Consider the following 71,251-nt stretch of genomic DNA (forward strand, 5'->3'; position numbering starts at 1 on the left):
GAGGATAAATGCTGCGGGGCTTCCAGAACTGTTCTGGTGCCTGACTCTCACTTCCAGAGATGTGCCCAGATACACTTAAAACCCCCTTTCCATGTATATTTAAGCATCTAAGTGTCTCAGAGAATCATTAAGTCCATAACCACAGATCTCAGAGATCATGGGAGCTATTACTGTACAATGTTTGATGAGATGCTGCCTCTCTGCCCATCCACCTTTCCAGCATTGCTCAGCAGTGTAAGCCACACGCACATCACCGTGTGTCCCTCCTATATCCAAACCCCAGACCATCGCTGATCCACTGCCTCCCTTCACAAAAGAGCAGTGTTTCAGAGCCCACATCATGCAGCAGCAGCAGCAGGAGCCAGCAGCAGCATGGTCCACACCTCTGTCAGCTCCCACATGCAAATATATTTATTGTCTCGATGTATTATACTACCATCGTCAAAGCTGCCATAGTGACATGCTTTCAGCAGCACATATAGCAATTGAAAACAGATTTTAATCTGTTTCGAGCACTTTTAAAGGCTGGTGGAAGTGAGCATGTTCTGAAATGCTTTCTGCTATTTATCTTTTTTATGTTTTCTTCCCCATGGATGCCATATTTTCTCTTACAATGACTTTTTTTTCTCAGTTCTATTAAGGTTTTGTTTCTGATCTGTTAACTCCCACATTTGTAAAAGAAGTTAATATAATGTCTCTTTGTTGGCAGCCACTCTTCTTCCAGGCTGCTTGCAAAGCCCGGTTGTTTCCCAACATGATGGGTCCTGTGACACTCTTGTGCCTGCCTGGCTGCACAGTTGGGGTCTTTATTTACATATTCTGCTTAGAGCAGGTTCCAGTGCCTAAAGGATCTGACAAGAAATCTGTAGACGGACGTTTTACAAGGGCCTGTAAGGACAGGTCAAGAGGGAATGACTTTAACTGACAGGGGGAAGACTGAGCTGAGCTCTTAGGCAGAAGCTCCTCCCTCTGAGGGTGCTGAGGCGCTGGCACAGGGTGCCCAGAGAAGCTGTGGCTGCCCCATCCCTGGCAGTGCTCAAGGCCAGGTTGGACACAGGGGCTTGGAGCACCCTGCTCTAGTGGAAGGTGTCCCTGCCTGTGGCAGGGGTTGGGACTGGATGAGCTTTAAGGCCCCTTCCAACCCAAACCATTCTGTGATGTTTCTTTGATTCCATGAAAGAGCCCATCAGATGATCGTTGATGTCCGTTCCCACTGCAGATTCCATGATTCTATGCTGCTCTTGTTTTGCAGCAATCATACAGGCCAGGGAGTAATTTTTAGGTACCATAGCAATAACGCAGATATTAAAAAACAAAACTAAAACACTTTTTCCTAGTCAGCACTGTAATGCAATGCCTTAATCTGCAATGACTTAATCCATTGTCTTGCTTAACCATCTGTCTCCCGCAGCCGGTGCCTGGCTTCCTAGCTCTGCTCCGGTGGTTTTTTAGCTATTACATTTTCCTCTGTGGTTCAGCTGGTGACTTCCATGTCCGTGATCAGGTGCATCTCCAGTTGCTCCTCCTCTCCTGCAAGCCAGGCAGCCGTTTTACACATCCCACCACTAAATCAGATCTGTTTCCATGCTTATTGTGGCAGGAAAACAATTCCCTAAGGCAGCTGTGGAGAGGCCTGAAAACCCTCACGCACCCAAGCTCCCAGGTACAATAAAAGCAACTAAAAACGCTGTCATTTGGGATCTGATCTCGTTTTACCACATAAAGCGCTGCACACACACTGAGATGAAGCAGCGAGGGGCTGCGCCGCTGAGGTGACGGAGGGCTCGGATCCCCCCCGACTCGACCCCTTGGCGAAAAATAACCCCAAGCCCACGATTTCCTACGGGAATAAAGGTCTGGAAAGCGGTAATTTCGGGAAATAACCCCATTAAAGACTATGGAACCAAACCACCGCAGCACCGCACAAACCGCAGCAGCCACCCCGCACCTCCTCACCGCTGCCTCCCCTCAGCCGCGCAGGCCCCGCTCCCCCCCCCCCCTCCACGCTCGGCTCCCATTGGCTGTGCTCCGCCACGTGCCGCGGCGCCCCCGCCTCTCCCCCCTCCCCTCCCTCCCTCCGCCGGGTTCCGCGGAGCCGTTACCTGCGGCGGGGCTGCGCTGCCCGCCCCGATGCGCAGCCGAGGCGCCCGTTCCCGGCCCGGCGCAGGTAGAGGCGGCGGGGCCGGCGGAGGGTGGGGGTTATTCGGTGTGGTGCTGAGGGCCGGTGCGGCTGGAGCGGCGCCTGCGCTGAGGGGGACTCGGGGAGCGCGGAGGGGGCTTCGCCATCTGAGGCGCCTCAGGGGCCTCTGTCGCCGCCGAGAAGCGGCTGAAGTGCCGCTGAGGCGTGAAGGGACCAGCGTTTGGGGGTGTTTCCCGGCCGTCCCAGTCGTATTTATGCGTCCCCGGAGGTCTCGGGGGTCACCCGGGCCAGGCCGCAGCACCCCCCCCCCCCCCCCCCCCCCCCCCCCCCCCACCCCGTGTTTAGGCGTTGAAGATGTGCCCCACGAGGTCTGTCATGGGGAGGGCAAAGGGGCTTCAGGCCTGGGAGGTCTCTGGGTGCTGAGGTGCGGGCTGCGGGGTCTTGAGATGGGGCTGAGTCTGGCTTGGGCCCCTCCTGGGAGGGAGGAATACAGCTGGGGTTGTTCTTTTGTATAGGCGTACACTTGTGTGCAGGTTGCGATAGCATTTTTGTCTTGGGAGCGATGTGACTGTGAAAAATGACTTCTGCCATTGCTGGCAAAACCTTATTCAGCTAGAGGGATTTATTTGTGCTGTTTGGTTCTTTGTTTGTTTGTTTCAGTAGATAATATCAAAATACAAGGCTGATGAAGGTGAGGTGTTTGTTTTGCAGCTTGCTTTACTTATGGAAATGAATGGGAAATGTTAATAAAATTACCAGAGGTAAACAGCTTTCCTGTGGTAAATGGCAGGGTTTGTCTCATTGTGAAAAAAAGGGTAAATAAAGATGTGTATGTCTTTCTTTTCTAAAGAACTATTATTGAGATAAATGCTCTTTACATTTCTTAAGTGGATGCGTGTTAAATGCAGCTTATGAAGGGACTACGGCTGCAGTTGAGAAGTGCTGTGTGGTTTTCCCGCAGACTCTATGTTATTCCTCTGTTTTGCTGCAGTGAGGTTACTATCTCCCTTATGGATCGCTCAGCAGGAAACCTTGAGCTGTCTGGCAAGCCCTTTGCTAGCCAGGCAAGGGGTAGCAAACACAGGGAATTTCATTTAAAGGTCAAAATGCAGCTGCAGAGTTAGTGCATCGCTTCCTCGGGGCTGATGAGAAATGAGCTTCTCCTGATCTCTCTTTTCCTGGAATTTCTTGGGATTTAGCATCCTCCCTTCCGTGGAGTTTGTTTGAATTGGCCAAATGGTTAACAGGCAGTTAGGGGCAGGATGTAGGAAGTCAAAGTGGGATAGCAGAAGCTTCCTTTTACTGAGCAAAAGAGGCTAAATGCTTTGAATTCTGTTTCTTTTGGACATATCGGTTAGGTGATGGATGTGGAACATGCCAAGATGCTGCGGAGTTGGTATGTTTGGAGGGTGGGTTATTTAGATAAGAGAGAGTGGACAACTGAAGTGGGTTTTGAGTTTCGGTGGAGACTGTGTTACTGAACAAGACCTGGACAGTGCTCTCAACTTGTCATGGAGCAGTTTTCATGTTATCAGTGAGTCTGAGCGAAACTTGCTCAAACACAGCAGATTAAAGCATCTGCACTTCAGAACCACACAGTAGTAATTTGGACTCAGGACTTCTAGATCATGGAGCATCTCCCCTGTTGCAAGACAACTCTCTCTCATAAGAGCATTCATAAAACTATTAAAGACTTCCTTAAAGCTTATGTAAGTTGCAATTTTCCATTACTTCTATGGGATGGCTATTTCTTTGCTGCTCAGGAACCTTTTACTTCATATAGTCCCTATTTATTTATGACCACATTTTCCTCTGTGCTAGCATTATCTGAATTGCTTGCTTTCAGCTTTGGTGGTAAATGTGTCGTGTATCTAAAGACAAATTCTCAACCTGTTTGGTGAAGCTAAACAAGTCAAGTTCTCTGTTCTCCTTGGGAGCAGCATTTAACCCATCCCACCAGCTCTGTCTGCATCCTGAAGTCTTGAATTCAGAAATTAAGCATTAAATTTGGTTCCAACAACATTCTGTCCTGTATTGTGATTTCCTTTTAAGCCTTGTCTTCATGGGAGGCTTTTGACATCTCCTTTTTTACATCTGTAGGCTCAAGTGTGATTTCTACCATGATCTCTTTGAGTGTTAGATGATACCGTGGTAAAAATGCTGCTGTACTGTTAACATTGTTCCATAATTACCAGTTGTTTGGTGCTTTTCTGCTGCATAATTCAGATGTAATATGAAACATCTTGGCTGTGTAAGTCTGCTGGCGTGTTTCCTTAGCCCAGTAAAGATTAATGCTATGCCCTTTCTTTTCCAACCATTTCTTTTAGGGAAGATTTATTCCTCCAACTTCCCATGTAAGGTGAAAGACCTCATTTGTTTTGGCTTCCTGTTGGGGCTCAAAAATATCTTCTGCCCATACTGGATAAACTTGCCCAGCTTGTGGTGGGTGATGTGCTGATATACTTTGCTCTCATCCTTCCCTCCTGGCTAGCATGGCTCTTCCCCAGAGAACTGGAACAGATCCCTCTTCCATAAGTGCAGGCTCTGCAGGCCTGGGGAAGAGGATGTGCTGGGAAAAGAGCCTGTGAGGTGCATAGGAGGGATTTGTGAGGAGCAGCTGCATGCTGGCGATTCATTCTTCCTATGTGTTGCTGACTTCAGCAGATGTGGAGGAGAGGGGCTGCCTCGGGTTTTGATCAGCCCAAGCAGGCAGGCCACTGCTTTTTCACACAAGTGAATGAAAGGGGAAACTGGGATTTCCTCTAAAATACACCCCGAAACCAAAAGGGAGGAGAGGGCATGAGGGGGGCTCAAAAGCTTCCTCTGCAAGAAATAAACGTATCTTTTTTATACCACTGCTTTTACCAGCAGTGCTTTAACTCGCCTCTTTCTTCCTGCTTGGCTGACATGCTGACTTTCTGTGGCTCATTTGGGAGTCAGGAAAATTCCAAAGTGAGATACTGTTCTCATCTGTCAGAAAGCATCTGCTGCCCTCTTAAGTGTTGGAGCGCATTGTGATGATATCTCTTGTGTTAATGTATTATGGATTTTTGCTGCTCCTCACCTTAGAGCTTCTGGAAGAGGTTTCACAGAAGAGCTTGGAGTGCTTGACTAGAGAAGAGGGTGCCATAGGAGAAGTGAAATCAAGAGGGTGATCCCCGTTCCGAACATTGAGCTGTCATTTAAAACCTCACTAAGAGTTCCTGCCTATAATGTTATTGTAGCAGACACTATTAATAGCCAAAAAGCTTCCTGTGAATGCTGCTGAAAGGAAGTGATGGTGTTACATGCTGAGCATATCTAATTAAGCCGATAATTGGACTGGATTTGAGCTGGAACCAATTATTTTGTCTTCAATCTCAACGTTAAGAGCAAGTTACAGCCTACCTATGTGTATCCTTCCTAAAGGAAAAGACTTGGCAAATATATACTGTAATGTAAGGTTATTAGTGATTTCATGAGTGAGTTGATGCTTGATGTTGCAAAGAAGATGTAGGAATGAGCCATTAAACAATAAGAGGAAAATACCAGGAGAGCATCATAGGGCAACAAGAGAAAAATGCTGATGCCTCTAAGGTACTCTTGATACCTTACCAATAGGTACCAATATGTACCAATGAATACCTGACTGGTATTCATGGCTCCAGGCTAAATAATTTTCATCTGTGTTGGTGCCTTTGAGAGCGTCTATAAACTGCTCTGAAATGCCCATTTGCCTCTTATTTCACTTTTTGTCAATAGTGTCCACATGTGTGATGATTCATTATTATGCTCTCATTTTTTGAGGGGACAGGTCTTGACCAGATGAATTGCAGATTGTACAGATGTTGTTGATTTTTAGTTTTTATTGTCTGATTAAGAAGCCTTAATAGTCAAAGATTTGTCCTATCTCTACAGTCCCTGGTGAAGAGTCCCTCCCCAGCATCCTTATAGCCCCCCTTCAGTCCTTATGCGGTCTCCACGCAGCCTTCTCCAGGCAGAAAAGCCCCAACTTTCTCAGCCTGTCTTCATATGGGAGGTGCTCCAGGCCCTGATCATCCTTGTGGCCTCCTCTGTAGTTGTTCCATCAGCTCTGTGTCCTTATGTTGAGGATGCCGGGACTGCGCACAGTGCTGCAAGTGGGGTCTCATGAGAGCACAGTAGAGTAGAGGGGTAAGAAGTAGGTCCTTCATCCTACTGGTCATGCTTCTGTTAATGCAGCACAGGATATGTTTGGCTTTTGCCCATGGCAGGGAATTGGATGATCTTAAGATCCTTTCCAACTCAAATCATTCTATGATTCTATGAGAGTTCATTTTGCAAGACTCATTATGCACTAATGTAATCAATATCCTGTTGGTGGTACTTAATGACCATATTATAGGCCAGACTTCTTTCTGCCATCAAGGATGTGTTCTTTCTGTTGACTTTATTAAATTAACCAAAACAATTGACTCTGCTGCTCAGCATAACAGGCATATCTGTCAAATGCTTTTTTTCATTCAATAGTGATAAGTGCTAAGCAGATAATATTCAAAGCAAGTTTTTATCCACTAAGTATGTTAAAGTACCAACTTTACTGTGGGGTCTGTATAGTTGCAATTAAAGAAACAGTTGACAGATGTCTCTTAATTTTTGACTTCAGTTCCTGTTTCTCCTCTGGCAAGAAGCTGTTAGTAACTCATCTGCTCCCTGGCTGCTCTCTCTTTGTCTTGAGAACATTTCTGCTAGGAAGTGGTATGATGATGATCAGTGAGTTACTGGAAGATAAATATCCAATGGTTCATACACTGCTACAGATTAGAACACAAGAGTCTCTTGTGCCTCAGCGTGTCCCTGATAAGTATGCCTCAAATCTTCAACATCTGTGGAATTTTTCCTCATTCATGTGTTTCTGAGGGATTTCTGTCACGTACCATTGAACAAGAGTCTTAAAGAAGATACTTCAATGTTTATTGTGTTATAGAAAGAAGTATCCCAAAGGAGCTGTTTCTGATTGGGAAAACTTGTCTGTTCCTGTACTCTCTTTCCCCTGAGTATTTTGTCACTATTGGCAAATGGGCCTGTTCAGATAAAAGACTTTTTACTTTCCTTATGTAGCTTTTAAATCCAATTTCAACATCTGGGCAACTTTCAGTTAGCATTGCTGGTCTGTTAAATCTGTGTTTAGGCTTTGGCTTAAAACTTTGTATTTCCTTCTGCTCCTTTGCTGTGTTGCAGTTTCTGGGGTGCCTCTTACTAGAGGATGATTGTATGTTGTTCCAGGTTAATTGTTTTCTCGATAACAAATTATTTAAATCATGAAAGAGTTTGTTTCCAAATGATTTTTGTGTTTAGGAAATACTCTGTGTTTTGGATGGGTAGAAAATCCTTTAATCCTTTGCAGCTGTAAGGGAGCAGTTTGACTGTACAACACTTGCAGCTGCATAGTCCTCTGTGTATGATGGGTTGCACAGCTCACTGCCCTTAGCTTCAGCTTCTTTATTCTTTGTATTATAATTTTTTCTCCCTGATTAGTATTGGGATGGGGCTTGATCCACTGTTGATTTATAAAGGTAAATGTGAAGGAGTTGGGACAGACTCTGGAACCTGTGGCAAAAATAAGGGAGATGGAGACAAGAAGGGGAGGAGAAGTGTTTGGTGTAAGTTTTGCCTGCAGAAAGGTAATGAAAGGTGTTTATTCATAGTTTAAATCTCTTGTTTTCTCTTTCTCGATATTAGAATCGGGGATTAGAAGTTGTATTAATTGGCAATGAATTCTATTACTTAAAAATTTCCTTGAATCAAGATTTTTTGCCCATTAAAGAGAGTTGAACATGTGGGAGGGAACAGGGAATATTTTATAGTGAATTATGAATGGGAAATTTTTAATAACTTTCTTAAAGAACAGAAGATAAAGCAGTTAAATTTTTCATATTATGCTTCTTTAACTGAGAGGCTCTGCTTAACAGATGGCTCTTAAATGCTTTAAATCTGTTAAACCAAAACCCAAGCCCACAAAAACTGCCACTTACTTAACCATGCTTTTCTTTGTGTTTTACGTCTCAGCCCTTGTGTTTCATCTCTCTGGGTTTTGGTACTGCAGAAGCAAACAGAATTAATCCTAACTACAGATTTTACTGAACTGTTATTCTTGTTAACATAATATCTGAATAGAATATTATTAATTTGTCTCAGTCTTGAAAGCCTTCATGGAAATTAGTATCTCACTATTTAATCGATAATGAGGATAGGTTGAAATATGTGATCTTTTCATGGGCACAACTCTCCCATGTAGTCAAAAGCATTAGTGTTGTAGTTGTCACTTAATATTTTATCATCTGTTTGCCCTAAATGTGTCTCAGGAAACAATTTGTAACTAGTTGAAGTATTCTTAAATGTTTAAACTTCCTGGATAAAGTTTTACACTATGTCAGTGGGGTGTTCGTGATTGTTGTTTTGAAAAGACTTGGAATGGGAAGTTCATGCAGAATTCCTTGCTGAAAATGTCCACAGCATCTCAATAAAGAGAGTCTTGCTCAAGTTTATCCCATGTGAAAACACTTTCTCTGCCTTTTAATTTAGCCTTTCTTTTCTGAAGCATAAATGTTGCTCAAACTCAATTAGCTTTCATTTTATTGTTTGCTGGTTTTGGAGTATGCTGTTTAAGTAATTTACATGTATCTGATTTAGAGGAGGGGGTATGAAATCAGCAGGTGGTTTGGGAAGTTTATGTCTTAGTTTTACCTTATGTTTCACTGCCTGCTCAAGCCCTGTTCTTTATTAGTAATTCCTTTATATAGGTGTGACTTTCAGGTTTCAGTTGCTTTGGGCTTTCTCCAACTACTTGATCTTGTTACATGAACATGAAAGGCTGCATTGTACAGCAAGACCTTGGGATGGACTTGTAAAGTTGGCTGCCCCTACAACTACTGGTGGTACTGCCAAAGGGAAAGGTTTCATATTTTCAACTCCTAGGAGCTTCAGGGATCATCCAAGATTGTGCTGGGACAGATGTTACCCAGCTGTGGAACAGAAGATATCTCTTCCTGCTGGGCTTTCAGCAGTGGCTTGCCTAGGGTAGCTTCTCTGCAGGCTCAGGCAGGAGCAAGTGGTGAGTAGCAGCCCACATGCAGGTACTCAGTGTAGATCCAGGAAATAAGCTTCTGGCTGACTGTAACTGTTCATTATGATGCTTCCTCTATGGTTCTGGTCCCTGCCTGCATAGACAGTTATTTTGGAATAGTGGAGACTGCAAACTGGACACTCTGTGTGTGCAGAGGTGGGAATGTGCTTGAATCGGTTGGGCAAGGGAGGTGAGCAGAAACATCCCCTGTGCAGGGTTACAGTTCTGGGGGCTTAATGAGAGGGTAGCCAGACAAGAATGTCAGTATCTGCTTCATTCTGCACTTGAATGCAGGCTCGTCTGGTCCTGTCTCCATGCTTGGTAATGCTGTTAGCAGTCTAACAATGGAGACAGAGTCCTAGTCTTTTGGGTAAAAGACGAAGTGTGTTTGGGAGGGGGAGCCTCAGTTCATCCCAGTCCTACCAGTTTGATGCCAGTGTGAGATGTCCAGAGTCTGGAGAGGGATCACAGGTCAGCGGGAGAGTGCCTGAAAAGCAGCACAAAGGAATTCCTGTCCCTCCAGCCAGTAAATTGACATGGGGGACAGAACTTAAGTCTCTTTATGCAAACACACATCACTTGGGGAATAAAGAAGAGGAGTTAGAGACATATGCATGCTTGAAGGGCTATGATCTTATTGTCATCACAGAGATGTGATGGGATGTCTCCTATGACTGGAGCATTGGAATGGAAGGATACAGGCTTTCTGGGAAGAACAGGCAGGGGAGGCAAGGGTAACTTTAGCTGTCTTGATAGCCACAGAAGCTGTAGCTGCCCTATCTCTGGCAGTGTTCAAGGCCAGGTTAAATGGGTCTTGGAGCAAGCTGCTCTAGTGGAAGGTGTCCCTGCCCATGGCAGGGGGTTAAAACTAAATGAGCTTTAAGGTTCCTTGTAACCCAAACCATTCTGTGATTTTTAAATCCAGGTGCTGTACATAGCTAAATACAGTTTTCAGTGTGGTGATGGATGTCTAATTTGACAAAGGCTGCTTTGTAGTTTTTAGCATTCCCACATAAAAAGACATCCTGAAGACTTAAAGTAATTGCTTCTGAAGTACTCCAAGTGTGGAAATTTTGCCTAATTGAGAATAACAATGAGAGAAAAGTAAATTATGGTGAAAAGAATAATACCACAGGAAGCTTTGGAGAGTATTCCTACTGATGGACAATTTGGCTTTCACAGCAGCTTTATACAGATCACTGCAGCTCAGTAAATGAAAAGGAAATATAAGTCCCTTGGGTCTTCACTGATTACACCACAATGAGTAGCTACAATGTCAATGCAAAACCTGATTGTAACACAGCCTTACTACTGAGACATCTTTTGTAGGCAAATTGAGGCATTTGCATTCATGGCTCCTCAACTATAGCACTGCTTCTTCCTGAAAGGCTGTAGTGGTGTTTGGCAGTGGCATGGCTTGACTTTGGTGCCTGGTTTTCTGATGACCATGGTTCTCTCTGTGTGATAAACACATAAATGTATTTGCTTTCACAAATCATAGGTGTAGTTATGTGGATATAACTGTATAGAGTTCACAATAATAGAAACAAAGCTTGCTAAGGACACGAGATTACACAACAAGTTGAAAATGACCAGAACTCTTGAGCAAAATGGAGTCACATAGCAAATGAATTTGTAAAGGTAAAAGAAAGAAAGGGGAGGTGAGTCTTGATATAAGGAAGGCTAGTGCCTGGAAAGCATAGAGTTAAAGTACTTTTTAGCTTAACTTAGGTTGTAGAAAGAGAACAATGTTTGTCTGTAAGTCTGTGGAATTTAGTGGCCCTACTAAGCATGACTTGCTTTAGAAGACTACTGTGAAACAATTGCCTTTAGCTTTAAAGAACAATGTTTGTGTTTTAAGTCTGTGGTGAGATAACAGGATTTAGTGGCCCCAGTAAACATGAGTGAGTTATTTCACACCATCCTTCTACTTATCTGTTAGTTTAGAGGCAGAGCCTCCCAAACATCTGCCAGCTTGGGATACTCCTCGTCTGCCCATCCTGCTATAAATTGTGCAGGAAGGTCACACTGGTTTACATCCTTGCTAGTTATCACAATAATTACAGATATGGCTGGTTTCACCTAGTTGTGTGATTACTGGGGCGTTCAACTGTGCCAAAGGTGAAAAGTAAACTGTGAGGAAGACTGCTTACTTCATCTTGAAGAACCCAACTCACATGAGGAAGACTGCTTACTTCATCCTCAAGACCCCTGCCCACAGTCATTGAAGAGCAGTGCGCAGACGCCAAGAGGAGGAGACTTAGGATAATAAGTTCCTGGACCTAGTTATAATATTCCCTGCCTATACACGGGAATTATGAATATATATGTGACTAATGCAATAGTGAAAGTATAGAAACCTGTAACAAATACTAATCACTTGCACCTCTGGCTATGGTCATGCACCCAGCACTGTTGCTTTTGCTTTATTGACTTTGTCCCTCAATAAAACCTTGTTATCTCGTTTAGAGGAGTGAGCTCGTATTTCACAAATGGGGGCTCATCCAGGACAGAGCCTGCTTTGCTTCCGTGGGCCTGGGGAATCCAAGTGAAAGGTGTGCCCTGCCAATTTCGGCAGTTTGCTCGGTTTCTTCTGGTCTCATCAGTGCTTGCAGGCTATATCCTGGACAAAGAAGGGGACTCATAAAGCAAAAGCAGGGAAGGGCTCCCAGGGAAACCGCGGTTCCCTGTAATTCACATGCATGAAGACCTGGACAAGAAAAGGGGCTGTAAGTATTGTTCAGTTGGGTGGGAATATGGGGGTGATCAGTGTGTGAATGAGACACGGACCAGGTAGCTGGGATCTGTGAAGCGAGTGCGGAGTCTTTCTAACCGCGGTTCCAATCTCCCGGGAGGGAATTGGCCGGTGAAGAGACAAAGTGAATGAGTAACTGAAGAAAGACTGGAAGACCCCACAGGGTATAAATACGGGACAAGGGGCAGGTAAGCCAAGTCCCGGGAAAGAAAGGGAGCAAGGAGATGCTGGCTGAAATACCCCTGGACAGTCCACTGGGCGTTACGTTGGCTAAGAGGAGGACAAGATAAGTTCAACAGGAGGAGAGACAAGACTAGGGGTGTCAGGGGCTCTACCTCCTGGGGAATATCAGGTAAAGGGGATACCTGTAAGTCATAAGGAGACGTCCTACAAGAGGTAAAGAGTGTGAGTGCTCACCCGAAGAATTGGTTTAGACAAGGATAACTGTCCTAACAGCTTTATGAACCTTTGGCAGGTAAACAATGGCTTGGGATTTATGTGTTGCCAATTATTGTCTTAGAGGACATTCTGTGTGAAGTGGGTGATTGAGAGAAGGGCCCTTGTGTGAATGAGTGTTGTGTGTGAGACATGGCATAGCTACAGAGCATGGAGTCCTGATCCACAGTTCCGTGTTCTCCATGAGGAGAGCGGGCAGAGATGGACGAAGTGTATATGTCCTTTGAAATTGAACCTATTGTTGAGTTTTGGTGTCCTATCCACAGTAGTGTTGTGTGTGAACCACTTTTCATCTTTGCATGTTTTTTTTCTTCCTTTAAGGATAAAGTGTTTGTGAAATTTGCTCAGGATTTTTGGTGTGTTAATTGCCTGTGGAAAATTGGTCCCATTGGAACCAGATTGAATATTCGGGCAAACTAAAGAGCCAGTAGAGCAATATCGGGGTTAACTGTGAAAGCAGTGTTCAAGCTCCCTGGTGTGGGGCTCGAACTAGCCTTTGCCCTGTCTGTCATCACTGTAGCTTGTATATCCAAGCTAAGTGTCCTGCTTGTTCAAAATAGATTATCTCTTTTGGTGAGAGACGAGGTTTATTTACAAAACTGTTTGGAATTTAGGTGGATCCATTGTGGGTGCAGCACTCCATTGTACCTTTTACTCTGGGTAAAATGTTATTGTTGTAGGGCTAACTGTATCATATATCTTTAAAGGATTACAATGGGAGGACAGCAGAGTGGGGGAATTCTCAGAAAGAGCCCGTTAGGTTGCATTTTAGCTCATTGAAAAGATAGAGGGGTGCTACCAGGAGGAAGTGTGAATAAGAAAACCCTGATCAAATATTGTAATTGATGGTGGCCTTTATATAAATTGGAAGATGGGGAAAAGTGGCCCTTCAATGGAACTTTTGAACTATAATATGTTGTTATAAGTGATGTTCTTCAAGTGACAAGGAAAATGGGATGATGTATGCAGATATGCTTTTCACTTTAAGAAACCACCCGGCATGGCAGACTGAATACGAAATTAATATAGCTCAGCCAGATCCCTTAATTTTGGCTTTGGAAAAAGACAGGTTAAAGCATAAAGCTAAGCTGGAGAGATGCTGTTCAGCCTGTGATACTTTGAAAAGATGTTTAAAGTTAAAAACAAACAAACAAACCAAACCCAGCGTAATCAGGAAGATAGGTTGAAAAATCATGTATCACAGGAACCTCCGAGAGGTGCACCCTCTGTGTCTGTCCTATCTGATATTGATAAGGAGGAAGAGATTGCTGTCACTGGCAACAAGCAGCAGATCCATATTCAGAGTTAAGAAGGGGTTAAAACACAAGGTGCTGTTGCCGAGGCAGGCATCTGCGGCATCTGCAGCAGCTGCAGAGCAGGCTCAGCAACTGAGAGGAAAAGAAAAAGGGGAAAAGGGAGGGAGAAAGGGAGGGAGAAAGGGAGGGAGAAAGGGAGGGAGAAAGGAAGGGAGCTGGTGCAGCGCCTGTGTTTGAGTATGGGATGAGTGCTGGAGCAGACAGCCAGGTGGGAACAGACATGCTGACAAACGGGACTGGGGGCTTGCTGTACCCTCACTGGGCAAACCCTTTTATTTGTATGAAGTGATATTAATTAATAACGATGATTTAACATTAATGGTGGATAAAAGCCTAAACCCTGCTCAGTTCTTATATGGGGAGCAAAAGGAAGGTTTAACCCATAGCTGTTTAGAACTTATACAATACCAGACCAAGATTCGGAAGGATTTAATGGAACAGGCTTTCCTGGAAGGTGAAGGAATATAGGTGGCCGGATCATCTAGATGTCTACAGGGAAAAAGGATGTCAGGGTACGCGCTAGTTAATGGAGAAAAGATGCAAATCATTGAAAGAGGGAAATTATCCTCAGATTGGTCTGCTCAAATGTGTGAGCTATATGCTCTGGAAAGAGCTTTAGAATACCCAGCATGTAAGAAGGGAACTATTTATACTGACTAGAAATATGCATTTCGTGTAACAAATACTAATCACTTGTGCCTCTGGCTACGATCAAGTGCTACCCAGCACTGTTGTTTTTGCTTTATTGACTTTGTCCCTCAGTAAAACCTTGTTATCTCCTTTAGAGGAGTGAGTTCATATTTCACACTCTGTAAACTCATAGATTTATCTTTGAAGCTCAGGAAGACTGTGGAAAAGGTGTTCAAGTGCTGGGTACTGCTGACCTTGCTCTTTTGAGCACTCTTTAACACCATTCCAGCCAGTGAAAGGTGCTTATTGATTTAGGAAAGAGCGTGGGATCAAATAGTGAGTAACTTTAGTAAAATGCTGTGCTGGACAGGTGTATTTTGACTTGATGTATCTATTGATTGACTTGATCAAGAAAGGAACCATCTGTAGTAAACAGAAGTAAACTGTTACAAGTGAAATGCAACCTGACCTTACTGCAGATATGTGAACAATTACAACCACTGAGCACACCAAGTACCAAGGGCTAGACACAGGAAGGATGTGCTGAGGTGATGAATCATATTCTCTGCATTTGCTTGTTTCTTTTTGCATATCTAGGATGGGCGAATCAACTGTTTGGGGGTGACTGGAATTTATTTGGTTGAGAGGCAGGGCAAACTCTGTGATAGCACTTGTTTATTGCATCTCGCATTCCTTGTTAATCCCCTTCTGTCTTCACTGCTCTCCACCTCCTCGGTTCCTTCTCCATCTTTGAGACCTCTTGCAGCCTTCCCTTTGTTTCAAAAGCTTCATGAGAGTGCATCTCTTGTAGGTTCTCTGCATATAATTCTGTAGTAGGACATTCTCACCCTGAGAAATGATTAAAAGTGTGCTGTTTGCAGAGCACTCTGTGACAGTTTATATACCAGGGGAGACTGGCTGTGTCATTTTGTGCTGCAGGATGATTTCAGGATAGATGAGTGCAAAGAAAAACCTGCTTTGACCAAAGCAAAGGCAGTGATGCTTTAACCTTACCCCTGTAATTCAAACTGCAAAACTTGTGGAAAATACATGCTGAAGCTGGTGTGTGTTCCCTCATGAATGTCACCAGTAGCACAGCCCTACCTCACCCTGTCCCTTTGCATGTTGCTGTAATGATTTCCTGGTAACAGGTTCCTTTGGTACCGACGCTGACCTACTCTATTGTGCTGAATCTGTTCTGATTTAGGTTCTTACAAACTGTGCTCAAGTTACCTCTTTGTTGTTTCACCAGAGAGAGAATTATTACCTGCAATTGTTCCCCAGTGCAAATGGTGTAGGATTGTTTCCTGCTTTTTACTCAGTATTTTCTCTTAGAAAAGTTCCATTTTATACTTGTCCACAGCTGTGTATGTAGAGATCTGTGGAACTCCACATAGAATTGTTTTGTTGTATGTTGTAGCTTAGGCATTTGTGGTGTTCAGCAGTGGATTACTAATCCATCACCTTCCCTTCTGCCAAACAGTGCCTAGTGCCCCTTGTTTGTGCTGGTCGGAGCCAGTGACTGGGCTGTGTGTACTCTGTGTAGTATGTGGAGCAATCTTGGAATTGCCCAGTAGTCTGCAGGCCACCTTCACACTCTGCTCCACAGCTCTGCACCGTTCTCTTTAATCACCACTTTTGTGTGCCATGTATGACTGTGCTGACAGGCTCCATGAACCAGGGCTGCTCCCTTTACCTGCTGCCAACATAATCTCTGTGGGTACCTGTCCCCTCCAAGATGCGTTGGTATGAAGGTACTGTGTAATGAAAGGTGCTTAGTTGTCTGCTTAGTGTGTCAGGAAGGATGTGTATTGTATCTGGAATATAAGGTGATTGTGCAAGTCCTGCAGGATTGGCACTGGACATCCCAAGGCAGAGCAGTTCAACTTGTGACCCATATCTAGCATTAGGGTATGGTCCTTGCAGCAAATATCATTGATGAGCACTAGGCCTTTACCTGTGTGGACTTGCTTGGAGCAACCTGGTCTGGAGAAAAGTGCCCCTGCCCATAGCAGGGGGGCTGGAACTAGATGATCTTAAGATCCCTTCCATCCCAAACCATTCTATGATTTGCTATAGATCTTCACTGAGAACAAAACAAACTTGTAATGTGGATGATCGGGGTTGTGATGTTGTCAACACCCAGTTTTGCTCCTCAGTGCTGCTCTGATTCGATGGTATAGATGCAGCCAGTAAAGATGAGGTGTTGCTCTGAGGAGATTTATGAGTTTGTAAAGCTTGATAGGTTCCCTGTGACCTGCTGCTTGAGTCCTGACAGGCTGTGGGGAACACTGGGGCTGGATTTGCTCCAGTTAAGCTGGTATCCAGCTGGTATCCAGCCTAACTGCCAGCATTCTGGGGGATCTTGGGTTTCGGTACAACCTGTTCCAAGACCAGTGTAATGGTACTGACCTTGCTTGTACAGTGCCTTCAGATCTACTAAAAGCTGTTGTTTAAGGGCTTGCTGTTCTGTGACAAAGGCCTACAAGTAGGTGTGCCAGCTCAGGGAGCCTGTGCAAGTAATAAATACAGCTGGGTGGGTAGTTTGAAGTTCTAAGTAGTATCATAATAACCAAGTAACCTGTGTTTGAGTTAAGTGGTAAAGTTTTCTGCTAGCAAAAACCATTAGGCTTTTATCTTTTCTTTTGCTCTGCTTTGTTTTGTGGATTATGAACACTTGCAGGTGACTTTGCAAAGCATCGCGTGCCAGTTTTCTGCTCTTCAAAGGATTTAAGATGATGGTGTTGATCTTTATCTCTCCTTGTCCCACCCTGTCTCATAGTGGTTTGTGGCTTTTCACCTTTTACTGTATTAAATTTGTCACTGGGAAATGATGTGTGACTGCAAAGAGAGACTGACTTTGAGGTGTTGTTTGAATTAGATACCCCTGGAATTTCAGTGGGCTGGATATGATTTGGAAGGATGCTTCTGTCCCATCAGCTTCTTCATGCTGGTGTTTAACACAGGCTAGTTCAAATGGGTCATGTTGCCATATAAAATAAAAGGGAGGTGGAGCAGCAAAAAGAATGTGGAAGATCCTCACTAGATAAAAGCCTCCCCTTAGCCCTACTTCTTTTAAGAGTTCTTGTGACAGAGCTCTTGGCAAGAGAACAGAAAAGTGTGAACATACTTGCAGTGGAAAGCGGAGAAGGTTAAGCACTGAGATCAAAGGGAAGGAGTAGGGCTGAAATCCTCCACTGCAGAGGATCAGGCTTCACCCTTCCTGGCTTTCTGATCAAAGGGGGTGTTGCTTTGGGGGGTCGGTAAGGCAGGCAAAAACCCTTGCCTGGATCCTTTCTCCTAAGCAAAATCAGCAGCTCGTGGGCAGCCTTTGCATGGTGTTTCCTTCGTTGCCCCTGCCTTCACTTAATGGCAGCAGCCTGTGAGAAGCTGATATGCCAGCCTGCATTTTCCTTTCCCATATCACTGAAGCATGCAGATAAAACTCATTGGTGCTTACAAGCAGTTAAGCAGCCTGTCTGTGAGGGAGCGCTGTGCACTCCCACATTCACAGGGTCTGTGGGAGGAGAGCTGGTCCCTTGCACAGGATCTGCCCTTCTGCTGGCAGCCTCTGCTCTGGGCCAGCAGAACTTCCTGCACAGCCTCTTTGGTGCTTGCTGTTGAAGTTGCCAGCCACGTTTTGGGGGCTTCTAAAGAGGTCAGCAGTAACTTCAGACCGATGATGACACAGGCTTGCTTAATGCTGGTGAAACCTTTAGACCTCATAGCAGCCTTCCAGTATCTGAAGGGAGCCTACAAGGATGCTGGGGAGGAACTCGACATCAGGGACTGTAGTGACAGGACAAGGGGTGATGCATTTAAACTGAAACAAGGGAAGTTCAGGTTAGATATAAGGAAGAAGTTTTTTACTGTGAGGGTGGTGAGGCACTGGCACAAGTTGCCCAAAGAAGTGGTGAATGCTCCATCTTGGCCAGTGTTTGAGGCCAGGTTGGACAGAGCCTTGGGCAGTGTGGTCTAGTGTGAGGCATCCCTGCCCATGGCAGGGGGTTGGAACTGCATGATCTTAAGGTCCCTTCCAACCCAAATCACTCTATGATTCGATGAAATTCGGGAGTTAATTTGAAATACGGGCTCTGCTTTTGAGGATGGGATGGTTTGTGCAGGTTCTGTGTGCTGGACGCATACTTGAGGCCTGCAGGGAACCATAGTGCTTGGATGCTTTGACTCAGAGATCCTAAATACCCTGAGCATACTGTGTGGATCCCTTGTCTGGAGTCTAATAAGTGCTCAGACTAAGTGGTGCTTGACTAAGATCCAACAACTGTTTGACAGTAACTGATGGAATACAACTATTAGGCTTAAGGCTTATGAAGAATGCAAAGACCTGTACCTGGCATATGTATTTATTTTTAGAGTCCCATCCTGGTAGTGCACCTGAACTGAGTATGCTCTTGATCACGGGGAGGTCAGGAGCAATTCATAGAATCATAGAATAGTTAGGGTTGGAAAGGACCTGAAGATCATCCAGTTCCAACCCCCCTGCCATGGGCAGGGACACCTCACACTAAACCATATCACCCACGGCTTCATCCAACCTGGCCTTGAACACTGCCAGGGATGGAGCATTCACAACCTCCCTGGGCAACCCATTCCAGTGCCTCACCACCCTAACAGTAAAGAATTCCTTCCTTATATCCAGTCTAAACCTCTGCTATTTAAGTATTAATTATTGCTGATACCATAACTAAGAGTCTTCCTTGGGAAGCAGGAAGTTAACAGTCATTGGATGTCCTATCAACTTTCATTTCCAGTTCATCAAAAGTGATTTCTTTTCACAGCAATGCTGAGTGACAATAACTCTATGAAGCTCAAAAGTGATTGCTCACCTCCTGTGCAATGGTGTAAGGTGGCTGCACATGAAGATGAGAAGACCAAGCTGGTTTTTAAAAGGTACTCGCAAGTAAGTGTCATTGTTGCAGCAACATGGAGGTCATTTGCTCCCCTCTTTGGGCAGTTATGAAAAGGATGTAAAAATCAAGGGATGAGATTGCCACGTGAACTGAGTGGAGAGTTGGGTACACAGCCTTCACTGGAGCCCTGTCCAGTCAGGTCTTCAACACTGCCAGGGATGGGGCAGCCACAGCTTCTCTGGGCACCCTGTGCCAGCACCTCAGCACCCTCACAGGGAAGAGCTTCTTCCTGGGATCTTAGACTCCCCTCTGGCAGTTTAAAGCCATTCCCTCTTGACCTATCAGTATAGTCTTACTCCATGGTTTATAATTTGACATCAAATTAGAATTGAGTGTGTGCTAATACACATCCAGAACCATGTTTTAAACCAGAAAGGTTCACTACCATGATGCCTCTATGCCACGTGAATTTTTAGGTCTTAAAGCTGAAAAACGTCTCAAAGCCAAGCTGTTACATCCACCGGGGTTTTGAGCACCTGAATGGTGCAGCCCCAGCTGAATTTAGAGGTACCTGATAAACTTCTGTGGATGAAAGCCAGCCTCATTCATCTGCTGTGACTCCCTCGTTTTCTGCCACTCGGCTGATCTTTCCAGCCCAACATGTAATGAAGGTTTACCCCCCCCGTCAGTGCTAAATTTGACCTAGTTAAATCAGATGTGAGAACAGTGCTGCTTTGTTGGTCACCTTGTTTGCATCACAGACAAACTGAGTCTCAGGATTGCATCTGTTAGTCCTTAAGCTACAATCTTTTATAAGCACAGATAATCTTGGAGACCTGTATTAAGTTCGTCTGAAAGTTTCAAGAAGCACTGAGCATTCAGCAGGTTGTATGTTCCAACAAACATCCAGTCCTTAGGAATCCATGGGAAAAGAAAATCAATAATAAAGCTCAAACTTCATATTTGAGTAACAACCACGACTCTAACCAAATAATGATGCAATTCTTGCAGCTCGGTTTAGACGTGAAATGAGCCAGGTGAATATTTGGAGATCAACAGTGAGATTCTTTAGGAATGAGGAATGAATAGATCAAAAACGTGGTCTATATTACTCAATTTTCCAGTTGGCTGTGCTTGGTTTTTTCTTCCTTCTTCATGTTTTTTGGGGTGTAAAGAATAAAATTTGGCCTCTCAGTATAAACCTGAGTATCTAAATTCTGCATTTTGGCCATTTTGTATGTGAGTGGTGCCCATTTACCTTAAACCTTGAAAAATTTGGAAGTCCCATCCTTTTTTTAACTTACATGAAAGTATGTATTTCAAAATAGTGTTGCCCTTTAAAGCAGGTCCTGTGGTTGCTTTTTGGGAGCTGTTTGACCCATCAGAGATGCATTTAGAGTCTATGATGCAGGCATAGAACTGCATAATTCAGAGTTGGCAATATACAATGTTTTCCTTATCAAAGCATCTATGTATCTTTGTACTTCCCTGCAGATAGCTCTGAAGAGTTGATAAAGACTTGCAGTGAACAGAGCAAAAGTTTATCTTGTTTTGAATCAGAATGCAAGTTCAGCTGTCTTAAATTTGTGTAAAATAATGATTTAACACTTGATGGATTGCTGGAAAGCAAGATTATATGTTTCTTTTCTCTCCTACCCCTACCTCTTCCTGTTTGTTTTCAGACTTCTTGCACTGTTTGTGGTTGGAGGGTGCTTCCTTTATATCCTCAAGTTACATTTTGGCCCTGAAGAATGTGACAGAACAAAAATGCCATATGTGGACCTCGAGCGTGTAAGGGTTGGTATTTTTTGGCTTTTATTTTTACTGAAAAATTGACAAGAAAGGAGTTACCAGGCTCTGTAAGAAAGAATTAGAATGCTGAAATCAGCCTGTGAGGGGCAAACAGAATCACAGAATGGTTTAGGTTGGAAAGGATGTCAAGATCATCCAGTTCCAGCCCTGTGCCATGGACAGGGATGCCTCACAGTAGACTGTGTCGCCCAAGACTCTGTCCAACCTGGCCTTGAAAATAGGTTCTGCTTCATTTCATGCCATAGCACTTCTGGGTTTTATTCTTGTGGAGTGACAGATGAAATCCATTGAGAAATTGGATTTGTAGGGGTCAAAGGAGATAACTGTGACTGTTAAGAATTTGAAATGAACTCTGTCACCATACTGTTGTGTCAGTGCAGATTAGAAAGTTGATGCAAATGAAAAGTTCAAGTCCCAAAGCCAACATATGAAACCAAAGGTATATTCTATTTCAGCCAGTTCCCCAACCTGTTTTGCCTTGTAGTTGCTAAGATGTCCTTGGAATGTGGGGCAAATGTGCCGGAGGGTTCAGCTCTAAGTTCATTGACTTATTTAAGGTAGCAGCTACTTCAGCTACAGTTTTACATGGGGCTTTTAAGCTGGTGTAACAGAGACCAATAAAACTTTCTCTTACTTGTTGATGACAGTTCCTTGCCTTTACTGCTTAACCTGTTTGCTTTTTATGACAGCGCTTACCTTGGCTTAGAGTTTTTACAGTTCTGTCATTGGATGTCTCAATGCCAAGACACAACCTAGAGCAAAAGCCCTGATTTAAGATGGTCTCATCACCTTCTTTAGTGCATGTTTTAATCCTTCTGAGCATCTTAGCCTCCCCTTTTCTTCTCACTTGACAGATTTCTTTTCACAATAACATATTCTTGCTTCCAAACAACAAACACCTTAAGCCAAGCAAACCCACAGACTGCATGGACCATGTTTATTGCTGTCTCGTGATCCATTTTGTTTATGTTGCGTGCAGGAGTAGGAAATAGCATTGCTCTTTGTCTAGTTAGGTGTAGTAGCTGATTACAAAGCTGATGATAACTTGGCAGTTGTCAAGTGACTGGCATTACTTTTTGCTGATCGGAGGCACAACTGTTAGCCTTAAAAATGAGGCTCTTCCAAAGATGCACTGAGTGTTACTGGCTCAGCGTACAGCACGAGATTTCTCAGCCATGCTTTGCCCAGGAAGAAGTGTGGTGTTCATGGCCAGACTTGCAGAGACCTTTATAAGGGTGGCAGAGGCAGTTCTGTAGAAGAATCTTAGTTAAAAAAGAAGGAAGCACAGCTTGCCTTCTGGTACACCTACATACACACTTCCCTTTCCTTAACAGCACAGATGGAGAACTGAGTTAGTACTAGATTTGAATCTTGAGTCTGAGTCCTGTGTTTGCACATGTTTTCTTTCAGTTTTAGGGGAGAAAAGATCAGAGTTGATTGAGGGAAGAGAGCATATGAAAAGGTTTTATTTTAACTGATAAAAATAATACCTTTGCTGTTTGCCTTCTTTCTTACAGCAGGTACTGGATTGCCACTATGGATTTCTAAAAACCGTACATGAGTAGTTATGTTGGTGTGGTAAAATGTGTAGTTTCATTTGACAGCTTAATCTTTCTATGCAGTGTGGAATTGTAGTCTTGTTTTGGTGGCTAGTCCTTGGAAGAATCATGGAATCACAGGATGGTTTGGGTTGGAAGGGACCTTAAAACTCATCCAGTCCCAACCCCTGCCATGGGCAGGGACACCTTCCACTAGAGCAGGTTGATTCAAGCCCCGTCCAGCGTGGCCTTGAACACTGCCAGGGATGGGGCAGCCACAGCTTCTCTGGGCACCCTGTGCCAGCGCCTCAGCACCCTCACAGGGAAGAGCTTCTGTCATAGTGAAGACCTGAAACACCACCTTGCATTCCTTTCAAGGTTGGGTTTTAGTCCTTTTAGCAATACTACTTGTGCAGTATTTATGGAAGAAGTGTTGCTTCATTCTGGTTAGTAAGCAAGTCCAGCCTGGCACTGCAGAGCTTTTCCCCAGTGGATGTGTCTCTGGTAAAATCCTACCACAGGCAGAACTCGGGTCACGCAGTTGAGCAATGATGTGGAATTCTGCTTGCTGCCTTGCTGGGTTTGATAGGTTAGGGGTACATCTGATTTTGTAAGTAACAGTACAGATGTTCTCAGATGGCTTCTTTCCACCTATCACTTCTATTAGCCTAATTTATTCTTTAGAAAGCTTCCTTTCCAGGTTTAAGTGATTGGATGGAGGGAGTCTCCTTTGCAGGTTTTCACCCTGCACTGGTTAGGATCTGCATTTGAGTGAATGCTTTGCAATGTCTTTTATCTCCTCCTTTAAGCTTTCTTTATAAACCCCTCTGTTTGCTAAACTGCTTGTAGATTGCATTAGGAGGACTTGGTATGTTCCTGAAGCTGGCTTTCCTGCCTGAAACCATGTGTGTTTTGTTCTAGAGAGCACAACAATATGCCAGAGCTGCATTGCAGGAGCAGTGTCGACCTTCTTATGTAAAGAAAGAAATGGGGAAGTTATTTGCAGAGAAATACAGCATGGACGTATCTCCCTTTGTAAAGAAAAATATAAATGAAGATGAAGCTTTGTTTAAATATGAACCTCCTTTTGGATTTCACAAGTTCTTTGATAAGCTTAAAAGTCTCCTTGAACTCTTACCTGAGCATGATTTACCAGAAGATTTGAGGTCAAAGCACTGTAAGCGTTGTGTGGTTGTTGGCAGTGGTGGAATTCTTCGTGGATCAAAGCTGGGTCACTTATTGAATCAGTTTGATATTGTTATAAGGTATGTATTTTCCATGTAAAGATTCCAACTACTTCAACTTTACTTTATGAGCAGACTTTGGGTTTTAAGGGGGAAGTATTTTCAACATGCAGCTTATAAGACTGTTTCTGAAAGTGCTGTTGAGAAATTCACTTGTGATTTGATGGAAGTTGGAATTTAGGAGCAAAATGAGTTGTCCTGTTCATAAGACAGGAATTCAATGTAATTATAGAATCACAGAAAAGTTTGGGTTGGAAAAGACCTTAAGATCATCCAGTTCCAACCCCCTGCCATGGGCAGGGACACCTCACACTAAACCATGTCACCCAAAGCCCTGTTCAACCTGGCCTTGAACACTGCCCAGGATGGAGCATTCACAGCTTCTTTGGGCAACCTGTGCCAGTGCATCACGACCCTCACAGTAAAGAACTTCTTCCTTATATCTAACGTGAACTTCCTCTGTTTCAGTTTGAACCCATCACCCCTTGTCCTGTCACTACAGTCTCTGATGAAGAATCCTTCTCCAGCATCCTTGTAGCCCCCTTCAGTTACTGGAAGGCTGCTCTGAGGTCTCCACGCAGCCTTCTCTTCTCCAGGCTGAACAGCCCCAACTTTCTCAGCCTGTAGACTTCAGATGCAAAAAACCCATGGACAGAAATGAATGGAAACCAGTGAAATAATAGAAAGGTAGACAAACCTGGTGATATCCATTCATATGTTCAAGCTTTCAGAGGCAGGCTTTAGGACTTGCTTCTTGTGTTTTTCTCTTTGGTTATTTGGAATGCTTATTTGAAGGATTTATAATGGCTCTTTCAAACACAATAAAAAATAACTGGTGTTTCAGCATCCAGTTTGCTTACACACTGTACAGCATGCTAATTGTTCCTTATCTTTACAACATCAGTGTGTGCTTTCTATGATTACCCATGTTTTCTAACATCTGAATGAAATGAATACAGTCTGTATTTGTGCCTTCTGAATGCTGCTCTTTGAACTCTCCTTCTCTCTGTTTTGAATCATGTGAAGTCACAGATAAACTTAACACCAGCATTTCCCCAGGTTGCTTTGTAAACTAAGGAGGCCATGAGGATGACTGGGGGCTGGAGCACCTCCTGTATGAAGACAGGCTGAGAAAGTTGGGGCTGTTCAGCCTGGAGAAGAGAAGGCTACGTGAGACCTTGGAGCAGCTCCCAGTAGCTGGGATGGGATACTGGGGAGGGACTCTTCATTAGGGACTGTAGCAATAGGACAAGGGGTGATGGGTTCAAACTGAAACAGGGGAAGTTCAGGTTAGGTGTAAGGAGGAAGTTCTTTGCTGTGAGGGTTGTGAGGCACTGGAATGGGTTGCCCAAGGAAATTGTGAATGCTCCATCCCTGGCAGTGTTCAAGGCCAGAATGGACAGAGCCTTGGGTGACATGGTGTAGTGTGAGGTGCCTGCCCATGGCAGAGAGGTTTGAACCAGGTAATCTTAAGGTCCTTTCCAACCCCACCTATTCTATGATTTTATTATTTGCTGCTTTTAGGGAAGTACTCTATACAGTGAGTCAGTAGCACTTACATGAAGGTAGACAAACCTGTCAGCATATGGAGGGGCAGGGAACTTACATTAGTTGCTCTCTGAAGTTAGAGCTGGCAGCATGAAGGTGACTTTTGTGCTGATACAGGAAAGTCTGTGGGACTTATGCTGTTCTGCAGAACTGCACACGGAGCTGGATGCTGTTCTTGTCAGCAGTGTGCTACATGTGACGTTTTTGGTTAGCTGGAATGATGTAAACCCACTGGATGCGTTACATTGCATTGGTAGTTCGAATGCTTTTATGTAATACTCGTGTGTGCATATATGTAAAAAAAGGTAACACAGACAGGTTCCTGTTTGTTTTCTGTCCCTTCCTCTTTTTAAGCCCCTTTGAGTTGGCACAAGGCAATGAATATTAAACTCTGCCCTGCTCTTACTTTCCTATCCAAGCTTTTCTTCTTGAAGTGCTGCACTTGTGCCAGATGATCTATTCATAGGATTGGCATCCTCCCAAAGATCAGGGATGGATGAGTGCAACAAGGAACACTGAGATACTGAGAAAACACTCTACTCCACTCTTATCTGGGCCAGATAAAAGTTCTTTGCTTCAGTGTCTGATGTTCTCATGAGATTGTAACCTGTGCTTATTAAATACAGTTTCTCTCTGCTCTGGTGGTTTTGTTGTTAGGTTAAATGATGCACCAGTTCAAGGATACACAGATCACGTTGGTAACAAAACTACTATCCGGATGACTTACCCAGAAGGAGCCCCTCTCTCTGAACACGAGTACCCTCCTGCTAGCTTGTTTGTGGCTGTTCTGTTTAAAAGTGTTGATTTCAACTGGCTTCAGGCAATGGTTAAAAACGAAACCTTGGTATGTAACCTGGCACTGTTATGTTTGTATGAACTTAGTTTGTTTTCTCATGGTGAAGAAGCTGACCTCTTACCTCCTGGGTTAGTGTACTGAGCATCTTTTGTGTAACTGTGGTGGTTTTAGCTCTGTCTCCTAGTTACTGTTAGTGCTAGCAGTCACGTTGAAGCCCCATGCTGACAGTAACACTTTTTGTGCAGCTGTCGGTGGTTTGCACCAAGCTACAAGGCCTATTTAGTGCTTACTGAAGTTGGATTCATTTCACATCAGGTTTAAGTGACTTGAACAAGTTTTCAGAGCCTGAAATAGAAAGGCAGGTTTTGGATTCCAGTCCATCCAAGTCCATGCTACAATAGACATACATGCAGTTAATGTGTGATTGAAGCATCACAGTTCTCATTTCACATTTCTCTGGGGTTCCAAAATTAAGAGGTTGTTTATTTCTCACTGACTATTTAAAGAAGTGCAGAGATTCCAAAGGAACTGGTAGAGAAGGTCCATATTTCCAAACTATTTAAATGAGTGGTTTCCACCTCCTTCAGTCTGGGGGAAGATCCTTTCTGCCAGTTGAAAACCAGTAGCTAGGTTTTTCTGGCTACAGATCGAGAAAGTGCTCTATGATTGAGAGAGAAGCCAGCTTGTGAAGTTTAACACGTACTAGCTGAGGTACACTGGTGTTCCTGAACCACCTCAGCTAGAAACCGAATCCCTGATGAATTGTATCACTTGTGTGCTGTGTCTGCTGGGCGCTGCAGTCTCAGTTTCCCTTTGCTGAACTGTGTTTTCTTTCTCTCAGCCTCTGTGGGTGAGACTCTTCTTTTGGAAGGAGGTTGCAGAGAAAATTCCTTTTGCGTCAAAGCAGTTTCGGATTCTGAATCCAGTCATCATCAAAGAGACAGCTTTGGACATTCTACAGTTCCCTGAACCAAGATCCAAGTTCTGGGGTTGGGATAAGGTAAGAAGCTTCCTTTTAGGAGAGGGAGACTGTGAAATAGAAAGCAAAACAAGAAACCAACAGACATTTGGGGCTCTTCCTTCAGTATGTGTTCTCTGTGCACTTTCAGAGCTGATTTAGAGTAATAGGAAATTAATGTGCTCTAAAAGGACTTGTATTTTCTTGTGTGAAATTGAAGTAGGATTTCAGCTCACCTTTTTAGATGAGGCGTTATGCCTGTGCATGCTGACACTCCCCATGTGGAGTACTGTGTCCTGCTCTGGGATCCCCAAGGCAAGAAGGATGTGGAGTTGTGGGAGTGAGCTCAGAGAAGGGCTGAAGAGATGTGAGGGCTGGAGCAGCTCTGCTCTGGAGCCAGGCTGAGAGAGCTGGGCTGGGGCAGCCTGGACAAGAGAAAGCTCCTGAAGGCGAGACCTGAGAGCAGCTCCAGTGCCTAAAGGGGCTGCAGGAAAGCTGGAGAGGGGCTTGGGACAAGGGCCTGTAGGGACAGGCCAAGGAGAATGGCTTGAACCTGCCAGAACAGGGGAGACTGAGCTGAGCTCTTAGGCAGAAGCTGTTCCCTGTGAGGTTGCTGAGGTGCTGGCACAGGGTGCCCAGAGAAGCTGTGGCTGCCCCATCCCTGGCAGTGCTCAAGGCCAGGTTGGACACAGGGGCTTGGAGCAGCTGCTCCAGTGGAAGGTGTCCCTGCCTGTGGCAGGGGTTGGGACTGGATGAGCTTTAAGGTCCCTTCCAGCCCAAACCAGTCTGTCAGTCTGTGATAAATTTATTGCAGTACTGTTTGTTCACTCACCCATTATTGTGACTGGTATTAAATATTCAAGCATTTGATATACACTAAATATGTTAAGAGCAGCCCTGCTAAATCAAACCAGTAATTAGCTAGGGACAGATGTGTCTCCAGCTGCAGAGAGGGTATGAAAACCAGGCCAGTGGAAAGCAGCCTTCCAACTGCTGGACTGGCTGTGTGTACCAGTGTGCTCCAGAGTGGCTGGTGGGTATATCCTCCCTGTCCTTTGCTCTAGCCATAGCATGGAGTGATGAATCACCCAGTTCAATTACACTCTGCATTTTTGTTATTTTCATTATTTATTTGAGAAATTGGATGTTACTGGTTTGCTTGAGCTATGAGAAAATAACCATCATCTTTGTACGTCTTATGGGGAAGCATTTAATGGTATTGGTAGTGCACAAATGTGTGAAGCATCTTCTCACATTTATTTACCATAATAACCTAATGTATAAAGCTGTCTTTTAGTTGAATTGTAGTATACCTCCCTTCTTCACAGGCTGTGCAGTGGAATATTCTGAAGAGTCCTGTTAGAGAGCTTGTTGCCCAAGCCTGAAGTACATCAGGAAATGTCAAGTTTAGCTGCATGTCAGGAGTTGAGTATTTGGAGTGAGGGTTCACTTGTGGTTTAACTGCACAGTAGTAGGGCACATTGCCTGCATAATAATAAGTCAGTGTTCATAGCCAGAAGTCTTGTTAAAGGCAAATACTCAAGTTGTGTTAGTATTTAACCCTGAAGTTTTTAGTTTTACTTGATTATTTGTTTCTTTAGTTGTGATTTTAGTTCGGATTGTTCAACTGATTTCTGTTTCAAGTGAGGAGAGAGAACAGACAAAGCTGTTGATCTTTGTGAAGTGTTTCTAAAACCTACCAAAGGTGAATGTTTCAATTCAGCAGGCTTCATTTATTCCCCCCTTTTCAGAATGTACCTACAATTGGGGTCACAGCAGTTGTTCTGGCCACGCATTTATGTGACGAAGTGAGCTTAGCAGGGTTTGGCTACGACCTGGATCAGCCCAGCGCACCTTTGCACTACTACAACAACCTCTGCATGGCTGCCATGAACGGACAAACTATGCACAATGTGACAAGTGAAACCAGATTCCTGCAGAAACTGATCAAAGAAAAGGTTGTCAAAGACCTCACTGGTGGCATACATTGTGAGTTCTGTGGCACAGACAGCTAGTGAGTGAAGTGCAGTGTGGTTTGGATGTGTTAAACTTCCAGAGGTGCAGCTGGAACAAGCTTTTCACTGTCTTTCGGTCTTTAAAGTGTGTACAAACTGGAAGTGGAATCTCTGCTGCCTTTTTTTTTAATGTCATTTTGTTGGACTTTTAAATTTCTTTTGCTGTCAGATTTTACTTTGCACATTTTTTGTGAATAACTGTGTAAATACAACTTGGAGTTGAAAGAGATGCATTTAAAGTATTTAATGTTTTAAGTTGTCTGAAGAAAACCAGAGGTTTTTGTTTTCAGATGTATATAGTACGCACAATGCTAAGCCTGAGTTGTCTAACAGCATACATGAGGGTTTTCTCCACTGAACTACTGTCTCTGTTGATCCAGTTCTTGGTGTCTGACTCCTTTTCATGCATGTCATGAAAAGAAAGGTGAATGCTTCTCAAGTCTCTCAGTCCTTGCAGGTGGAGCATTGTGTTTCCTCCTTAAGTATTTATATTCATTTGGGTTTGTACTAATATTTCTTGGGGGGGAGGGATGTGAAGGAGGAATGTGGGATTGAAGGCAAAGGAAAAGGAACTGTTATGGCAACAACTGAACAGTAAGTACTTTGGTGCTTTGGTGTTCATGACTGATATTAAAATCATTGATGCATTAACATTTTGGGTTAGAATCCTGCTTCATCATGAGGCATGTTTGGGCCCAGGGTGCACTATATGAGGTTTTAGCTAGTAGGAGACTTTCACTTGAACCAGATCACTTGTCATTTCCATTTCTTAAGAACCAGATAGATGCTTCTAACTACTTGATGTGCAGCAGAGTTCAGCTGGCCCAGTTAAAGTGGCATTAATACAAAATCTACCCTTTTTCTTTAAGTGACATGAGAATTGCTGGTTCTATAGAACACTGGTTTGTATGAATCTTCCAGTTAGCAGCAACAGGATCTACGACTAGGTTAAAATTTCCACTGGTTTACTGTATGATCCTTAAGTAATACATTACAGATACTGTAACCTTAATAGTTTACAATGGTGATAACCCTTAGGGATTCTAGTGTTGACTGTTTAATTAATGGGAGAAGTAGTGTTGTTTGCTTTCTTGTATCAGCTTTTAAGTCAGCAATTGGATGAGTGTAAGTTACGAACAAAATCACATTGAGGAAGTAGTATGAACTGTCAGCAAGCTAGATACCTGCTGGAAACAGCATCCTTAACCCCAAAGCTCTAGATTCACGTTCTTGTGACTGGAGATCAGTGCATTGCAAAGAAACTGGACTCTGCAGATCTGTGAGCAGGTTTAGATGTTCATTTTTGTTACTAGTAGTGTAGTAGGTATGACTGTGTTTGCACTGAGTAATGTTAATCTCTGTGTAAAAAGCTTTCTTTGGGAATGGAAGCTTGTTAGCAAATTGATCAAAGCTCGGCCTAGAAACCTTGTTCTTTGTCAGGGACTCTCCACATGGTGAACATTCCCACTTATTTTTTTGCTATGGGTGAAGATACAAATGTAGTTCTGAATGTGAGAAAGCAAGATGAGGGTGGTTGGATTCTTTTACTTTTGGGTTTTTCTTCCATGGAGAGGAGATGTACTGAATGATAATGTTAGAACACAGGAGCAGCAGACTGAGTCTCACTGTTATACTAAAAGGCAGTAAAATGACATCAGATCATAAAGCATAACTCTGAAGAGCTTCAGACCTCATCTTTCCTAAGTCCTGAGTAACTACATGTCCTTGAAAGCCTCTTGTGGATGGTGAACAAACATGAAAATCAAAAGTCTCTGGCACTGTCTGTTTATAGCAATAATATTAATCTAACTTCTCTGTGAAAACCGTGAGTTTTTGTACTAGCAATAAATATCTAGTCTTATTTTATTTCTTGTAAGTATAATAATTATATTGTTTAATTTAAAAATATTCCAAGTGGGAAGAGTTTTATACAGATAGTCTTTTAGTTAATATATTAAAATGTGCTTATTCTTTTCTCCTGGTATTTAAACTGGAAGCCAAGTACCTTAGTTTCATTTGGTGTTCTGAAGTTTTGGGGGATTCCAGAACGTGTGCATTGGGAGGACATCCTGAATGCACTGAATTGTGTTCAAAGCACTTGGTCCCTCATCAGTTTGCTTTATTCAGAGTAACTTAAAAGTAATCAGTTGATCAATCAATGTAAATGTCAATACTTTTTGGAGATGCTGTATTTACTGTCAACCCTCAAATGATGTGGAGGTAGGATTAGCATTGTTTTCCCACTAGTTTTATGGCTTGTGATAAAACACTGTTCCCCATGGTGGTGTGTGCTGCATTGAGTATGTCTGTGCAGGCTTGAGCGTATGTGAAATAGCAAAGTTCAGGTTGCAAAAAGCAATAAACTGATGAAGCCACTTTCTACTTCTGTAGTTGTCTGCAATTTGTTCTGCCTCCTTTAAGGGTTTTACATGTCTTACTGGTCCAACTGAAAGTCTTTATGCAATCCCAGGCACTCAGGAAGAGGGGAGTTAGTGACTGATGGCAACTCTTTCTCCTTTATTGACACCTTTTAATACCTATCACTGTAGGTACATCTCTTGATGCCTGGAAGAGAGAGTCCATGTCAACACTGACCATATCACAGGCTTCCAGGTTCGTGAGTTAAAGTAGATGAGACTGGGTTATAGCACTTAAATTTAAGGCTGTGTCTCTTCCAGTGGTGGAAGCAGCATCTGGTCTGTGCTTCAGTCTTGCTGGTGGTGATCTATGAGCAAAAGCTGTTTGTGTCTCTGTGTTGCTGTGCCCCAGATCTTATGCTTTGCAAAGAATCTGCATCATCCCTTGTTGATAGGCTTTAATGGTGTTTGTTTAAAAAGCCAACGAAGACTCTGGAGCTGTGATAATCGTGTTCCACATCAGGAATTCTCTTTAATCTGGAGCTGTGATAGTCGTGTTCCACATCAGGAATTCTCTTTGTAACTCTGTGTAGGAGCTATCATAGCTAAATATGTGTCTGACCTGTTCTGATACTGAAGCCTTGTCAGAGAACATAGCTTCAACTTTGCCCTCCCTTGGACTTAGAGTGGTGAAGTATTTGCAGTATCTGTTATGCTGGGGTAAGTAGAAACTCTTCTAGGACTAAACAATTCTGAAACTGTTTTGTAGATTTAGATAACTTGTGAAGCTTTTTCTTTCCATGTATTCAGGTTTGTGTGACCTACATAGGGAACAGCAGAAGAGATGAACAGGGTATATTGGTCAAACAAATGGGAACTTTTGAGTTACCAAGCGGGACTTTATGGTGCTGTTTCTGCAGTGTTTCTAAGAGTCCTGCACCCAGCTGGTTTATCTGTGGCTGGAGACAAGCTGATGCTTCCTTGGAAGAGAACCACAGGTAAGGATCTGCTTATTGTTGCATGAGAAGACATAGAGCTGCTTGATGGGGGGTGCTGAGGAGGGTGGTTGCAGTGTGTGACCAGTTGACACTGGAACTAGCCTTTGAGCTCATAGGGTTGTCTGCTGAGATGCTGACAAAAGCAGTTGAGACTCTTCAGCAGATGGATGTGTGCTGATAGCTTCTGCTCTCATGCTGCAGTTGGATCTGCAGCAGGAGATGGGAGGGGATCAGAGGAGGGAGCTGCACACTGGGAGTGGGATCTCTGTGCCTGGTGTTGTGCGCAGATGAAGGAAGAGCTCTTGCATCTCTGTTAAGACTAGCACCAATGTGATGCTGCAACTTCCTTCTTCCAGCCTGACAGCAGCAAGGTTTGATGTTTGAAATACCAAATGGATTTTACTAACTCTGGGATCTTGCCCTCTGAAATTTCTAGGCTCTTGCTTTTCCTAACTTCATATGTGATAGTATTCCACATAGCTCTTTTACTATGAAGTAAATCCAGGGGGTTGGAACTGAATGAGCTTAAAGCTCCCTTCCTACACAGACCAGTCTGTGATACTTGAAAATGATGCTGCTGAAAAGCTTAGCCACTGTTGAAGAAACCATTACCTGAAGTCACTTGTGACCAGATCCAAACAGGATGAAATGGTTTGAAGAGGGACAGCCAAGCCTAGCTGTGAAATGCAGCCCCTTTGCTCAGCAGCTACTTCAGTCCAAACATTTACTTTCTTGCAGTAGTGAAGGTTTTGACCTGGAAGTTCTCGAAGCTCGAGGAGTACATTTGTGGACAAGCACAGGTACATCCTGGTCGCAACAGGTTTGAGCGGTTCAGCAGCAGCCTTGCCCACATCTCATCAGGTGTCAGAAGGTAGGTGACCTGCTTGTCAAGTCCCCAAGGGGCTTGCTCACACACTGTATAATCACCTTTGAGAGGTACTTGCTAGAAGCAGAGTTCCCTGCATTCTGTGCCTCCATGCCTGTTTTATTGTCCCTAAAACAATGCTGTGAGCAGGGTCTGAAGCATGGCGGGGTCTTTTGGTGGGGACCTGGTATGTGTTCCTCACAAGCTGGAGTTCAGACTTCGTAACATCACTGACACAAGGTCCTGACATGATCAGGCGTAGCTCTGACAGTCAAGGTGGGACGCAGGCATTAAATCACCTGTGTTATGACAAGTTGTATGGATTAGGTTGAAAAGCAAAGCCAGGAATCCTGGGTTTTCAGAGGGGGGTTGGAGGGGCAGGACATAGAGATTTTGTTCATCTCCACCTACCTGCCCGTTCCAGTTGATTTACCCTTTTCTTCTTGCCCAGGCACTTGTGCATCGCCTCTTTGTGGGGTAACAAAACCCGCCTGTGGCTGAATCTTGATTGAAAGATTCAATTCTCATACCTGCCAACGTTTGCAGTTTCCACCCTGTGAACTGGAATTAGAGCTGCTCATGCTGAATGTAGGTGGTTTACCTCTCTTTGGGGTCATATCTCTGGTCATTAGTTTTCAGAGCCTTGCCTCTCTTGTCCCTGAGCCAAACCCAACTTGTTTCCAAGCACCTACACATGCCTTTGATGAGAATAAAGCTGTCTTTGTGTCATGAGGTGTCAGAACAAAGCCTCTCTTTTTAGGAGACGAAAGCTCAACGTGACCAAGCAACGTGCACTTGCAGCCCAGAAAGCCAGCTGCATCCTGGGCTGCACCAAAAGGAGCATGGCCAACAAGTGAAGGGAGGAGATCCTTCCCCTCTACTCCACTCCCACCTGCAGTGCTACATCCAGCTCTGGGGCAACAGCACAAGGACATGGAGCTGTTGAAGTGAGTCCAGAGGAGGCCATGGAGATGCTGCGAGGGCTGGAGCAGCTCTGCTCTGGAGCCAGGCTGAGAGAGCTGGGCTGGGGCAGCCTGGACAAGAGAAGGCTCCTGAAGGGGAGACCTGAGAGCAGCTCCAGTGCCTAAAGGGGCTGCAGGAAAGCTGGAGAGGGGCTTGGGACAAGGGCCTGTAGGGACAGGCCAAGGGGAATGGCTTGAACCTGCCCAAGAGAGGGGAGACTGAGCTGAGCTCTTAGGCAGAAGCTGTTCCCTGTGAGGGTGCTGAGGCGCTGGCACAGGGTGCCCAGAGAAGCTGTGGCTGCCCCATCCCTGGCAGTGCTCAAGGCCAGGTTGGACACAGCGGCTTGGAGCAAGCTGCTCCAGTGGAAGGTGTCCCTGTCCATGGCAGAAGTTGGAACTGGATGAGCTTTAACTTCCCTTCCAACCCAAGGCAGTCTGGGATTCTTGCTCAGTGGAGGCAGTTCTTCTTCCTTCTCATGGGCACTGAGGGGCCCTGGCCTTGGAAGGATGTGCTTCCAGTTGCACAATCTAGCTTTGGCAGCAGCTGGATGCTGTAGCTACTTGTTGGAAGGGTCTGCGAAGGGTCAACAATAAGATGATGGGCAAGCCATAGGAAAACAAACCTCGTTTTTTTCCCCATCTTTCTGGCAAAGGAGAGCTAGAAATACAGGCTTGGATGCTTGTATTTGCTGAATGCTGAGCACTTCCTTCTCAGCAGGCTTTGCTGTGCTGCTGTTGCTAAAACAATCATTCTGTAGCTCTAGCAATTGAAGCAAGTGGGGAGGAGGTTTGGGACTAGCAGACCTGGAGGGGATGAAACCAGGAGCTTGGTGGTGGGCTGGAGAAGGCCGGAATACACACACATCTCCTTTGAACAGCCAAGTGCAGCCTGAGGAATGCCTCTGCAGCAGCATGCAGCTGTCTGGTTATCCCTCTATAGCATTGTGCACCTGGGACTTTCATACTGCTCATGCAATGCTTCATACAATGTTATGTGGTCATAACATAAATGACCACAAAAAATGCCTTGGCAAAAGCTTTTGGCCAACTTCTTTCTCCTGCAGGCTGAGGGTATCCTGGGGAGCAGAGTGGTTTTGCAGGGATTGCTGTACCTGCAGGGAAAGCTCAGGATGTGGGTCCAGAGCAGTGTTATGACCTCTCTGTGCTACTCTGTCCAGGAAGTTTGCAGGTTACCAGTGGGTCACATCCTGCCTCTTTTAATGAAGACCTTCAAAAAGAAAGAGTGTTGTCAGTTTTGTGGCAGGTGGAGAGCTCGAGGGTTATTTTTAAGTAGGTCCTTTCCTATTTATAGAGGCAGTAAACTGGGACAGATCATGCCTTAGCCCCAAACCTGAAGGGGTTTCCCTCTGCATGGTCATGAAGGTCTGAAGCCTGTCACTGCTCCTCCTGTCTTCATCAGGCTGAGAGCCTACTTTTCCCCCCATAATGGCAGTTCCTCCTGTCACCAACCAGCAATGGTGCCGAGTTGTCCTCGGGTCTGTCCACTGCTGAATGAATCTGGAGTGTGTAGGTCTGCAGCTTGGGGAGATGCTTTGGGGTGTCTTGGGCTGGAACCTCCTGTTGCAAAGCCTCAGCCTTTGCTTGTAACAGCTCATGCTGCATTAGAAACGCCAGTGATTTTAAATACCTGGGTACCAAACGAGACGTTCCTGTGTCCGATGGCCGGCCTGGAGGCTCATATCTAAGAGATGCTGAATTTCATGTTGTGCTCTAAAAGGAAAGGTGGTGAAGTGGTCCACGACAGCAGTGCCAAGGCCCAAGGCAGCATTCCACGCTTGCGGAAGGGCTGGAAGCAACAGTCGGGAGCGCAGCCCCATCTAGTGCCTTGGTGTGAATCGTGCTGCTGAGCCGGGATGTGCACAGGTGGAGCGGGGTTATGCTGCAGCTGCAATCCACTGCTTCGGAGGAGCAAACGAGGAGGGATCCTTAACCACTGCTTAAACAAATAACCTAATGCTGCAGTGCTGCATCCAGCTCTGGGGCAGCAGCACAAGAAGGACGTGGAGCTGTTGGAGAGAGGCCAGAGGAGGCCATGGAGATGCTGCGAGGGCTGGAGCAGCTCTGCTCTGGAGCCAGGCTGAGAGAACTGGGCTGGGGCAGCCTGGACAAGAGAAGGCTCCTGAAGGGGAGACCTGAGAGCAGCTCCAGTGCCTAAAAGGGCTGCAGGAAACCTGGAGAGGGGCTTGGGACAAGGGCCTGTAGGGACAGGCCTAGGGGAATGGCTTGAACCTGCCCAAGAGAGGGGAGACTGAGCTGAGCTCTTAGGCAGAAGCTGTTCCCTGTGAGGGTGCTGAGGTGCTGGCACAGGGTGCCCAGAGAAGCTGTGGCTGCCCCATCCCTGGCAGTGCTCAAGGCCAGGTTGGACACAGGGGCTTGGAGCAGCTGCTCCAGTGGAAGGTGTCCCTGCTTGTGGCAGGGGTTGGAGCTGGATGAGCTTTAAGGTCCCTTCCAACCCAACCTGTGATGATCCACAGCTTCTCTGGGCACCCTGTGCCAGCTCCTCAGCATCCTCACACAGAAGAATTGCTTCCTAAGAGCTCATCTCAGTCTCCCCTCTGACAGCTTAAAGCCATTCCCCTTGCTCTGTCACTGTATGCCCCTGTGAAGAGCTGCTCTGCAGGGGCCCTCTCTTTCAGTCTTAGCTCTTTGTGTTCATAAATACAGAGCACAATTTTAAGGAAAGCTCTGGGTTGGAGGAAGAGCATATACATGTGCTCTATAGACCTTGTATAGAGCTTTGTGGAAGGGAACAGTCTCCAGCTCTAGAGGAAGCATTGCTATGAACTTTGTGGCAGGAATGCCACAAACTCCATTTCTCAAGGAGCCGGACTCATTCCTGGAGGTCTGTCCAGCCTGGCTCAGTCCTCTCTGCCACCAGAGAGAGCTGGAGGCTGACAAGACCTCAAGCATATCTGGCCAGGATACCTGAGCAAACAGAGACCAACTGGTCCAGACAAGATGATGCAAAGGGTCAATGACAGGATGGTTCCTTTTTCTCTGCATCATCCCATGGAAAGGACAAGATGTAAAGGACACAAATAGCATCCTGGGAGGTTTTGATTCCATAAGGAGGCTTTTCTAACATAAGACCAGAGAAGCATTGGCATGGATTGTTCCGGGAGGTCTTCCAGCACTGGAAAGTCTGAAGGCTGCATTGGATGAGCTCCAGGCAGGACTGTTTCAGCTGCAGCTGATCCCACTGTGGGCAGGGGATGGATTTAGCTGCCCCCGCAGGAGGAAGGGAGTGTTCTTTCCAGCCCCTCTCTGCCCTTTCAGTCTGATGCATGATATTAGGCAATGATGCTGAGATTACAGTTACTCACCATTCCCCCTGAAGCACTTTCAGCTCTTCTTATAGGGCATGATGTGGAAAAGCAAAGCCCAGACATTAAACTGGGGATGGTTTCTTCCCTGTAGCTAAAAGTGATGCTGAGGGCATCAAGCCCTTGATTTCGAAGGGGCTACATGTTGAACCCCACTATGGCCAAAATTAGAGCATCTCTTGGTCTGATTTATAGTTTATAATCCTGGAAAAAAAAGCAGTTTTCCAGCTTGCAGAGGTTGTTATTTAGTTGCAGAGGCATTTTCAGGAATGTTTGAGCACTGGGGCTTGAATTAACCAATTCTTCATAGAATCATAGAAAGATTTGGGTTGGAAAGGAGTTTAAGATCATCCAGTTCCAGCCCCCTGCCATGGACAAGGACACCTCACACTAGACCATGTTGCCAAATGCTCTGTCCAACCTGCAATGATCGAGAATGTCAGCTTAGGAGAGGAGATTTAGAGACAAAAGAGGTTCCATATTAAGCAGAAGGGGATGCTCAAAACCTGCAGGGTACCCGCTCCCTGCACTTCCCTTTTGTTTCTCTCTCCTCTTATGTAAATAATATATGAAACCTGGAGAAGGCAGCTGGAGCCAAGGGATGCAATGGACCCTGACGCTGTAAAACACTTCCCTGCTAAATCCCACCTGCAAGCCTGTCCAGGAGGATTTGCTCCATGGCTCATTGCACTCCCAGCTGGCATCTCGCTTCAGCTGCTCCTCACACCTGCAGTGATGATGGCAACTGGAGGAGCTCCTACGTGAAACCTGCAGCACAGATGAGGTGTGGGAGATGTGTTTTGGGCTGTACACAACCCACATTGGCCATGAAAGAGGTGAGAGTGGGTTCTTTGCAGGCACAAACTTGCATTGCTGGGGGCTGCAGTGATTGATGCCCAGCAGGGTGAGGGTCACCCATTGATATCAAGTGCAGGCACTTCTGCCACGTCCCTGGAGAATCTCTCCCTTGTGCTTGAAGGACATCTGCTTTTTCTCTGCTCCAAGGCTTCTGGTCTCTGTATCAGTGAAGAGAGAAAGAGGAAAAATACCATAACTGGTTAAATCCCTGGCAAGGGAAACTCAGTGATTTTCCCCAAGCTCTGCTTATCTCTGACCCTCAGCTCAATCCTTGACTATAAAGGGATTGCACACATACCACTGCTGCTCTTGCCTTGTGATAGACTTGCAAGTGTGACCCTGTATTATTTGTTCTTGGCTTACATGCTTGCCCTTAGTTAGTATTAGAGGGATGTAGCCTGACCCTGATCTGCCACATGAAACAGCTCAACCTCCTCCCCGTTTTGGACTGGTTTGCTTGCTGGTAATGGCTGCGGTGGGTTATGGCAATGCAATGACTTCTTTTGGGCCCTTGCTCCAACTGATGTTGCTTGGAGGGCTCATCCTTTTGAATCCTAAATTGATTGTTGAGCATATGTGGGCCAGACAGAGAATACCACAGCTCTCCTTCCAAACAGCACTGCCAGATCAGAGCTTTGCTGTCTTTCCCTCTGCAGGTCACAATAGACATGAAGTGATCACACCTGGTAGTGCAACAACTTCCTGATGGATCTGTGAGGAGATCCTGATGTTTGACCTGGCAGCTGGCAATCGTCAGCACACAGAGCTCCAAGCAAAACACATTCCTTTGACAGGGATGTTTCCCAGTGTAAAGCTGCTTGGGAATGTGCAAGCCAAAAGCATACATTTCTTAACCAGCAGTGCTAGGAATACTGCTGTAAAATGCAGGGATGAAGCAAATACACCTGGAATGGTTTTATTCTGGCTCTGGCTTCTTCCCATCTGTGCTAGCTGTTAGGTGAGAACTAAACAATGCTCAATTCATCATCTCATCAAAGGGCTGCATGAAAGAAAGGAATGGGAACATCACAGAGGTGTAACATACTGTCTGTGTCAGACAGCAGCTGAAAACCTGAGCCCTCAGTATCACCCAAGCCTGAGGCCATCCCTTCTGTTCCCAGCTCCCTGCAAAGGAAGAGGATGTGCAGGTGTTTTCTTACACAGAAACAAGGACACAACTGGGTGCTGAGGCCTCTCATCCAGTGAATGCATGCAGACTCCAGGAGGATACAGGTCCAGCCATGGATTCCCACAGGAGAACCACAGAATACCTCCAGCTACATTGGGAGAGCACTAAGAGGAGTTTTAGACTGATGGATCTTCAGCAGGTCAAATTCTGCTTTCGCACAATCTCTGTGAGCCATTTAGGTTGGGTCCCAATTTCAATGATGTGCTGATGTGCCTTCAAGCAGGCAGGACAGCTAAGAAAGGAAGTGGGTACCACTCAGTGTATTGCCTCTGCTGTAGCCTGCACCTGCCTTTCACTGTGCTCTTGAGGAAGTCATTGATGCATTGAATGACATCTATTTCTTTCTTCTTCCTTCTGGTTTACTGAAGAAATAAGGATTACACAATGTGACCTCTGCCTGTTGGTCCCCCATGTAGCTCATGGCCAATTCTACATGAACTTCACATATGGGGAGAGTTGTTAAAGTTATTACAAGTTCATAAACAAGGTAAACGTCCTTGCCTGGGTAGGGGAGGAAAAAGGGAGGTCATTTCCTACCCTGCTTCTGTCAGCCAGCTCTGGCTGTGATACTTGGTAGGAATCCAGGCTTGCTTAATCCTGCTGCTCACAGACATTCCCACTTGGACTCTTGCAGGTTCAGTTTGAGGAGTGAGTTTAGGGATGCATAGGCACAATCCGTGGTGTTTTCCATTCTGCTTGGGAAGATGTTGCTTGAAATTACAACGAGGGGCCTTTGTAGGCAAGAGCTTCATCCTTCTGGAGGGGACCAATGGATTTGATGGCTTCCTTGCTAGCAGTGAGCAGGGAATCTTGTCAAGATCAGGAAACACAAGCCAGCCTCATCACTAGGTTGGGCTGGAAGCGAATGGAAGGACCATGCTCACCTGTTGTCTTGCACATCACATTTGCTCCACAGCAGAAGTGATGGGATCACCTTCTTTTGTCTTGCACATCACATTTGCTCCATAGCAGAAGTGATGGGATGCTCTCTCGTGCTCCCGCTGCTGAGTTTATACAGCTTGTATAATCCAAAACCCTTCCAAAAGGCAGCGCTGCTGACAGGTGTGCTCTCCTTGAAGCACCTCCCTTGCTCTGGTTGGCTCTGGTTTTCTTCCAGAAGATAAAGCTTGAGGGCTATAAATCAAAAGGGACGAGTGTAAGAAACAGGCTACTTCAGTGCGTGTGTTGGGGAATCTCATCAAGCCTGTACAGCAGCCAGGAGATTCCAGGTTTGGCTGCAAGACTGGGCTATAAAAGTTGCTGGGATAGCTCTTATGCTTTCCCCCCTCAAGAAAGGGAGAATACCCTTTTCTCTGTCTCATTTGTTGTTTCTGCTGATGCCAGATTTCCCTGTGTGAATGCGCTTCTTTTCCTTCGCACCCTCACATAGACTTTCCATTGCTCACTGCCCAACTCTGTGGCCTTTGGATGCTGGAGCTCAGCACTGAAATAGCCCCCTTCCAGTTGAAAACAAGGGACAAGGAACTAAAAACAGGTGGGTTTTGCTTCTCTGTCAATGACACTGCTTCCTAAGCTATGTGGTTTGAGAAGTGCAGAGCTCAGAAGAAATCCAGGCTGAGGATATGGCCTCAGCATCAAGGGTTTCCTTTCTGAGATGAGCAAACTATTGCTGCTCTTTCCAAAAGAAGGATCTCCCACTGTTTTATGTGCTTGCACTCTGCTTTTTTATGTCACACACCTCATTCAAGGGGCATTGGAACATGGTTTTCTCATGGAAAGTGCAATCCTTTCCTGGAACGAGTTGCTCCGGAGTATTGCTGAGCTCTTAGCACTTAGCAAGATTCAAGAGGTTGGATTTCTGTATGGATTACAGCATTAGCCCAGACCCATAAGGGATTGTGCTAACAAGTTTTGGAGCAGATCTGAACAGTGCTTTCAGGCCTTAGATGTTCCCTAGTGCTTAGAGCTTAGCAGGAGGATCTCATGTTTGAGATATTCCCGAATATCTGCTTCCTTGAAGTCTTCTTGTGCCTTCCCATTGTTGTGTGCTGGAGAAAGCATGGCTCTGATCCATGTTTCCTTTGCTGTGGCTATCCCTTTGCAGTATATGTAGACTAGCTGAAGGATGGCAAGCAGTATCATGCTTGTCCCAACTCTTGGACTGAAAAAGGCAACACAGGCTGGATGCTGGGATTAGGTAAAGGATCTCCTTGTGTCATTTGGGAGACAATTCTCATCCTCTTCACCCTAATCTGTACTGCAGGGCTAAGAAGGGCTTGGGTGAGGGTCCAAACCTTTGTGAGCAAGGAGCAGAATAAGGCACCTGTGCAGGTGGATCCCCACCAGCCAAGGCAGGTGACAGCTACATGATGGCCATGATGTTGTTTTGTCCCTCTGTCACTGGCTGTGCTCCTCTATACCAATAAGGCCACCAAATTGAGGTTTCCACGCAGCCTTCTCTTCTCCAGGCTGAGCAGCCCCAACTTTCTCAGCCTGTCTTCATATGGGAGGTGCTCCAGTCCCTGATCATCCTCGTGGCCTCCTCTGGACTTGTTCCAACAGTTCCATGTCTTTTTTATGTTGAGGACACCAGAACTGCACAAAATGCTCCAGGTGAGGTCTCACAAGAGCAGAGTAGAGGGGCAGGATCACCTCCTTCAATCTGCTGGTCACGCTCCTTTTGATGCAGCCCAGGATACGGTTGCTTTCTGGGCTGTGAGCACACACTGAAGCTGGCTTCTGTTCATTTTCTCATCGACCAACACCCCCAAGTCCTTCTCCTTGGGCTGCACTGAATTTCCTTTTTGCCCAGTCTGTAGCTGTGCCTGGGATTGCTCCGACCCAGGTGTAGGACCTTGCACCTGCCATGGTTAAGGTCCTTTCCAACCCAGACTATTCTATGGTTCTACGGTTCCCCATGGTCAGCATCGCTGCCTCCCTCCGCTCACGTCCCGAGCCCCGCGGCCGCCGCGCTGCCCGGCAGAGGGCACTGGCACACAGGGGGACGGGCGGATGCGCAGCGCACCCCAGAGCCCTTCGGGCAGCGGTCCCGGGGCAGTGCAGCGGCAGCGCCAGCCCATGCTGAAGGGCTTTGCTGGATGGGGCCAGGCTGCTTTGGATCGAGGCAGGATCAAGGCTCAGGCTCCCGTTTCCCCAGCTCATGACAGTGCCTGTGGCTCCAGCTCATAAAACCTGAGCTTGCTATGGGTCCTTGGGAGGATGGGGGTGGGTTAAAGAGATCCCTGTGCGATGATGATCCTTGCACAGCTCTTAAGGAGGATTTCTCTTTGGTACAATTTGAGTGAGTTGGGGGGGGCACCACAGATGAAATCCTGTATTCTGAACATAGGTTTTTACCTGAACAAGCACACTCGGAGCAGGTTGCAGACAGAGACCTTGGGAGGTGATGCCAGCAGAAAACTACCACCCTAAAATGTGCTTGGAGGTAATAATATCTCATTTCCTTGACTAGCCACCTCCTCCCCTTCCCTTTTGTTTCCCTGCTGGTCGCAGACCCCCTGTCTCAAAGCATCACACTCAGACATCAATGCTCACACATGTGTTTGCACTGACCCACTGACAGATGAAACATAAAGCAGGAGAGCTCAGATAGAACATTCAGTATCAGCCCATTAAAGATCCAGGAGGATCTTTCTATAAATTGACTGGTTTTCCCCCAATAGTGCAGGGTTCTTCTTATACTGTGCCTGTTCTTGTGAGGTCTCTAAAGCCTCACAGCAACAGGCCTGGTTAGCATTTAGATGGGAGACCTCCAAGAGCTTTGGGTTGTTGAGAAACAAGTACTGGAGGTTCAGTAAGTGGCATTTTCCTCTCCTGACTCAGTGTTGAACAAGCGCCCGTTCCAGCAGCAGATCTCATTCTTCAGCGCTGTCATTCTGGCACCCAAGAGCTCTCCAATGCTAAAGCCCATTTTGTCAACATCAGATGCGCTGAGTTACTCTGAGTTCTTGCTAAAGAGGAGAGACACATGCACAGGACATGGTCCTGCCACCCATCACAGTGTCCAGTGGTGGGTGAGACCTTAGCATTCAAGTATTGAGCTAAAATGATTGTATTTTACATGCAGCATCACCTAACCTGACCCTTGCTGTAAGGAGGTTTTGAAGGAGGGATTCAGATCTCTCTGTGCTTGTCTCTCTTGCTTCACAGCATCAAGCTGACAGTAGCTGATCCTGATCCTTTCCTCTAAGGGCTGCTAGACAGCAGTCTCACTGCTCTCGCAGAGCCTGTTGCTGTTACATATTGCATTACTTGCTCTCTTCTTAAGCAGAACATCTGTCCAGTCTATTCTCCAGACTCCTCCTTGTGGGCAACATTACTGCTGATCTGCAAGTGATGATTCAGAGCAGAAGATGGAGAAGATGAGGATGCTCTCCTCAATCGGGAGCAGAAGAAACTGCACCTTTGCTTGGGCAAGCTGAATGTCAGGATGGGGACAAGCTCCATCAGCAAAGGGATTCATCTTCATATTCACCAGAGGTTTATTCTCCTGGATGCTTCCAGTGATATTCCAAAAGTCACCAGAAGCTGCAGGCAAATACAAAACTGCACAACAGAATATGGAGCAGGGGAAGGTGTTCCTGTTGGAGCAAGGCAGCTGTATAGTGTAGATCCTTCCTTCCTGTGGCCCTGTGCTGTTATAGGGCTCTGCAGCTGCAAGAGGTCTATGTGGTGGCTCTAGCAGGGTGACATACAGCAGAAGACACCCTGCACAAGGCAGGGATGGCACAGGGTCACTTTCTCAGCAATCAATAAAGCAGAGGAGAAGGTGGTTGTTGGACTTTGTGGCCTGATCCTAACCGACTCCAAATACTCCATGGGCTTACACGGTGGGGGGCAGAAGTGGCACACATCAGCCTGTTTTATTGCAGAGGCTTCTCACTGGTCAGGACTTAACCATTGACTACTGATAGCTGTGTCCATTTCCAAGGGCTATTTTGGTGCTTTTCCACTTTAGGGAGAAATAAGAAGCCCAATAATAGATTTTCCCTGATTTCACCTTCAGACTGACGCAGCTGGAGAGGCTGCAATGATTACTAAGGACACAGTGTAGGCTTTGTGATGTTCGTGGGCGTTCAGCATGGGAGCCATGAGCTGGGGCTGCTTTGTATTAAAGCAGACGTGAGCTGTTGGACCTGGAGCCGTTGGGATGCTGACACCACCTGGCAGAAGGGTTGTGCTCGGATCGGGATGACTGTATGTGTTCAATTCTGAGCTGGAGGAGGATCACCATGGTGAGTGCTGGGTCAGTGACAATGAGGTCTGGACTCCAGATGTGCGAAGCCTGGCAGTGTGAGACGGGAAGGCTGTTTGGAGCAGAACAGTTTGGAAGTCTGGGGGAGCGCACAGTGGGATGCTAGAGCTCGAATTAAACCTTCAGCCAAAAAGGGAGGAATCTAGCAGCAGTTTTATCAGGCTGGGCTACTGCAGGAATTGCTTCAGCTGCAGGCCAGGAGCTGTTGCTGAGGAATTGGCTCCTGCCGCAGCCTTATCTGATGGATCAAGGGAATGGCTTCCAGATTTCACAGTGATTCAGCTCAATGTGGGGCGATGGGCAGTGGGGTGGCTGGGTGAGCTGGTTAAGGTGCCTGGGGCTGAGGGGTGCTTTTGGCTGCAGGTTGTGTGTGTTTGGAAGCCGTGCTGCGGAGATAGCACAGACACATCGCTGTCAAAAAGCCACAGGGCTTCTGTTGGCTTTGAAAGCTTAACTATCCTGATTGACTTACCCCCATAGATGGAGACTGGGATGGAAGTTCTGCAGTGAATGGTGCTCCTTAGGTGCAAACATCTCATGCTTAGGTGTCACTCACGTTGTCAGCTCCTCAGATGTGAGCGTGATATGGCCGTGGGTTGGGATCTGAAATGTTTTGACTCTTGGAAAGCCCCTAATCCACTGGCTTTTACCTGTTTCTCTTCTGCTGTTGCCTCATTGATACAACTCAACCCTGCAGACCTCAGTGTGGCCCAGAGCCCCATGTCACAAGGTGTTACTCCAGCACAGCCTTTGTCATCCTTTTCCTGAGTGATGATAGAAGCTCCCATGTGAACCTTGTAGAAGTTCAGGTTTCTGTTATAAACTGATGATGTCAGTGATGATAAACCCTGAGTGAACCTGCAGCTCTAGGACCTGTGATGTAGACCTGAATGGGGGATCCTGTATTGGACCCAGCTCTCATAGAATCAACCAGGGTGGAAAAGCCCTTTAAGCTCATCCAGTCCAACCATTCCCTGTGCATTGCCAAGGCCACCCCTAACCCATGGCACTGAGGCCTCATCTCCATGGTGTGTGAACACTTGCAGGGACAGTGACTGCAGCCCTGCCCTGGGCAGCCTGTTCCAATGCCTGAGTATCCTCTCTGTTCCTAATATCCAATCTAAACCTTCCCTGGTGCAGCTTGAGGTTTCCTCTTGTCCCATCCCTTGTTCCTTGGGAGCAGAGACTGACCCCACCTCACTACAACCTCCTGTCAGGCAGTTGTAGAGAGCAACAAGGTCCATGTACCCCTCCTTCCTCCCATGCCCTAGCTGACTGCAGAGGATCTAGTAGGCAGGAGTGCATTTTAAACCAGTTTCCTAATAAGATAGAAGCACATTGCTGCATGGGATGCTGCATGACCAGAGAACCATGACTCTGCACTGTGATGTGCAGAACCTCAGCTCTACCCTGGGAGCACCTCCTTTGATTTGAAGCCATTGTAGCCTGCCAGGGAGCTCCCAGGAGAGCTTTAGGAGCAGGTTTTCAATAGTGGGTGTTGAAGGGACCTTTCCATCAGCAGGTGTGGGGCAAAGAGCCAGATGACAACTCAGAGCATAGCAGGGAATGGGGCAAGCCCTTACAAGGGAATGTACAGTATGCGGGGCACATGCAGGCAGTGTCCATCAGCCAGTACAGTAGCAGCCTGGAATAGTTTGGCCGGGTAGCCCTGCATGAGGGAACCATCCTGAAATAGGTTGATAGCTTTGATGTTATTTCTGTTGTGCTGGAAACCACAGCCCTGGCATCCTCAGTGGCTGCTGGCTCCCAGGTGGCTGGGGCGAGTGTCCCTCTGCATCCCAACATGGGAAACCACCTGAGAGCAGGCAGAGGAGCAGGGTTGAGAAGGAAATGGTGAAAGGTTTGTGAAGATGGTGCTCTGGAATGGAGCAATATAAGCATGGCATGGGCAGCCAGTCTGTGAGAGAGGATTGAAAGGAGCGTGACCAACAGACAAAGGAGGTGATCCTGCCCCTCTACTCTGCTCTCAGGAGACCTCACTTGGAGCATTGTGTGCAGTTCTGGTGTCCTCAACATAAAAAGGACATGGAACTGTTGGAACAAGTCCAGAGGAGGCCACGAGGATGATCAGGGACAGGAGCACCTCCTGTATGGAGACAGGCTGAGAAAGTTGGGGCTGTTCAGCCTGGAGAAGAGAAGGCTGCATGGAGACCTCAGAGCAGCCTTCCAGTATCTGAAGGGGGCCTACAGGGATGCTGGTGAGGGACTCTTCATTAGGGACTGTAGAGATAGGACAAGGGGTAATGGGTTAAAACTTAAACAGCAGAGGTTTAGATTGGGTATAAGGAAGAAATTCTTTACTGTGAGGGTGGTGAGGCACTGGAATGGGTTGCCCAGGGAAGCTGTGAATGCTCCATCCCTGGCAGTGTTCAAGGCCAGGCTGGACAGGGCCTTGGGTGATATGGTTTAGTGTGAGGTGTCCCTGCCCATGGCAGGGGGGTTGGAACTGGAGATCTTAAGGTCCTTTCCAACCCAAACCATTCCATGATTCTATGACCAAGGACCAAAGAGAGTGGCCAGTGGAAGGATCCCTCCTCTCTTCCTCCACTGCTTTGCCATGTGGATGGCAGGCAGAGCTCTGTTGCTACAACACTCTTTGTCTCTGCAGCGCACACAACACAAACAGATGCTTCTGTCACAATCTCAAATTGTGAATTATCTCCCCAAGTGACTGTCTCCAATGGGAGCTGAATGGTGGTCAACCAAGGTCCTGGTGCAGTTCAAGGCTGGCCCAAAAGGAATCCTAGGGGTGTAGCCTTAAACCACTTAAGCTTATGGAGTTTGTGAGGTCTATAGGAACTTTCTGACCTCAGTGATTCATTTTTAACCAAAATCTGTGCTTTTCATACCTCAGATGAGGCAGGGAAATAGTTGAACACTCAAAAGTAAATTTTGCAGGAAAAAAGAAAGTGTTAAGCCTAAGATTTTGTACAGGAAAGTTGGGAAGAAAGCTGTGCCAAGCTTTGTGTATGAAGCAACTCTGACTTATGTGATCCTCAGAGTAAGTGGCCACTTTTATAAGGCAATGATGACTTCCAGACTGTGTGTTCCTGCTTGCTTTGAGTGGGGATGAAGCAGCCTAACTTGCTGTCATTTGCTTTCAAAGTGAATCACCTTTTCTCACTTCATCTAAAAGATAAAGCAAGGAAATTGAGGGACTTGGGGTCTTCACATAGGTCCCAGGAGTTATGCTTGAAGACACAGCAGATGTATCTACTGTGACAGCAAAGTGACACATAAAGAGGAGAAATGTCTACAGAAATAGAAGCAAACTTGGCTGCAGCCTGCACCCCTCCTATGCCCATTTACTTATGGGTTACAAAGAGCATGAAGGGATCACCTCCTTTCCCCCTCCTTGAGGCTGTTACGTTGGCTGAGCTGGGGCTTGTTATCCTCTATGGAAGCATATGGAGGGAGGGGAGGCTTTTTGGCACATAGGAGATGTTCCCATGCAAGAATGCATGGCAGTGTTCAAGGCCAGGTTGGACAGAGCCTTGGGTGACATGGTTTAGTGTGAGGTGTCCCTGCCCATAGCAGGGGGGTTGGAACTGGGTGACCTTAAGGTCCTTTCCAACCCAAACCATTCTGTGATTCCAAGAATATTTCAGCATCTCATGTTCTTGTGGCTCCCTGGTGTGTAAGGGGGTTATAACAGAGAACTGAAAAATGTGTGTTTGAGATGAATTTGGAGAGAGGAGGGGGATGCAGGGAGCTTACAGGTTTCATGAATTCCCATCTATGAATTTCCCATCTACCACAGTTGGAATGAAATGCCATGGCTCATTTATTCTTGTCACTATTGTGAACACTTTCCATTTAAGTTTTACTATGTCAAAGCACCATCAATATAGGCACAAGAAGACGACATTCATGGGTTTGTCCTGGTCCTTGGGGGATTGAGTTTCTACCACTGCAACCAGCATTCAGATCCCTCTCTTGGAGCTTCCCATCCTCCTTAGGAAGGACAAACCCCCTCCTATGGCCCTTCCAGTGAACTTTCCTCCTGGAAGCTGTGACTTCATTTAGGGCCTGAAGGGGCCAGCTCTGGATCGTGTCAGCCAGGATGCTCTGGGACTTGAGGTCTTGAGGAGAAGTGATGGATAGAAAACAAGGAAAAGAGAAGAGAAATAAAACACCATTTTTGTTTCATTTCCCAAAGGCCTCTTTAACACCGTTTCATTCCGAAACAGAAATATACTGGAATGGGAAGATGGTCTCAATTCACAAGTGTGGGGTTAGCTCCTGGGCTCCTGCTATGCTCCTTCAAGGCACATGGTGAGGGGGGCAATGCAGAGAGGACTTTCCAGTGTCCCTGCCTTCATCTTCCTCAGGAGGAGTGGGAGCATGTTCTTGAAGTCTGCAGGCCAAGGGCGCGTGAGGTGGAAGTGATTTTGGAGTCAGTATTAAGCTTGCAATGCATGGGCTTGTAATACAACCATGGTTGATTATTGCACAGCTACAGTAATGCATTTCTCTCTGTTAAAGTGGATGAAACTGATTTGTTTTCCTCTAGAAGCACCTGTAGGTGTGGAGGAGCCTTTCATGGTTCTCTGGGAATCAGGAAGGTTACACAGAACAGGTTCTCTCCTGATGGTTCCCCCATCCAACACCTCTTAAAGCTGCTCTAATTGCTCACATTTTCAGTCTCTGATGGCCAGAAAGATCCTACATATACTTGCAGACAGTGAGCCAGAGGAAGAGCTTGTGGGGTTTTATATAGGATGATTCTGTGCCTGTGAGAACATCCATTGATTTTTATTGGAATAATATATATAATGAGCGCTATGCTTGGTAACAGCATTCCCAAGATTGAACCTAAATGTATAGGGGAACTGAGAGTTATATATGAATTATAAGTTCAGTAATTAGACCTTTTGCTACCCATCTGCCCGAATTGGCTTCCTAGATGTACTTCTAAAAGCCCCAATCTTATTAAAACACCCCTAGTGAGCTTTGTCTGCTAAGTCTGAAGTATATAGGGAACATATGACATGGGGTGTGGTAGGAAGGGTTTATTGGCTCTCATTTGGGATGACTGGGATAATGCAGCTTCAGTAAAATAGATGTGAAAGGTAATGCAGAGAAGAAGTGTTTATAGAATGAACCCGAGTTACAGCACCTGAGTATAGTTTAGATGTCCTGGGCATGTCAGGGTACCCATAGATCATGCATGTTTATGCATTGTACATATTGAAGCACAAATCTACTGCTGCTGTCTTTTCAGAAGTATGATCTTACAATAGGGGCTGGCTTTGGGCACATCTCCAGCTGCTAAACTGGAGCTTTCTCATGGCATGAAGAGGGGAAAACCATTGGATAATGAATATGTGTTGTAGAGTACCTACAATTTCCCTCTGGTAGCTGTTATTACTTAGTCTTGTGCCAGTACTGAGGGCTGGTGGGAAGTGTTCAGAGCCCTTTGGGAAACCTTTCAGCTGCCACAAATCCCAGTTTGGATGCATGGACAAGGCAGTGATCTGCAGCTATTTCTGCTTGCCCACCCTTGGCTTTGCAGCCTGTGTGGTGAAAAGGCTCCTTTGGGAGCACTGTAGCAGGAGTGGCACCAAGGGAGACTCTGGCTATGCAGGATGGACCTCATAAACTTGTGTAAAGCCCTGAGGATGCCAATGTGCTCTTCCTGTTGAGGGGGAATATCAGACCCTGGGTGCAGTAGTGATGTTGCAGGGGGGTGAACCCTTTTGGATAGCAATATCAATGCTGAGGATGAGAGGGGGGAAGGCTGAAAGGGATGCCAGCACCACGTCATGCCTGGTGCTGCTCTGTGCCCAGGCTGCAGTGTGGCTTTCCTTCCACTCTCAATACAAAGGGAAGGAGCTCCCTATTCCACATTAAGGTTTTGTTTCACTTCCATCTTTGACCTATGAGAGCTGGAGCCATGATACGGTGGTGGTGACCATGCCTGGCAGGATGTGTTATCTCAGTGGCTGCTCGCAGCAGGGAAAGTAAGTCTTACTGTTTTTCTCCATCTGGTCTTCTGGAGGGTCAGGCCATATCCATAACTCTTTCTACAGGATGAGAAGTCTTCTTCTACCCTTTCCTTATGAATTCCAATTTTACCTGCACTTTGGAGAAGGCCTGTGCTAAGTCTGGGGAGCAGGGACCATGGTTTGCAGTGGAGTCCTGGTGGGCACAAGCACAGAATAGGTAAGAAAATAGGTAACAAAAATGGTCAAACTAAGGAAAAAGTTACAGTGGGCTTTTTTCCTCCTCACTACATTTCCAAACATAGACACTTTGATGGGACATGGGTGCATCTTAGGTCAAATCTAGCATTTATAGCTGTATCTCTGTATTTGCCTGTGTATCTAGCATAGCTGTACTCATTCATAAGAACATAGGATGTGGAACTAGGAAGGATGTCCTGGATGCACGCTGTGACCCTTTGTGTTTCAGGCAGCAGCGACACGCAGCCACCCCACATCTTCATTGATTTAGTCAGATCCATCTGACTGAAAAGCGCTCTGTGTCTTGTAGTCCTTATTGGAAAGCTGCTCCAGGCAAGAGCTTCTCAGAGGGTTGTCTTCTCTCTCTAATTTCTCGTTTAATTTATTCCTGGCCTCTTCATCCCTGTTTGTTCCTGTGCCAACATTGTCTTTTAGCTTCAATAGCTCAACTGCCTCCCTGGTGCTTGCCCCAGTGTATTTATAGGCAGCAACCGTTTCTCCTCTCAGCTTTCACTCTGTGGCCTAAATGAGCTTTTTTAGCAGATGACTACCTAGGGAGTGGAGATGTGTAGACAAATCTCAGCTGGTCTAACAGTGGCTGGCGCCTGTGGCAGCCCCATGAAGATCCTCAGGGCAACCTGGACAACATCCCTGCCAGTGTGTCATAAATGGCAGCACATGAGTATGATGGTGCTCAAGAGATCAAGTCCATGTGACGCTGTATGGTAGAATCAAACTGCCTCCGCACTACATCCAAAAGGATGCTGAGAAATTGCTAACCACGAAGGAAGGAGCCATGCGGATGCTTCAGAACCACACACAATTCATTAATGAGAGAACCCAAAACCAATTGTTTATTTTTTCCCCACGAAGTTTAAGATGTGGTGCAAAAATGAGACCAAACCATACCATTTCCATTCAGAGATGCATCTTCCTGCTGTCCATCACTCAGGTGGAGAGGTGCTGCAATCTTTACTTCTATATAGACGGCTTTAAAAAATATACATACTGAAGTCTGTTGCACTCTTTCCAGCTATCATGGAGTAGGTAATGGAAAAAGAGGCACCAATTGTGAAAGTGAGAGATTGCAGCCCGTTTTTGACTTATTCTGGTGTCCTCAGACAAGGTGTGAAGGGATGGAGAGCATGGCTTTGCCATGGGTCCATTAGGTGACCTGTGGCAGCTATTCCACCTCTCTTTGCTTTCTCTTTGTCTCTTTGGCCTGTATCTCCTCTGGGGTTCACATGAACTCAGTACACTGCCCACAGCACCATAGGAGACCCTACTCTTGGGGTTTCCACGAGCTTCTCTAGCAATGTTGGCAATCGCTTTCTGTGTTGTTTGGTGTTCCCCTCCACCTCTGACCCAGCTGCCCACATTGCAGAACACACAAGGGTTGATGGTATTCCATGGGAAGAAAGCAGCTGAGTTGTATTTATGTGGTTCTACTCCACCTATGCTGAGAGCTGCTGTGAGATCTATCGTCACTCAGCAGAAAGGAGGAAGGAAACAATGAGTCCTTGCCTGAGAGTGGTTTTTCTTTTTGCAGAAACCTTTGATGAAAACAAAACGTTTTCAGTGTCAAACTGGATCTGAAAATGTTGCAGCTGGAAGTGGCAGCGTTTGTTTTCCCCAGCTTGGTTTGTTTTTGCCACTGGGTTGCCCATCCTGATGCCTCCTTCTCCCACAGTGCAGTCTGGCTGCACCTCTCGGCCCTGCAGAAAGTGGAACCCCTGGGAGAAAACGACAGCTCCCATAAGGATCTGTGATGAACATTTTGGGTCTGATGGGTTTTGTGTGGTCAGAAGATTTCCATGGTAAAAATTACACTTTCTGGGAGAAGGTTAAAGCAGCATCGATGGACATGGCTGGTACCCAAACACAGAGGCAATAACTGTACCTGCTTTATTGCGGGAGATATTGGAGAGTTAAAGTGAGGTGCTCACACACAACTCTGAGAAATATCACAGCTATAGAAAGAGCTTGCATCCAGTCCGTGGTTTTTACTAAGTAAAAACGATTGGAGAAGATGGTTTTCCCTTTTCATCTTCCTCTCTTGTTTCTTCCTTTGACAACCAGTTCCTATATCGTTGCCCAATTCTTAACCAAATATGAAGTCTTCAGTTCTGCCTTTCATGTCCTGACCAGGTTAGCAAACTTCTTTCTTTCTTTTCTGACAAATTCTGTAAGATTCCCATTTTCCTCCCCTTTGGCAGCAGGATAAACTTCAGAAACATTCAACACATGGAGGCAGGGCAGGGATTGATGGAGACCAGCACAGCAGAGCCAAACCCCAGTGGCATGGACACCTATGTCAGTTAGTAGGGATGAGCTCTCCTTCTCCAGCATGGTGTGGAGCATCAGTGTGGGGACAAGCTGCAGCACCTTAACCCATTAGGACCAGTGGGAGCCAGTTGGGACACCCTGGCAGAAATAAACCAACCCCATTTTCCAGATGGAGCTCAGCAGGTCAGATGCTTGTCACAGGGATGGAGGTCAAGATGGTTTGGCTTTTGAGGGGACATACAGCAGTGTGCACAACCTTGTGGATGTGAGCCACAAACAGCCACTCATAGAGTCTGTTGTGACATGCCCATTGTGGTACTATGGCCCACGGGTTCATGTGGAGTCAGTGCTGGAGCAAAAACACATGGCAGTGTCTGGGGAAGGGCTGAGCATCATGTCCCATTGGAGCCACACAAGTGTTTCAAAGCAGAAAGCAGTTTGTCTGATTGTTGTGCTTACTTTATCCTGACCTTTGTGATCAAGAGCAAATTGCCCAGGCCCAAAGAAAAGGGAAATAAAAGGAGTGGGGGCTGAGGTTATAACCCTCTTGTTTGCAAGAGGGGCTGTAAAACCGAATTAGAGGGAAGCATTTGGCCCTTCCCAACGCGGGGCTGCCTTTGCTCACTCAGATTTTCAGCATCTGCAACTATGTGCTAGAGGGAGTTGACCATCACATTTTTGTCAGCTCCCTCCTCAAAGGCAGGACTTGATGTCCTGCTTCTCTTTTTCTCTTGTTTGTGTCTCCCCCCCACACCCTCGCCTCCCCTGTCCACATGACAGTCATAAAAATATAATGGAAACAATATGGGAATAGTCTTAGTTAAAGCAGCTTCCTTCTGGATGAGAGCCACATGCAGAAGCTGGGGAGGCTTTGGATCCCTTTGGAAAGCCGCTAAGGGTGGATCACAGCATCCATGCTTCCAAAACTAGTGTTGCGCTAGGACTGTACTGGTGGATTTGGGTACCAGGCCCTGGGCATCATGCTGGTGGGATAGAAAACACCAAGATGGGGTTATTGCAGTGGATTGAATTTGTACTGAAAGGCTCTTTGGGGCAAGGCTGTGCAACCATCAGAGGGTGCTAAAAGCATCCTGTATCCTCTCCTTCCATCCTGCCCATGGGGTTTGCTTGGGTCCCTGCCGGGCAGGAGCTGCTGTGGATGTGCCTGTTGACTGTAGCCTACTGGCAGCCAGGAAGGACAATATGCTGATTGCAGAATCCGGTTTAATTACTCGCAGCACATGCCATTAAAAGAAATTGGCTTTCACAAAAGCAACACGTCTGAACTGACTCACCTTCATAAAACTTGGCTCACATGCTAATTAGATGGCTTGGCTTGAAAAGATTGAGCCCCCTCTTCTACCAACAGCACCCGGAGTTATTTAAAGATCCCAGGTTTCTTTATATAAGAGTTCAATTGTTTTTTCAACAGAGAGAAAAAAAGACCCCAGGAAGAAAAGAAGAAAAAACCCAACCCACCCTTTAAACAGAATATAAATTTATACATCATTGAGCTCTTAATTTTCGTGGAATTTCTCTCCCCCTCACAGACAGAAGTTGTATATACAGGATTTTAGTATTTCCTCTCCGGCTCCAGCCCCAATTTGAAGGACTGTAAAAGTTTGAACCGATTCCAATAGCGCGCGGTTTGTACGGTCTCTGCTACGCTGCAGAGTCAAAACAGCCCACACAGTAACAGACATGCAGTAAATCTTGGGAGAAGTGTTTCCTTTCTTCACACACACACACACAGAGGATTGAAATTCAATTAGAGTTTGAAAATAATGCTGAGATTTGGAGATAAAGAAGCAAGCAGTGCTCCTCGCAGCGGGTTTTGAAGCACTCTCGGGTTTCAGTGAGCTCGGAGCTGTTGATAACGTGTTTAACATACTCTGTGGCAGGGCTAGTTTGCAAACACAATTGTTATTAGTTGAATAATCATCACAGTTAATTGTCTTTGGAGAGAGATTGAAAGTTCCCCCCCCCCCCCCCCAGTGTTGTTTTTGCCCATCCTATGGACTTCTTCACAACTCTTGGGAAGAACAGAATGTAACATTGCAGATGATCAAATTAGCCTGTAATAGGGCAGCAAGTCCTGTGTGCACTGCAACTGCATAAAACCCCTCATTCCCCTCTGCTTTTTCTCCCCTGTACATATTATAAACAAAGGAAGAAACCAGCCAGCTGTGTGCCAGATCTATTATCACATTTTCTTGTCATCTTTCCTTCCATTGCTTTTGCCTGATTGTGTCATGGAATTGTATCACAGAAGATGGGCTGTGTCATCAGATATTGGCAAAACACTCAATGATCATCACACCCAGGGCCTTGCTGGCTGAGCTTTGCTTAATAACAGAGCAGTGCATCAGGGTTTTCCAGGCAATGCTCACATCAGGCCCAAGGTGTGCACGCCATGAACCATGATGGATTCATCTTCCTCTGTGAAGGAGGCTGACTTGTGATTTTGGAGAGGAAGGCAGCCCATTCTGCAGGAATGCTGTTTGCTATGCAAGGATGAGCCCAGAGACTGGGTACAAAGCTTTTTGCTTTCTTCCTAGGCAAAGAAAGGCTGTGTAAAGGGCCCAGCTAAGAGAGAAACATGAGAGTTGGGGAAGAGAGATTGGACTGGGGAAGGGGAGAAGAAGGAGAGATAGAAAGAGCAAGAAGGGTGATGAGAAGGCCAAAGAAAGTCAAAACCAGCCCAGAAGCATGAGAGACCCAAGTGGCTGAAATATTTCCCACTCTGAGCTTTGTTAGTTGAATTGTGCTTTGGTTTGGATCAGGCGGAAAAACCATGGGGATTACTTTACCCTGGCCATCAGCATTTCAAGGGTATATCAAGGGGCAGCTCACATCCTGCTTTCCCTATTGAATGGTTTCTTGCTTGTAAGTGTTCAAGTGCTTGGCAAACCCAAAAAGCCAGAGGGGCTGTGCTGTGGAGGTTGGGCATTCATCCTCGGCTACAGGGGTTTAAAAAGTACCTTTGGGTGATGCATTTCTGGAGCATCCACAGAATTAGCCAGGGAAGAGAGTGGATGGAGTCTTGGGTGATATGGTTTAGTGTGAGGTGTCCCTGCCCATGGCAGGGGGGTTGGAACTAGATGATCTTAAGGTCCTTTCCAACCCAAACCACTCTATGATTCTATGAGCCATAGAAAGCAGCACCTCCACTGGCCATGGGAGGTTTGTGTTTCTGCTTGAAGTTGCCTAAGTGAAGTCTATGCTACCCACAGTTTCAAAGCCAGGTCCTGACTTACAGTGCCTTTACTAGGTCTGGGTTTGGGCTTGTAGCTGAGCACAGTTCAAGCCAGTGCCCTTCTAAATTCAGATAGAGGGCTGGTGCAAGTCAGTGGAATAGTGGTGTAACATTCCTCAGCAGCCAAACAGCCATTACCTGCACCTGAATCCCTCGATCAACCAGACTTGACAAAGGCAAGGTGATCTCATTGATCATTTGGGTTTTCATGGATTTGTGCAGCTGGATGGGAAGGAGAGGAAGGACCTGGGTTATGCTCCCAGGATAAGTCCACAACCCCTTCATTGCTGGGCAGTGTGTGAGGCACCACTGGCCATGTCTTTCCTGACCTGGATGTATTGTAGGGAAAAAGTGTTCAGGAAAATAGGCTTCATTATGTTCAAAACTCATTATTTCGGTGCATTTTACAATGTACCTCTCTGGGGGGTTGTTTTGCCTTTTTATGTTCTCTTTTGAGATGCTCAAATTGCTGATGTATAATCCTAGATGTGGCTTCTCTTTCAGACCAGGTTACCTAATACACTGCTGCAGTTGAGTATACTGACACACGACAGTACAAAGCAGTCTATGTAATAACCCCTATTTTGGGTGTGTGGAGCAACATCTTTAAATCCACTGGAGCTGAAATACAGGAGGGATGAGCCAGCACCAACATGCCTGAGTTTTTACTGTTATCCAACTTGCTGTCAGTAACTTACCCAAAAATTCACATTGCAAATGCCACAATCGATGGAAAAAAACCTGACCTGATGTTTTTTGCCCAGTTCATTCACATATTTAGGAGCGAAAATGCTTTCACAGCTGATGGCTCAATATAGACTGGTTTCCATGCACCTCACAGCTCTGAGAATCCTAATGGATGTGTAGCTGTCTGAGCCATTTTGGGTCACCAAACAGGCAGGTTATTTCAGTCACTGCACATTAAACATCAGGGAGCTTCGAAATGTATTAAACTGAACATTTTCTGACACATAAAACTGGTGTGGGATGGAACTGGGAGCCAGGAGTTGGTTGCACTTCATCAGAGCACTTGCAAATAAAGGCAGGTATGGGTTTTGAGACAGCTGGGATCTGGAGTGGAGAGGAAAACATCCCTTTGCTAATGAAACTGCTTTATTGTTGTTTCCTATTTAGGGATGTGAAAGATAACATTCCTATTCAGAATGATGCCCAAGACATTGCCTGGGGCCAGAAGCTTTCATCTCCTGCATGCACAGAACCAGTGAGGAGGGCTCTGCTATTCAGGTCTATTTAAAAGTCCTTTGATGCTCACAGGGAAGGATAAATTAGCTCAATCTTACCAGCTTTTAGTGGTTTGGGGTTATTTTTTTGTCCCAGGAGGCTTCAGTGCTTGTCCAAAGGTGCCAGCAAAGCATCCAGGTGAGTTATTTGGGCAAGCTGCTTGCTCCTCAGAGGGAATGTATGGGCGGCAGCAAAGGATTTACCTTCTAGAGAGTCTTTTACCTATTAGACTTCTCCAAGTGACCTACTCTAGCTGAAGTGCATCATCACAGCCACCAATTTTGCTCCTTTTGAGTTAAAGAAACTAAGATAGGAACTGGCTGCTGGTGTAATGAGTTTCACCACTACAAACCTTGCCATAAACTGGCCCCTGAAGGTGCTTGTTGTGCCAGGCTGCTTGTCACTGGGGTGGGAATTTCTTCTGGTTGCCTTAAAGCAGGGGTCTCAACTTCTGAATAAACAAACCACCAAAGGGGGTATCTCATACCCACTGCAAAGAAGAAAGACCTTCAACTGGGATGAGAAGCTGAGCTATGAGAAACTGATTTTTGTCTGTGTGCTTTGGTTACAGAACCAAACATTTGTGGAAAATCCAGGTTTTGCTCCAATTTTCAGCTTGCTTTCAATAATCCAAGAAATTAAACAACATTCTTGCATTGAGCAAAATGTTCTTTTGATTTTAAGCAAAGCATTTTCTTCTCAGGCCATTGTACAATGAGCAAAGAACCAAATAGCTGTGCAGAAGCTGTAGCTGCCTTATATGCAAAGGCCTGATGCTTTGGGCATTTACCCACAGTGAAGGAAACATAGAGGCAATTTGCAGCCCCACTCGTGGTGGCTCTGGCTTCAACACTCAGCCTGTAAGGCAACCAGTCCCACCACAAAGCTATCTGACATTCAGCAGAGGATGCTCTTCACATCTATGTATTTAGTTTTGTATGATGAAACCCTGTAAACCCTTTCTGCTACAGAGGAGAGATCGTGGCTTTCTCTCCCTAGCTTGTAGATCAGGTTTCCCAATGTTCATTTTTAAGTATGAAAAGGGTAACAGTGTCAGTAAGAGAAAATGAAACATCCCACTGTGACATGCATTCTATAACATAGAAAAAATCCTACCATAACATAAGTCTATAACAAGGTTCCTCATATGGCACATTACAGCCTGTATCTAGACTAGCAGTATAGCTTGCCTATATGCTGGATGCAAACCATGATGCTTCCCACATTTCTGCAGGTGGTTTTCTGTCTCCTACAGGTCACTTTCTCCATAGGGTCATTTGAAGCTGGATGTTGCCATCCCCAGCAAAAGGAGGTGGTGTGTGGTCCCTGGCTGTCCCATAGGACAACACATGGATCCTGCAATAAGACAGCACACTGGGCTTTGGTAATGCTTAACTGTGTAGCTGCGTGCTATGGTTTGGGGCAGGGAGATGAGAGATGTTCAGATCATCCCAGGAAGAGGATGAAATTGAAGTGGGGTCCATCACAGACTAAGTGAATGTAGTAACCATGAAGCTATTAGGTAAAAGAAAGAGGTGTTGATGGGTGTAAGGGAGAAACAATCATAACCGTGTTTCAGGGTAGATTTACTTTCCACTCAAGATAAATAGTCTGGTCTTCTCTGCTAAGAAGTCACGGTCTCCCATTCAGATCTTTGGGTTCTCTGTTCATAGGATGACCTTTAATTGTGTTAAAGACTCTGCAAATCTCTGTTTTGGGGAGAGCGGTAGCTAGAACGGAATGGGTCCTTATGTAAAGCATGAGAGACGTGAATAGCTCCAGGCAGCTGCAGGGATTAATGCTTTGCAGGGCAGCTCTTTGTCTTGGGCCATGGAAAGGACTGGTATTTGGCACTCTGTTTTGTTGCATATTTTATGGTCTGGAAGAGGTCTTAACATCTTTTATAATGCAGTCATTCCACAATGGCTCTCTTCAGTGGGGCTGGGAGCTTATTGGTATGAAAACATGCTCTGTTTTGCTTTTTGTATGTATATATGGGACAGGATGCTCTCCACCAAGGATTTCTTTCCAGGTAGAGGTAAAAGACTTGCTTCTAGGATGTGAGATTTCAAAGGTCATGAGATGTGGGGTGGAGCTGGGAGGCTTGGCAAGATGACACATGGTTTTGGTGCAATTTTTGCTTTCAGAATGGGAACATGCCAAAGTAGTGAACTGTTGGCACAGGTCACTGGGGTCAGAGACCAATGTTTTGTGGGGATAAAAAGACTGTCCTTAGTAGACATCAGCTCAAGCTATTCAGCACTAGGCTCTCTCACTTGTAGTAAAGATCTTGAGCCTTGTAGAGTGGTTTGACCTCTATTGTACACTCTAATTGCTGCATCTTGAGCAAACAGGAGACATCTGGTCCTATGTCCTACCTGTACAAACTTGCTTCTGTACCAGAATTATTCCAAATTTCATTCATCCTGCTTCTGTCTTGCAGTTTATTTCTTCTTTCTAGCATATATTTGCTTTCTACTTGCTTATTACAGTGGTATTTCTCTCTCCTCTCTTAACCTTTGCCTCCTAAATGCTTGCAGCAGGCATAGCCGCTGCTGGTTTTGAGTTTGAGGGACAAATCAGATGCACCTTCCTTCTAGGCTGTAGGAAATCTGTAGGGACATGGTCCCATTTTGAGGAGGGGAAATGCACGTTCTGTGAGATCATGCACTGCTGGGAGGAACTGGAGATGCCATGAGCAGTGCTCTGCTCGCCCAAACCCCATCTGACAGGAAAAGGAATTCCTGTGTAATAAAAATTAGGATAATTGCTTATGAAGAAATGTTTCATTGTGGAAGGTATTTCCATACACATTAGTGTGCAGGAGGTCACATTCAGAGAACAGAAGTTCAGGCCTTGGGAGAGATGACTTTGTTTTTCTTTAACTTACCATTTTGGGTTTTTCTCAGATGCTGTTGGGTTCTGGGGTAAATCCCCACTGAATTTTCTGGGGAAAGTTTAAATGTCCTAAAATCTGGGAGCTCTGAGCAAAGAGAACATCACTGTTCTCTCCACTTCTTCCATGTCTATTGAGGAAGCTATGCCACATGTATTAGAATAATACAATCACAGAATGGTTTGGGTTGGAAAGGACCTTAAGATCATCCAGTTCCAACCCCCCTGCCATGGGCAGAGACACCTCACACTAAACCATGTCACCCAAGGCTTCATCCAACCTGGCCTTGAACACTGCCAGGGATGGAGCATTCACCACTTCTTTGGACAACCTGTGCCAGTGCCTCACCACCCTCACAGTAAAGAACTTCTTCCTTATATCTATTCCCTGTTTCAGTTTAAACCCATCACCCCTTGTCCTATCGCTACAGTTCCTGATGAAGATATTGAGGAAGAAAATAGCTTTTTTTCTTTCAGTATCTCAAAGTACAAAGCTGAAGCTTTTCCCATCCAACCTATTCAGTCAGGAGGGCAGCACATGGACAGGCCCAGACCCGCTCATCTCTGGATGTGATGATGCCAAGAAGATGGGGTTTAAAGGAGTCACAGCTGGTTGTCAAGAAGGATCTGGTCCTCCCCCTTTATCTGTTCTGATCCTGCTTGAACAAACTTCAGGTCAAAGATGGTGAAAGTGAAGTGTGATTTTCTTGTTAAAGAGAGAGAAAATCAAGAAAGGAACAGGCAGGAGGAATGGAAACTATTACCTGTGCAAGACTTTGGGGCTTTTGTGGGGTCAGGGCAGTTGGGTGGATGATGAGAACAGAACTGTGCAGAGGACCCTGATTTGATTCCACTTGCCTACAAATACATGTAAGCTCAGGACTACTGGTGTTAAACTCATAGTGAAGTTTGCTAAGGGAAGTGGTGGGTGATGGACTAAGGGGGAAATAAAGTATGAGAAGACACTTTCAGAACATTTAGAATGATGAGAGATGCTCTTGCTGGCCTTGGCCATAGGCTCAGAAGATCTTTGTTCTGTCCTGGCATAAACCATAAGGCACCATACAAGGATTTCAGCTCACACATTTACTTTGCAGTTGTAACAGGCTAGGAGCATGTACACTCAGCTGTCACCTCAAACACTGTGTCCATTTGTGAGTATCTGTATATCACCATAGACTTCAAGTGTGATGCTGGCCACATCATTTCTTCACAGTGATTTGGGGAAGCTGGAAGAGACAAGAGAATCCTCTAACTGAATCCCTTGAGCATTAGGGAGACTCCTCTATCAGTCTGAGGTATCACATAGAATACAGTTGGAAAGGACATGAAATACATTTAGGTCTCCATCTGTTAAATAATCCCTAATAACAATAATAACACCAAAGGGACCTAAGGAGATAAGCAGGGTGCCTTTTGATGAAAACCCATTATCATTTCATCCCTTTGGGTCTGCTAAAGGCCAGCATGGGCATATTAAGAGCCAAAGATTTACAGGCAACTGTCTCTGCCTGCAAGAGAAGGGCAGTGACAGTGCAGTCAAGCAGCACCTCATGGTTGAGATCTGTTGACATGGTTGAGACTGGTGACAAACGGGATTCCCAGACACTTGCACTCAGTCAGATTTTTATCTCTGCTTGTTTTATGCAGTAGTCCAAGGGGCCAAGAGGCTCTCTCTCCTTCCAGAGAGACCTCATGTCAGTTTGATATGGAGGGGCCTTGGACCGAAGTGCTGTCTGAGCAGCAGTGATTGAATACCTGCTCATCCCCTCCAACAGCACTGTGAGGAGAATGGTTTTTTCTCTTTGTCTCCTACTTATCTATGATCTTCTCCCGTTTGTCCTTGATTTTATCAGCTCAGAATATGCCTCTGTGTTGTCTACCATGGATTTTTGAACGAGTGCCTTTTGGCCAGCTGGTGCTGCTGGCATTTTGGTGCAGATGGGTGGGAAGAAAAGAGGCAGATTTAGATTCAGGACTCCAGAAAGTGAAGCCACCTCATTTTTCATGCTCTTTGATTAACTCTCTGGTTTATTTGCCTGTAACAATGACAAACGACGCCACCGGCTGATGCTATCACATTTGGCAGAGTCAGATGAGTTTTGAACTCTGCATTTAAAACTCTACATGGGACAGATTTATGGTAATGCTTCACAAACTCTGAGGGGAAAGAATGTCTTTGACAGATACAAGCAAAAGAGGAATCTGAAGGTCCTTAACAGCAAGAACAAATAGTTCCTTTATGTTCTATCTATTTATCCTGAGCTACTAATATCCACTAATGCTACTCACTATCACAATCATAAGATGTCTGTTTTATTCTCATTGTTTTATGTTGGTTTTACTGTCAGTCTAATCCTGCTCTTATTTACACCAGTGTAAACTGGGAGCACTTCCATGGAAATTAACTACATTGGCTTTACAGCAGAACAGCCTCCAGAGAGGCTTAAAATGCCTCATCCAAGCAGCTGAGGGCAGGTGGTTGCTTGTTGAAGAGTAAATCTCACCTTTCACTTAAAATGTGCTTCTCAGCTTCGTGTCTTTTAGGAGAGGCTCAAACCAAGAAAGCAAATTAAAACTCCAGATGTGTTCTTCCCCCCTTATTATTACCTGGGATGTGGCTGGGAAGGTGTCTCATGGTTGTTGAGTTTTCAGGTCTGATACTGCTGAATGTCAGGGCTTTACAAGGAACTGGTCCCACACCATGCTTGTTGCATTGATTAATGCCAACAACAGTTTGCGCACAGAGATGCTCTGCACGCGGGATGGACCCAAGCCTATTCCTTTCCTGAATCACACGTCTGATGTGTTTTACAGCCAGTGGAGAGGTACAGACATCTCCAACAACTCTGAACTACTTAGAATGCTGCATTAGAGGTCATGAGTCCCACCTAGCATGCTAAAGTCCAGTTTAATCCCCATCATAGCCATAGCAAGTGTGGTCCAACTTTGACCCTGCAAGCCCTGTACCTCATGTCCCTGTACCTCATGTCCCTGTAAGCAACGACACATAACCCATGTCTGGGAAGATAGGAGAGGAGGAAATCTCCTGGAGAAACTCCAGCTGTGGCTCACAGGGGGGTAGTGAGTTCCAATGGGATGCTCAAGAGGGGAGAAAGACATTTTCTCCATAGAAGAGTGGGAGTTTCTTGGATGTGCTGGGAAATAGCTTTAATAAAAGCAGGGATGTGATCACCAGTGCTTGCTGGTGTGTGCCACGCTGCGTACACAGCAGGATGAGTCAGTAACAACATACCTGGTCCTCCAGAGAAGACACAGGTGGACATAAAGGGTCCTGCCTTTGCCATAAAGTCAAAGCTCATGGATTACAGGCAAAGCCAGCAAAGTGAGTGTCCATGTTGTAAATCCAGCCTGTTCAATGTGATGCACTCATCAACTCCTCCTTGTCTCTCCCTGCTGGCCCTGGCTTTGTTTAAATGTTAACACCATGTGTGCTACCCTTTATCTGGAGATGAAGATGCATTGCTGTGTCAGGCTGGATTCAAATTCATCTTTCTGTTATATCTGTGTATGTATTGAAAGGCTGTATGAAGTCCAAGAGCTCTCTGGGTCTCTGTGGTTAATTAGCTGCTACAGATAGTGTGCGTTCAGTCAAACTGTTCTCACTGCATTAAATTATTAAACATTGGAAATAATTAAGATATTAGCAATGCTTGGTGGCTGGAAGGTCACACACTTCGTTACTCATCTAGGCCAAGTGCTGTGTGGCAGGCAATTTAAGTTCAAATGGGTTTGCGGGTTGAAGAGCTCTCTGAGAAGGCATTTGTTAATGGTTGGCAGATTTGCACAGACACTGAGACTGTAGTCAGAGGCTGAGGCTGGGATCTTTGTGTAAGGAATGGGCTCCTCATGCAGCAGAGCAAGTGAGATCTGTCTCTGCTTACAGGCTCCGTCAAGCAAACAGTGTTTGTGAGGGACCTATAGCAAAGGTCCTGTCTGGCTGTTTGAAGGAAGGAAAAGGATTGCTCCAATTAAATTCAGGTGGGAGTGAAGAGATGCCTTTGGATGGTGATATGAAACTGGAATTGGGTCAGGAATTACTACATATAAACAGAAACAGATGTCTTTGTGCTGCTACTCTGAAAAATGTTGGAACTTGTCCGTGTTATTCTTTTCCACAAGTCTTGTCTCTCACACTGTCCTTCATGCCAGGACGTCCAAGTGGATCCCGTGTCCAGTCCTGGCCATTGCCATGTGTTAGGTGTGCAACTCATTCTGAGCTCCTCACAGGTAGATCTACACCATGCTGTGATGTGCTGGGATGCCAACATACCAGAAACAACCAGGAGAAGACTCTACCTACACAGGTGTTGTGGGTTAACCCCAGCCAGCAACTAAGCACAGTACAGCTGCTCAACTCGCTCTACCTCTCCAGTGGGATGGGGGAGAGAACTGGAAGAGTAAGAGTGAGAAGACAACATGTGGGTTGAGATAAAAGCAGTTTAACTGGCAAAGCAAAACTGGGCACCCAAGCAGAGCAAACCATGGGATTCATTCATCACTTCCCATGGGCAGGCAGGAGTTCAGCCATCCTCAGAAAAGCAGGGCTCCATCACATATAACAGTTATTTGGGAAGACAAACACCATCACTCTGAACTTTCCTCCTTTCCTTCTTCTTCCTCCAGCTTTATATGCTGAGCATCATAGGGCGCAGAATATCCCTTGGGTCAGTTGGGGTCAGCTGTCCTGACTGTGTCCCCTCCTATCTCCTTGTGCAGCCCCAGCCTGCTCACTGGTGGGGTGAGGAGCAGAAAAGGCCTTGACTCTGTATAAGTACTGCTCAGCAGTAACTAAAACATCCCTGTGTTATCAGCACTGTTTTCATCACATCTCCAAAACACAGCCCCCTGCTAGCTAATATGGAGAAAATTAACTCTATCCTAGCCAAAAACAACACAACTGCTCAGCTGGACCTGGAGAGTGGAGAGGACCCTGCACTGGTAGTGGTGTATTCCGTGTCTGCAACCTCTCCTCATTCTTTTATCCTGCTTTTGTCCTGCTACATCACTAAATACATTGCTGATCCATGGAAAGCCATGGCATACGCTCTTCCAAATAGCTCCAGTTCCTCTCCCACACAGCCCAGTTTGTCTCTCCTGTGCTTGGCTCTCTGCTCCCTCCTGTGCATCATCCATCCCTGCTGGAAGGCAGCTCATTGTTAGGAGGGAAGAACAGCTTTGGAGATGATAACGGCCATTGCCCATGCAATCAAAAGCCAGGAAGACTCCTCTTGAAGGTGCATTAAGCAGCACAGACAGGCAGGAAAAAGCTCCTGAGCTGTGGGCTGGCTTCTGCCCAGTTTGTTTGAATGCATCAAAGATGTGGCAAAGGCAACCAGTGAGGTAGCTGACATGGGTGACATTGCTTTAGAGATGGGGAAACTGAGGCAGGAGATTACTCAAGATCATAGACAACACAAACTGTTTCTGGAAACAAACCCAAAGCTCTTCCATCCTTCAAAGTTTGGTGCTTTATCGGGGATACTATAAACAGCCCTCATGCCCTCTCTGCAGGGCTGATGCTGCCGCATGGGGTCTATAATTCAAACCAGTGCAAGACATTCTCTCTCCTTAGCATCTCTCACCTCCCACCGCCATGTCCCTGGGTGAGGGAAGCAGCAGTGAATATCCAGTTCTCCAAGAAATCTCTTTTCTGATTCTTATTCCAGGTGCTCCCCAGAAATCGATACTGATATCTCTCCTCTGCAGGAGCAGCAGCGCGCTTGTCTTCATTGATCTTCCTCTTGCAGGAATAGAGAGGATAGGAGGTCATTGTTTCCGTCTCTGCTGGACATGTGCTATCTCCCAGACCCACAGCCTGCAGCTGGTTTTCTTTGTCAAGCGATTTTGGCTTAGCTGCTGTGATAATTACACAGCTGGGCAGTGGGAAATCCCGCCCAGTAGCTGACGCCTGCCTAATCGCCGCTGGTTGTGTTCCGAGACTCGAGGACCTGCTGTAATAACACTGCCACTTAATTAGTCTTTTCCTGAGGAACGGCTTTGGAAAAGCAAAGGGATCGCAGGCTTCCTAGATCCTCTTAACTATGTGAGTACGCGACGGGTGCAAACAGCCCTGATAAAGGACCACGAAGGGAGCTTACGCAGCTGGATGTCAAACCCTTGGCCCTGTCTCGGTTTCCCCTTCTTGGGTTTCTCACTATCTGGTGTCGAGACAATCCAAATAACACCCGCTCCTGGGGCACGGTTTATTATAAGGACATTACATTGCAAATGTCAGAATAAATCAATATAAATATTTCCTTCTCTCCCAGGGCTGTCTGGCATTTCACCCACCTCTCCATTTGTGAGGCTTTCATCACGAGCAGCCCCAGCTCGCCTCCCAAGCTAACTGCTCCACTTATGGGCCTCTAAAGCTGGTCTGTGCTGGCATTTTAGCTTGTTTCTAGGTTTGATTTAATGACAGTGTCCCTTCTGTACTTGGAGGATTCAGATGTACGACTTCACAACGAGCTGAATCACAGTGATTTACAGGGCCTGTGCCTTCACCTTCTTGCAACTGGGAAACCTTTTGCAGAGATTTAAACTCATTTATTCCCCTTGCCTTTCTTGCCTTGGGCAGAGGGGACAACACTGTTAACCATGCCTCAACTGATGGGTGGTGTTGCACTGTGTCAAGGCTTCAATAAACTTTGCTGAAAATCAGATTAAAACAGTGTGAGGATCCTTATTACCCAAATAAAAGAGAAGCAAAAGCTCATCTGCTCCTCTTCCTCAGTAACCATCCTTCATTACCTTCTTCTATTCATCTGCCCTGTAAGAACGTATCAGCCCCTTGAGCCCTCCTTATCCCTGATCTGTCCCCAGCTCCTGACTGATACCCTCATCCTCATAACTAGCTCCTGACCCACCTCCTCTTCACCTTGTTCCTTATTCCTTCTCTTCTCTAACCTACCTTGAATCCATCTCTTCCTGTCATCAGTTTTTTCTTTGGCTGATCCCTCCAAACATCCTGCACAAAGTCCTAAAAGTTGGCATGTTTTGCTGTGTGGCAATCTCATTTTTGCCTAAATTTGAGCCTCCACCTCCCTTGTCTCTCCTGACATACTTTCCTACTTGCTACCAACATACATTGTTGACCCTCTGTGTTGGCCTTCCTTCTCCTGGCCTTCCTCACAGAAATCCAGCTTTGGCGAGGTCATCAATTACACAGTTCCATGCTCAAACCAGAGAAAGCATCCAATGAGACCTTGAAAGCAAGAAAAGGATATTTCCAGGAAAAATGCAGCCATTAGATGGCTCTACTTTGTTAAAGAGATTCCAAGATCTCTTGGTTTCAACTAGGCAACGAATGGCTCTGTCGATGGCCATTTAATGGGAGATCAGTTGGAAGAGTGAAATTCAAAACCCAGTCCAAATTCACATTCACAGAACTTCAGGAAATTGAGATTTGTTATTGCAGTTTGGATCTGCCTCATAGAAGCTCATTCCTAAACTCTGGCACTCAGATTCCAGTCCAATTTTCCTTCATTTCCCTGCAGCTTCTGGATTCAGTGTTGAGTCAGGTCATAGTTATCCCTGGAGACAGGGTGCAACGAGTTGGGTTTGCTCTTCAGCTCCATCTCTGAGTTCAGTGCTTGGGGGAGAAAAGTATTACAGCTTTTCATTTTCTTCTTTGTTACAGCACTGTCTTTGTATCTGAAGTCCTTAGTATCTAATTTTCTCTGTCCATTTTTCATGTCTCCTTTTCCTGTGCCAGACCTTGAATATTGCTTCATCCGTGTATCATGCAGACTGTATCATCCATGTACTTTGTGGGGCTTATAGTGAACCCAGGGCCAGCATGTCTATCGAACCAGTGGGTAAATACCACTTGGGAGCTTTGGAAAGCATGTACCATCACTTTCATCTCCCAGAACCATGGGCCCAAATGTGGTCTAAGAAGTGCTGAATCTGGACTCCAAATATTTATCTTCTTTGCTGTGTGTCTTAATTTTCACAGATACAGTTGTTATTTCATAGAATAAGCTCAAGCAATTTCAATCACAGCATTGTCTGTCCTTGGGACAGTCAGCATGGCTGCTCCACTGCTGTAAAGCTTGGCCATATGGGGGTCAAGACCATGGTCACAGCCCTGAGTCTCTGTGAGCTGGGGAGAAGAGGTAAAAGTGAGGGTGTAATGGTCCCTCCAAAGCATCTGCTTACAGATCTGGATGGAATTGTTCATTCAGAACATTCTTTTTGCAGAAAATGCCTTAAAAAATAAAAATAATAAAAAAAATCAGTGGGAAATGTCCAATTTCAACAACAATTTTAAGGTCTTTCATTGAGAAAGAAAAAGCTTGAAAAATGTGCAGTTTTTTGGCAAAAGGAGTTTGGCACAACCCCAAAAGAAAACCAAAATGCAGAAACCCCAAATTGTTTTGGTTTGTGGCCATAAAGTTTCCAGGTTTTGGTTGCCAGAAACCAAAGATTTTTCAGTTTTTGCTTTTTGAATGAAAACCCCTCAACTTGTGCAGACAAAGGTTAAGATAAGCTTTTGTTTTCATTGATTGCCTTCCATTGGAACAGAAACCACTTCTGCCTTTACCTTTTCCTTCCATGGATGGATGAATGTGTAACCATGGGACTGTGATGGCCCATTTGCGATCTCCCTTTGCATGTCAACCTGAGCTGCAGCCCTTTCTCTTCCTGGCTTAGCTCCTCCAGCCCTGGCTGCCTGCCTGTTGCTGGCTGTCCATGGGCAGGTTTGAGCATCCTCTGCAAAATACTTTGGACCTTCAGCTTCCAGAGATGTCAGCACTGCCTAAGGATGGCAAACACATTAAGGGAGTAGCTGGGCATCACACAGGATTTGGCCATCAATAAAACTGCCTTCATCTTAGAGGAAAAGTCTGGATTATGCAACACATCTTGGCTTCTTAATTGTGATTTTCCAGCCTTGCTTCCCACCCACCGTGCCTGGGATTACACCTGTCTTAATGTACATGTCCTGTATTGCTGTGTTCCAGCTTGGATACACTCCCTTAAAAACAATTACTTCATGTGGCTGGTCTAGTTAACACCCCTCAGCAGCTCTCGAGCTGCCTCTGACCCTGCAGATGCTAAGTGTTAGCAGTTGTGCTCTAGTTGCTGTAATTCTCATTACCTCAGTGTAGACAAGACCTGTTTGCACCTTGAAAGCTTTAAAATCTTACTGGGGGATCAGCCATGAAGGGAGTGATGATGGTGGTGGTAGGGTTTTTCCTGACCAATGATGCAGAGTGCCAGTATCTGCCCATTACTTCACTGTGAGATGGTACCCATGGAAGCTCAGCCAACATTTTGCCCTTTACTACCCCACTGAAGTCATCGCCAAATATAAAGCCAGACCCTTGTGGATTTCCTTCTCGGTTTCAGATGTGAAGGTGACCAGCTGATGATTGAATGCTGCAGAGATCCTTGGAGAACTGTGTGCATTCGGATTGGAGATGAAGGGCTAAATTCAGACCATTTGTGTTCTTGGCATGATGCTCGTCCTCATCGGCTCTGTGTTTGCTTTAGAAGTCTGACTGGCTGACATGCCCCGGCCGTTGGCTAATGCAGATTAATTCTGACTCTCTTCTGGCTTCAAGGATGCCAATCGTGGAGGGGTTTTCATCACAAGGGGTATTAAAGAAGCTAGCAAAGTATCTTAACCTGAAGCACGTCTCCCATTGCTTTCAATCAGGAAGGAGGACAGATGAGATTAACCTCAAAACCCCTTTGGCTTCCTTGAGGAGACTGTAAACCACAGTGCCAAGTGAGAGAGGAATGCAGGAAGAGGATCATTTTTATGTGGACATGTACGGAACTGGACTTAGACCACCAAGCCCATTTCCACACTGGCCACCAAACAGTCATCAGAGGGTGCTGACTTTTGACCACTACTGTTTTTGTTAACAGGGAAAATAAAACCATATGTTGCCTAAGTAGATGCACAAAACTTTTCTCCAAATCCCTACAGACAAACTGTCAGCAGCAAAAGTATTTACTTTGGTAATGCAGCTGGGCTTAATCCCAGCCCCATTGTGTTTGTGCATGCCTTTTCACCACTGAGCTCAATAACACGCTGTTTGTGAAGAGGGTGAATGAATGCATGCAGTATGATTTCGGTTATTAGGCCTATCGGTTACAGCCTGAGACAAAAGGCTGGAGTCAACAATGGTAGCACTACATAGGCTCTGCTCATGCTTCCAGTTAGGTTAAATGGGAATCTTAGTCATCAGTCACGTCAACTAGCCATCAGCTTGAGGTAGGCCAGCAGGACTTGGCCCGGTGACGCGGATCCTCAGCTGGCTTAAATCAGTGTAAATCCAGTGCAGTCCAAGGAGCCACAGCTGAGGATTTTGGCGCCTACTGTCTATTTTTGAGTTCAGTGGTTGCTGAATACTTAA

General features: G+C 45.7%; 1 protein-coding gene across 2 annotated transcripts; it reads left to right on the forward strand.

The window, feature by feature from the left end:
• Positions 1–2,103: 2,103 nt before the first annotated feature.
• On the forward strand, positions 2,104–31,542 carry ST3GAL5 (ST3 beta-galactoside alpha-2,3-sialyltransferase 5). 2 transcript variants are annotated; one of them, XM_034065021.1, is made up of 7 exons: positions 2,104–2,167; positions 19,181–19,292; positions 20,935–21,049; positions 23,524–23,867; positions 26,052–26,238; positions 27,032–27,190; positions 28,900–31,542. In XM_034065021.1, exons 1-7 carry the CDS (start codon positions 2,131–2,133, stop codon positions 29,161–29,163), a joined length of 1,218 nt encoding a protein of 405 aa, XP_033920912.1. In that variant the 5' UTR covers positions 2,104–2,130; the 3' UTR covers positions 29,164–31,542. The 2 variants fall into 2 exon arrangements, with proteins under 2 accessions (XP_033920912.1, XP_033920914.1); XM_034065023.1 differs by having other exon boundaries at positions 2,125–2,167; positions 19,181–19,302.
• The last annotated feature ends 39,709 nt before the right edge of the window (positions 31,543–71,251 follow it).

The sequence above is a fragment of the Melopsittacus undulatus genome, chromosome 7 (assembly GCF_012275295.1).
Source record: "Melopsittacus undulatus isolate bMelUnd1 chromosome 7, bMelUnd1.mat.Z, whole genome shotgun sequence".
In the NCBI taxonomy this organism is placed as follows: domain Eukaryota; kingdom Metazoa; phylum Chordata; class Aves; order Psittaciformes; family Psittaculidae; genus Melopsittacus; species Melopsittacus undulatus.

Excerpts from the sequence above, each read along its gene's own strand:
- ST3GAL5 (XM_034065021.1), top strand. The coding sequence starts at position 2,131 with ATGCGCAGCCGAGGCGCCCGTTCCCGGCCCGGCGCAG. Across the intron at positions 26,239-27,031 it reads TGGTTAAAAACGAAACCTTG|CCTCTGTGGGTGAGACTCTT; the intron begins GTATGTAACCTG and ends TCTTTCTCTCAG. Across the intron at positions 27,191-28,899 it reads AGTTCTGGGGTTGGGATAAG|AATGTACCTACAATTGGGGT; the intron begins GTAAGAAGCTTC and ends CCCCCTTTTCAG.